Source organism: Photinus pyralis, unplaced genomic scaffold, assembly GCF_008802855.1.
Source record: "Photinus pyralis isolate 1611_PpyrPB1 unplaced genomic scaffold, Ppyr1.3 Ppyr1.4_LG2, whole genome shotgun sequence".
In the NCBI taxonomy this organism is placed as follows: Eukaryota; Metazoa; Arthropoda; class Insecta; order Coleoptera; family Lampyridae; genus Photinus; species Photinus pyralis.
The window spans coordinates 14,264,010-14,336,098 of record NW_022170403.1 but is presented as its reverse complement, the minus strand read 5'-3'; the positions used below and the strand labels follow the sequence as shown (position 1 = coordinate 14,336,098).

General features: G+C 35.8%; 1 protein-coding gene across 1 annotated transcript; it reads right to left on the bottom strand.

Moving 5' to 3' along the window:
* Nucleotides 1–33,968: 33,968 nt before the first annotated feature.
* On the bottom strand, nucleotides 33,969–66,288 carry LOC116163839 (RNA/RNP complex-1-interacting phosphatase). Its single transcript, XM_031477969.1, has 7 exons — nucleotides 66,283–66,288; nucleotides 65,506–65,543; nucleotides 64,675–64,762; nucleotides 56,517–56,602; nucleotides 41,057–41,106; nucleotides 35,521–35,628; nucleotides 33,969–34,572 (listed from the first exon to the last, which is right to left on the bottom strand). Exons 1-7 carry the CDS (start codon nucleotides 66,286–66,288, stop codon nucleotides 34,031–34,033), a joined length of 918 nt encoding a protein of 305 aa, XP_031333829.1. The 3' UTR covers nucleotides 33,969–34,030.
* Between the last annotated feature and the right edge of the window lie 5,801 nt (nucleotides 66,289–72,089).

Here is a 72,089-nt window from a genome sequence, read left to right as displayed (position 1 = left end):
TTTACAAAGGCGCGCACATTTTTCATGAACCCACTATTTTACCTCCTATTAAATCGCTGTCTTAGCACGTAATCAAAATGTTGTCAATTCTTGCCTTACCTAGACTAGTTTTTATGCGGAAAAGATGGTTGGTGTGATGCTACACTACCATACGAGCGACGTACCCAATATCATATAAATAGTAAAGTAGTAAAAAAAATCAATCCAAAATGGAAAACCCGCATCATCAATTTTCCATACCCTTCTACATGAGCTCTGCATTTGGAGAATAATTAAAAGGTTAAAATAATTTTAAAAGAAAAGGTGTGTCGGAGAGTTTTGCAATTTTATTGTATCCATAACTCTAAAACCTGTAGTTGACTGTTGCGAAACGCAAGGAAATTGAAAACGAAAATGTCATAAAGTGATAGTTTGGTATCCAACAACGTACTTTATGTGGTCGAAGGTTTTATGAATCAAATTATTCTTACATTACGTTGCAAATTCCTGGCGTTCTTCGCGTCGGAAAGTAAAATTTCCAGAAATGGATACTAAGAAATGCTATAAACATTGGCACAATTAAACAATAAATGCAACAAGCTAGCTCAAAATTTCTTTTGAAGTTATTGATAAAAAAGATTAGCTCTAAAGCTTTACGCTGGCGGCGCTGTTGTTGTACACATTCTATATTTAAAAATTAACATCTTCAATCAAGACAATGTAAGAACGCCTTACAATAAAACACCTTGATGAAACCTTGTCTACCTACTTTTGAATAAGTGTTTGTGCTAAGAAACGGACTGGAACGCGAAATAGTATACCATCCATGGATTTTTATAGAAAGCGCGTGTTATCTCCAACAAGTTACAGGTAGTTTCCTTTGGATACATATTTTAGATTGCGTCTTTTGACAGAGTTATTCGTAGTATTTGTTTTCCGGAAGTTTCACGTTTTCAAAGTTTTTTAGTTGGTGAAATACACCACGATGAAAATAAATTGTAGTTGCCAATGATGGTATAACATCGGATTTATGGCTCAGTGGTAAGAGCATTGGGTTATAAATCCGAAGGTCGGGTGTTCGAACCTGGGTTGAGGTGAATTTTTCATCTGTGGCGGAGATGGAAATTACCTTAGGCCAGTTCCGAGCATTCTACCAGCTACTCCGAATTAGGTTTTCCTGCAGTTTTCCTAATTCGTAAGGTAAATACCGGAGTAGTATAGACCATCTTAAGACCTTCTGCAGAGGCACCTCTAAATAGCATTATGCGGGTCACTCTGTAATTGGGCGCATGCCTGTTGAGGGCCCAAAACAAGAGAGGTATAATAAAATAAAATAAAAAATAAAATAAAGTATTATATTCTGCTGTTATGCAGGACCTTTTCATAAATAAATATTATTTACAGAGAAGTTTTCGAAACCGAGTCTTTACCTAGTACCCATGTAAATCCCCTAGTTGAGTCATAGTGTATTAAGCAAAAACGTGTTAGGTTTGAACTGAAGCAAAATCTAATACCTACATTATCGTATAGCAATTAGCACATAGAAATTTTACAGTTTATTATGAAACAGGTACTAATGCAGTAAAAAGCTCTTCATGTAGAATTCCTTTCACAACGATTACGATTTTCAGTTTAACATCAGAACCTTACTAGCACACCTAGAATAATACTGTGCAGTAGCTCACAGGAGAGCTTTGTTGGCATAAATAGTCCATGAAACGCCACAAGTGTACTTATTATTATTACTTTTATTTGAATATTTATCGCACAGCGAACAAAATTTTGGAAACTTGATAAAGGTACTTCGCCGAAAAGTCGTAAAATTACGAGAAGAAAAGTCTAGCTCCTTTCAGGAAAATTCCAATTTTTATTATTTCACCTGGCCTACTTTACTTTCCCTAAATCGATAAATATTTTCACGTACAATACATCTACGAACAGAATGTCAATGTAACCTATATTATAGTTACGTAATCATATGGAAAATTGATTTTGTTTTCAATCGATTCAATTAACGCGTAAACAAAAAAGTATTAGTATGTTTAAAAACAACTCAATAGTGGAAAAGAAAATAATAGACATCGAATACGTTTGAGTCAATCGGAAGAGATAATTATTGAAAAAAAGCTACTCTGAGCAAATACGGCAGTAAAATCGTCTCGAAGAAATACAAACTGAAGGAAAAGATGAATAGATATAAAGCAATTATGCGAACCAGACAACCCTCGAGACTACTTAATCTTGACTAACTCCAAATTTATTACATAACACTGACCCCGGAAGTTTGTGAACGGGAACCAGTGCATTCGAACTTTCAGCGTATTAACTTTAACGAGTTAGATAAGTTTGATAATTTATGCCGTTTTTTTCAGCAGGTACAATTAGTCTCGGAGGAATAACAACCCCTGAATGTGGTAACCTGTTACATAACCGAAACATATGGATGTTTTTCACAATTTCCGAAATGGAAGTGGCCCGAAGTTTTCTTCGTAAGTGCGATTTGTAAAGACGGCCTCGAAATTGACTTTTAATGAGAAGCTTTAGATAGAAACCATGCAAACACTAAACTCATACCTGTCTAAGTAGTACATGTGTCTACGGAGGCCTCATTGGCTCCAGTTACGGGCGCGTGGCCGATCTTCTGCAGTTGCAGCGACGGGACTTCCTGGGTCGATAAGCGCCGGCACACTGACTGACCCGACACTGACGTCGCCGTCGCGATGCCTTCGATCTCACCCCCACTACACCCACACTATGCTCAAACTTGGTAACAAACTTTTAACATGATGCTAAATTCAGCTTTAATGTAGAACTTTCCAAATGTGGAGCACTGGGAAATACCTACTCTTCGCTATTATTTAATATAAGGAATTTAACACTTGCTTGACACCTCACGTACTTAATTCTTGTACTTCGTCACACTCGATGGTAAACACTTAACGATTCGAATGGACGTAACGTTAGCTCGTAATGTTTACACCCGTCAGAGTGCATGAACCGCTACTAAAAAATTTATCAAAAGTTTAAGGACGTGCGTGGGTCGACTCTTTCATAAAAATCTGATTAAATTTTTTGCTTGCTGAAAGAACTACCTACTTAATTATTTGGAGGCACAATTAATTAATTGTTAATATCACCGCTAATTCCTCAAATGCTCGTTGAAATAGAACTTAGGTAAATAACGAACGTTCATCCACTGACACAAAATTATTATTTGAATAATACATTATTATCCAAATAAATACAAATTTGTTTGTATTTACCTTATTGTTTACACATTACTGTGAACAATCAACAGTACGACGCATTTTGACGAGAAGTGTTTCTTCCTAGTAAAACAATCTTATGACAAACGGCAACAAAATTTAATCCAGGCTATTTTTAAGCACGCGGGATATTCGGTAAGATTCTTTCCTGAATAAATATTAATTTAGGTACGCAACAAAGTTTGTGACATTTTGATCTGCGGTAAAATTTTGAAATTTGCAAATAATCGCTGAAATATGGACAGTAACCATAAATTACTATATGAAAGAAATAATCAATAATAGCTGCTCTCAACAAAAATACTACAAAGGAAAAGGGATGTTCAGGTTCATTTTTCTAAGAGTTAAAAGCAGAAGGCCGTTTACTTGCGGTGTAAATAAATTGTGATTCTTCAGTATTAAATTTTCTTATTTATAAACAGAAAAGTAAGGCACGCTAATATATTAATCTTATGCAGATCTCCACGCGCAGCCGTCCCATAAGTTTCCGCAGCGAATAGGCGAATATAATCGGTGATGTTATAACCTTAAACCTATAACGCCTATTCATCAAATAACCGTTTTAAATTGTAGGCCATCAACGTGTCATAGCGCCGTCGCCGTCGGTTGGTGTCTCTTATAACCTCGTTACGGATTGTTCTTCCATTGCTTCTTTCTATTGCTGTTTAAACGCAGTGTTTCAGCATTTTTCGAGATTTTTGCAATTTGCGATTTTTACGCCAACGATGCAACGTGAAATTTTAAATTTTGAAACCAGCTTAAGGATGCGTTGCTCTAACTCCCCCGCAATGTTACGAATACTTTTGAGAGTTCCCACCCTGTATAGGTATTATATAACCTATGTGATGCACACATTTTTAAGAGCTGGCAACCGCGCGACTTTTTAAAAGGGGAAACCTGCCTACGCCGTCTCGAGAGCACAAACTTCTTACGTTGGGGGTACCTGGGTTTCAGCGGTGGTCGAGAAAACGTAGTTTGTTTCTTGTTTGGTTGTGTTATTTATTAGATACAATATTTTAGTTTTTCAATGTTGTTGTGAAATTGACATGATTTAACCTCGATGCGGAATAAGGTGTATAGAAAATGCCGCTTTTGTTTTTTGTTTAAAATCGTTTTCATTTATGGTGTAATGTTTGCTCAGGCTTTTCTATTTCTTATAAACGCCATATTGAATTTTCACGGAATAAGATTTGAGGACAAAAAATTCATCGTCATCATAGGCATGCTGATTCTTCTGAAAAATATAGTTTCCCGTGAATGTTTTGTTGAGAAATAAATGTAAAACATTTGATTTTGAATCTTTTCTTGTAAATTTATGTAAAAGTACCTATAATGTGTGACACGCCATTATTTTTCTTTCTTGTCCTCTCTCATTCTGTAAAAATCCAATATGGCGCCAATAAAAAATAAGAAAGGAGTAGGTAGTATGTAGTTTCTATCTACATCTAGCATGTTATGGAAATTATGATCACATTCCAATTTTCCGAAAAAAAAGGCCCACAGAAACAGAGCTGGGTACTGCTCGCGAACGTTTCGCTTAAAAAAGCGCTCCAAGCGGAAAAAGCGTATATCGGAGCGGTCGCTTGGTGCTCGATGCTCGTTTACTTACAGTGCCAACGAACGGTTTTTCCGCTCATGAGCGTTTTTTTATTCGCCCGCAAGCTTTTTTCCGCTCACGAGCGCTTTTTCCGTTGCTTAGCGTTTTTTCCGCTCGCGATTGCCTTTAACCGCCCTCAAGCATTGAAGGATGAACCATTAATTTTCGCGAGCGCCTTTGCCGCTGTTTTTTTCGTTCCCGACCTTTTTTTCCGCTCCGGAGCGCTTTTTCCTGCTCACGATCACTTTTCCCGAGCGCTCGCTATAAACCGCGCGAGCATACTACCTACATAGAAGAGAACTTTGGCATTTTCACTTTTGTCACAAAAATTTTCAAAAATGCGTTTTTTTAGTCACAAAACAACACAACACAGCTTGCCCCCATTTAACCTACACTGTGTCTCTCTTCGTTACCTAATACCTATAATAGTGAACAACGAATTGCCACCATCCTGTACATCACTTGCTGCAGAAAGCAACCACTCAATAAAAAGAAATTGCTCATTTTTTTCGAATTTTTTCGGATATTTGTGTAAAAAATTAGAGTTTTGTCTAAAATAAATTATAATGGGTGATCAAATACGAAGTACTTTTTCCAATAGGGATTTTAAAACACTTTAATCAAGATAGCTGTCATGTGCATATGTGTTTTTTCTTCATTATTAGTTGACATTTCACATTTCACCATGAATAGACTTACATCAGAACAACGATTACAAATCGTGGAAATTTATTTCCAAAGTCAGTGTACAGTGAGAAATGTTTTTCGTCCTCTTCGACCATATTACCGTGCTCATAATCGTCCAACTGGACGTATAATGAAAAAATTGTTTCCAAAAATTCAAGATATTGATGTAGCCAACTTATGGTTTCAACAAAATGGCGCGACGTGCCATACAGCACACGAAACCATCGATTTATTGAAAGAAACTGTTGATGAGAACATCATATCAAGAAATGGAGCAGTGAATTGGCCACCAATATTATGTGATCAAACACCGTTAGATTACTTTTTATGGGGTTATCTCAAATCACCTGTTTATGCCGATAAACCACAAACTATTCCTGCATTAGAAGCGAACATAACACGTGTAATTAATGAAACTTCGGCCGAAATGCTCGAAAGAGCGCTTGAAAACTGGACCCATAGAATGGACCATCTACGAGTCAGTCACGGTCAACATTTAAAACAAATTATTTTTAAACATTAAATTAAACATTAAATGTCATGAACCGAATTATTAAATTGAATAGAAAAAAACCCAAATCATAGGAGGAGAATCCCAAGGCAATGACCTTGGGGAATTCCAAGATCATGCAACGTCACATGACCTTGGAGAACCCCAAGGTCATGACCTTGTGACGCCACCGGAGAAATCCCAAGGTAGTGACATTGTGTGGTTTTCAGGGACTCACCCTTACCCTCAGGTCGATCTCAATTTACAACTGCCACACCATCATTAATAGGTATAATGGATTGTACCTGAACCAAATTTCTTTTTGTTTCTGTGTTTCTTCCATGAAACTGATCTTTGCAACCGACTTGCACTACCGATGCTCATTGTATCCACAAGTGTTACTTTAATTTTAATTGTCAAACAAAAGTCTCTCAGCAATGGCGGTATAAAGGGGGAGGGGGGGGGGCGGTCCACCCCAAGCGCCATCACTTCTGAGGACGCTCCTAGGAACTTAAGTTACCTGATAAACCTTATTTGGCTTTACGATGAATAAAAGCAGATTAAACGGTCTCCCAATGTTTCATAGAAAAAGAAACCCCAGTAGAAATCAATTATGTTGGTGTAGTAGATGTCACGTGTACAGGGTGCTTGCTTTCAATGTTTTTGGGGGATATTTTGAAAACTAAAAAAGATAGAGTGAAGCGGTTTTTACACTTCTCGTAGTTACTTTTCAAATCTACGATAGACGATGACAATTCCAACAGTTTTTGCTTGATTAACTCCATTATTCGTCGAAATATCAAATAAGAATCAATAATAAATGTTATGGTAAAAAGGTCTCTTAGTCAGGGAGCATTTTTTCCAGAGCCTGCTTAGTTTTTAAAATACCGCACCAGCGGTTGTTACTTCAAATGACATGTATAATATTTTTTGCACCAATAAGTAATTAGAAAAAAATATAGTTGTTTATTCATGTTTGATACATTTCTTGTCAAACATACTGATTACTATACATTTTCCTAATTAGAAAAAAATAAGGAATTTATTGGTGTAAAAATATACATTCTATTTGAAAAAAGAAACAAACTTTGGTACTGTATCTTACAAACTAAGCACGCTACGGAAAACATAAAAATACCCCATTAGTAAGAGACAATTTTTACATTACGTTCATTCTTCCTACTTTTTTGATATTTAACAAATAACTGAGTTATAAAGCAAAAACTGTGTTGGACTTTTGCGCTGTTGTCACGTTTGCGCAAGGCATACGCCAAAAAAACACCCTGTACATATCTGTTTTCATTGCACCCGCACCGAGCTGCTAATTTGATGCAAATGGAAGAAGAGGGGAGTTTGGCGGCCCCGGGCACCAGCGGTAATTATCCCGCCGCTGAGTCTCTGTAAACAAAAATATGGGAAGTACACGTGGGGCGTTGTAAAAGTAGGTCCCGGTTATCCGAACTTACCTTACAGGAAATAATTTCATGCTTTTCTTGAAAGAGAATTTCATATATAAAGTTTGTTTGTCTTCATTCGCAGCTTATATTGTGTTGAAAAACACTTGAATATTCTATGGGTTCAAAGATGCATAAAAATTGCCGCAATTAGCCATTAAATTTTGTGGAGTCGTGAACAAAAACACTTTGGTGACATCCATTTGCAATTTAAAACCCTTTAACAGGTCGAAGATCAAGACTATACAAGCAGGAATCTTAAAACAGAATCGCTAGAACATTCAGGTAAGATGTCTTAATAATATAATTAAAGCTAAACCACCTTTTGGGGTTGTTTCTATTTATGTCTGGATAATATTTCATACGCAAGGGTGAGGAGGGAACAATTTATTCCAGGTGTGCATGTGGCCACCTAGGTCCACCCTTGGCTACGTGGATGCTTACGAACACATTTGGAGTTTTTGGGCCTATCATATCCATGAAAGCAGTCATTCAAAACGGAAATGCAGCAACAATATATTCGGTTCCATGCCCTTTGCAAAGACTATCGATTAAAACTTGTTCGTATGCACGTAACAAGACACTCCTGTCTTGATGCGTGCCAATAAGTTACCAACTTACAGTAATAATAATAAACTGCACCAATATAGACAACGCGGGTCACTTCCGGTTGACGAGTATTGACCAAATTTAATCAGTTAGTCCCTTAACCATTGTCTACCTATTACTGAAAACAGAATTGGAAAATTCGAAACGGTTCGCGCGTTATCGTGTACACAGATGGACGGACGGACAGAAACTCCAAAATCATAAACTCGCTTTTTGAAGCTCGTTAATAAAAGTTATAGTGCCAACCACTAATGTAAACTGCAATGTCGTCGATAGTATCTTTGACAGGGCTGTCCGTTGACAACTATAGGTTGCTCACATCATAGGAAAACAGCGGTAAAAAGGTAGGATACTGACACCGTTACAAAATCTTAAAAAATTTCTATGGGTTATGATTACATGTTGATTTGATAAGTAAGTGTATACACTAAAGAAACGCTTTGTTAGACCAACAATTTGTGTTCAGTTTATGCATAAATCTAATAAAATTTTTATATTATGGGAACTAAATTTGAATACTTTACGTTCATTTGTACGGCAGGTCACCTCAAATGAGAAGGGATTATAAATTTAAAGTAAGTAGCGGTCAAGGTCATTTTACTTAACATGTCTACTAGAGCTTTTTACACCTCTTTAAAAATTCATCATACAACATAATTTCGACATTTGCAACGAAAAATAAACATCTAAACGAAACTGGTCGTAAATATTAATTTCATCGACTCTAAATCGTCCAATTCCTCAACTATAGTACATAAATATATCAAATCTGATTAGTTAAGGAATTCAAATCGATCTTCAATAATAAATGATAAAATTAGTAAGTGATTATAGAAAATTTCACCTGGAGGTAAAAGGTTTAAATAAATAGGCAGGTGTTTAACTGAGCACCGGCGCTTGCATTTACCAACCTTTTTCTTAGTATGGTATGGCTGGAAGCCAAAAATGAGGTGCGATGAAAGTGGGCGACAACAATACCACCCGCGCGTTTAATAAGTCTTTAAAGCTCTTCTGGCACTGAACTTGTAAGTCGGCCTACCCCTTGTTGAACGGACCTAAAATTAATATGGTTTACAATGGCTATTGTTGACCTATATCAGCTCATAATGCTATCATTAGGAATAAAAAGTTCATCTTGATTTAGAAAACAATCACACATACAAACGTCCACTACAAGCAAAGATAACGATTTTTCTTCACTAAAAGCACACGGTTTTGTTTACCTACTTTACGCAAACCTGCCACATATTAACATTAACTTTTGATTTAGAGAATTACTTCTTCAACAAGATGGTCTTTAGCAACTCCAGTATGCGTCACACTTCCACATTAGAGTTTTGAGAGCTTTTACAACCCCCCAGTTTAAGTGGCACTTTCGCTGCTGCCACTTTTTGTTTCATTTGAAATGATGCCGTTGAGCGTACTGATACAATCGTTATTAGGTCAATGAAATGGGCCATCGCACCTTATATCTAAGCGCGTTTGGAAAAATCAATCTGTGATTTTCGGTCACGATTATTAACGAAACGGTGTGAGATATTTACAATCTGTCACCTGATTTCAGCGTATTATATGAATCGTTTATAAAATTAGGTCGGGGGGATTATTTACTTGATTGACTACTGCTAAGGTTTCAAATTACTCATTATTAAAGGATACTGAATAACTGGATATGTAAAGGTTGTTTTTTGTCCTGTGTTTTGTGAAAAAAGTTTAGACAGTTTTATTTCATAGATTCATGTTCATTATAATTGGTCTTAATAGGGAGTATTAACAGGCATTTTAGATGTCATATGACCACGACAGATTCTACTCGACACTCTGGTTGGTTCCATCTCCATCCATCTTAACATGACTGTCCTCGGTTCGTTCTAGTGGGATTTTCTCGTAGTCGAAAATACTATTCGGTTCATGTTCCCTTAGAGACACATGTAACACCTGTTAAAATACGAATACTCAATTAAAACATTGCAATACCCAGGGCAATACCACAGCTCTTTGACGTCGAAGTTGCTCTCCCAATTAAAGCGGTGCTCATAACTCAAAAGTTGCTTAATAGTACCTAGGTCACAGATGGTTGCGTATCACGAAGACTAACGACCATTTCATTATTATTTATTTATTTGTTTATTTATTTTTGGGCTTTATTTTTAAGTGGGTGGGGTTTCAACCAAGGGCTGCTCTACCAACCCAACTCATTATACATTTACAGATATCCATGCCCGAACCCGGATTTGAACCAGGCACCTCTAGGCCACTGTTGGGCTTCCACGCCATTGCACCACACAGGCCAGCTAGCCATGTTCCTTTGGTGGAATTTATGTGCGTAGTTTAAGCAAAGAGTATTATGGTTACTCTTTGGTTTAAGGATTCAAATAACTTTTGAAACTTTTAAAACTGTGGCAATGCAGTTTACGAAAAGTTCCGTTTCGTCAGGCGTTAAGTCAACAGTAATATCCCAAGTGCATAAAAAAGCCGATTAAATACTGACATTTTCGACAAGGGAAAAATATTTTGCTTAGAAATACGTCAGTAGAGAAGTCTTCTCTACTTACGTCGAATCAATTTAATTTAAGTTTAAGTGCTACATGAAAGACTGGCCCTTTGGTATTTTTCTACTTCTAGGCGAGAAACGCACGAAAACTAGTTTTTTAAAGCCTGGTACTGTGGCGTTGTTTTTTTCATTTGCTTGGTAACACGAAATAACCAGGGCGCAGTGTGCTAAAGAAACACGCGCCGGCATGATTTTTTCCATTTAACAATGATTAATATCGACCGCTGTATTTTAAATATATATAACATCCTGAAGACCGGCCACATTCCGAATCAGATAAGATCAGTCATAGTCAAAGACGACACTAGTGGTTTCTGTCTTTTTGTCTGATCCTGTATGTGGGGGATTTAGTCACTGAGCGTCCTCAATCTCCGCAGAGGCCATTGTCCTCTGCCTTCCCTCCATCTTCATTCAATTTGAAGTTCACCTGTCCACCAGATTGTTGCATTATGGTGATCTTTCAACGTCGTGTTGTAGATCGCAGTCTGGTTTTGGACAATAACAACAAATTTTTCGACATCCACCAAGTTTGTAGGATCACCCACGTCAACGATCGTAGCTGACATGATGACAAATTCATTCACAATCACTCGCAGTTAATGACTGGCTCTACGGACCGAAAAGAAAATATCACGCGACAAAGGGCGCATGCATAGGTGGCTTAGACGGACAGTGCCTAATCGTTTTTGACTAAAGACGTCTTTTAGTTGTTAAAGCTTTCCAATTTTTGCAATAACTTTCACTATAATTGCCTCGTATAACTTCGATTTCGCGAAGATGACGTAAGTATACGTAATATGAATAACGTTGAACAGCTTAATTTCATTTCTCTTTGCGTTAATTTGTATTAAGCACATCACATCCAAATTTTATTTTTTTGCTAAACGTCCTCAAATAATTTGTAAGTGCTATTGCACTGCGTTGCTCAAATGAAGAATCTTAAGTCTTTTTTATTGAATAGCTCCGTTTCCACAATAACCACTGTCACTATAACTGAAACAGATGCTTAGTTAAGGTAAATTTTGTATATTTGTACATATAACTTACATATTCCGTATACTTCAAATAATATAAAAAACCAATCCAGTACTTCTGCAGCCATTTCTGCGGATAGGAGTCATTAATTAGACACTTTGTACTACCATCTGAAAAATTTAGAATTAACTCCAAAGGTCCATCTAACAAGCGAGTGACAAACGCCAACTTAATCAAAATCAGATAATTTCCCGCCCTTCACTTTTTTCATAAACCGAACTAAGTCGGCGTAAATAATTGAAGGGTACACTTTAATAACACCACATTTCGAAGCGTATACTGTCTAACCTTGAATGCCTAAGGGAAGAAAAATGTCGTAGAGATGGTTACATGTTGCATCCCGCAAAGATCTACTTCTCTGTATTAATCACCGAGAGGGAAACCCGGGCACTTCCTGCATGTTTCATATACCAATTCGTTCGTATCGACTGCCGATTAACTCTGAGCGCCTTTTCCGTATAAATCGCTGCTTAGCATCCACTACCTTATACAGTCGAGAAAGAAAGGAATATCTCATGTAGAGAACTACTTACTGCTATTATGGTATAATTAAAAACACATGTACAGTGAGTTTTTTTTTAAATGCGAACATAGGAGTTTGCATGCAATGTAAATTCCCTATGTTCGATTTGAAAAAAAAACACATCAATCTATGAGGTGTGCGCGGTTCACATTCCCAAATCGCGCAACTTGTGTGACTATGAACAGCAACTCTATAGTCTTTATGATGAAGAGCGCTCGGTAAGATTTTTTTAAAGAAGCCGTGTGAGCCCATAGCAACTTTAGGATAGGTACATTTTTCTTAAACTTACGATAACTTGACCTCACAGGCCACGCACTGACACCACAACTCATTGTGAACCAACCGTCAATTATTCGTAGGTCATGTGCACCTGGTATTCTACTAATTTGATCTATTCAATACATAAATTAAGAAAATAAGAAAGTAAACAACGAAAACAATTACAATAAATGTTCGAAGTGTCCTCCTTGACATTCTAAGCAATAACCTAACCGATTTCGTAATTAAATTTGACGGCGGTATTTTTAAAAATGTGACAGCTGTCAATTGTATCTGCTACTCATTTGATTGATGCGTTTTTTTAAAATCGAACATAGGGAAATTACATTGCATGCAAACTCCTACGTTCGCATTTAAAAAACATTCACTGTATAATGTTGTATATCATTGTTTAACGTTTATTAAATCCTGGAAAAATAACATAAATGTTATACCACTACCAACTGAACAACAATCATGAAATTTGGAGTAATATAACCTCACTCACTCAATCCATTTTTATTAATTTCATGACGGCTTGTTAACATAATTGAATTTTATTAGCGAACTTTATAGCCGTCTTATTGTGCACAGAATATTAAAAGTGGGATTTACCTACAGGTGAGCTTAAATAAAACTGAATATATGGGAATAAAATAGCGATGCTAAGTTCGAAGAAATAATTAATGGTGATACGATACTATAGAAAATAAACCAAGGGGATGAGTTTATATATTTAGGAGCTATCGTTAGCAAAAATGGGCTTGGAGAAATAAGAAATCGAACCCTCTGTAACTGTAAAAATCGAATTGGTAGAATCGTCCCTCTGTTACGAATGCGAAATATGGACTACAAAACAGAAATCAGCGGTAGAAATGGATTAGGTATCCACTACCTATACCATCTACGTCGAAGAATATCACGTTTACAACATATCACTATTGATAATATTCGCAATAGAATGAAAGAAACGGCTGGATCGATGGGAACCACATTTGGTACAGATATTTTTAAACATAAAAGGAAAAACTGAAAAGGTTTTGCGCAGAATCGCGCATACGCAGATGTGGGGGTGGTATCTGTGCTAGCCTCAGCAAATTTTTTGTATTACGGTAATAAAAATGGTAGTAGTCGGCGGTCAGTACGGATTTCCTCAAGCGCCACCAGAGAAGATTTGCAACCGTACTTCTGGTCAAGGGTCGGCGGTGATGCAACGGTCTTGGGGTTTTGGAAAAATTGGTAGCCACATGCAGTCGGTTGAAGTTGAAGAAATAGCCCAAGCAATTTAGATTAAAAAATAAACAAAATTAGTAACTAGCCGATTTTTGGTGAGGTGTTAGTATATGATAAGGTAAGTATTTCCTGAAAATTCCCCTCTCTTCCACCGCTTGCTTTACCCGGTACAGCGATAGAAAGGACCTAAGTCACGCTAATACAATGAAATCGCTATTGTGATCCATCTATGGCACGGATTTTGGTCGTTGTGGTTCAGAATGACAATGGTTTTGCTTAATAATAACCACTGCAATAATTAATATCATTTTAAGGTGTTTTCTTTAAAATAGCCCCACAAGAAACCGTCGGTAATAATTTCTAGTGCCTGGGCTAAAACAGCGAAATCCAGGGATCGGGAGGCGGTTAAGTCCAGGGAGACTAACTAAAACAAAATTACGCCACACGGACACGGTAGCGATTTCTCAAGCGGTACCGAAAGCACAAGTTAATTAGCGGTATTTACAAGAAAACGAGATGCAGGAAAAACTGCACACAACCCCTCTTTTTATACTTAACGAAATGAAAATATCAAGCACTTACCCTTGAAATATCGAAACATCCTCCATAAATCATGATGTTACCTTGTATAGAATTCAAAATAATGTGGAAATGAATGAATGAAAAAATTAAAACTTCTTTATTTAATTACCAGGCTCCCTGAGGTCCTGGGGTCTGGGTTTAATCTTGCAATTCAAGTCAATTAAGCGCACTTCATTTGATACTAGACACAATCGAATCAGACGAGGTTTGCTGCCACACACCTGATTTGCTACCGGTATTTTTGTTTACTGAAATGACCGGGCTGAAATTTCCAAATTCTATATCCCAGTAACGACTATTGTTAGCTGGATGTCGGGTCAATCGCGAAAGCTGAGCGATAATGAAGTAAACCACAGGGTCTTGCAGCTGAATGCTCGTTTTCGATTAACATTGGGACACTAAAATCTGTTAATAATTAATTACCGGAGCTGAAATCCTAAATTAATATTAAAACATTACCTTAAATCCTATTTCTCACTCCTAGAAAAGAAATTCATAGGTCCGGGCCTACAAGTTCTCCTAAGGAAGCCGACCGTTTGACTTCGTCAAAGAACCGGATTTTCATTAAAGCTGATAGCATCAATGTACGGTGCGTTTGTTAATTTTGATCTAATTCCTTGTACGAAAATGGATGCTCAGTTACAGTAGGAACCATTTTCCTTGGCAACAAAATCAAATCCTTTAATTTTTATTATTCAGTCAAATGAGTGCCCTGAAATAATGACTAAATATCGCTTTGAATCATCTACCTACCGGCTAAATCTCTAGAACAATATGAAAAAAAATAGAAGTTTTCGCGCTGTGCTGTACCGAGTGTCAAAAACTCCCCTATTGAAAATCGTATGCGATTCAACAAAGTAATGTTGGCGGTTTTTACGTTTTGCTACTAACGAGTACCGATCCTTTTAAGTTCGCTTTCAGAATTCATTTCTTGTGGTTTAGGAAGTTGTATAAAACGCCACGACTAGTGCACTTTATTGTGCCATTTATTTGCGCATTACCATCATATCTAATCGGCGGCGTAACTACTTGTGGTTTTCAACCAAAATGTTACCGCATCCATTTACTACTTCGCTATTATAAATAGGACGGTTGAAAATTTTATTACACCACAATTCTAATTGACTGTATTTATATGTTGCAGGCAGATTTGCACGTGTATTACTCGGTGTCCATTAAATTACTTTATAGGAGTAATGAGCGGTTTGTACTAAATGCGGCATCTAAATTGTAATTGTGGTTAGTACGAGGGTTAGTAGGAACATTTTACCGCTCCTGCACAGATAAATCATTCTATGTCAGAATCTAGATTGTTTATTACGTTTTGAAGCGGAGTTTTTTACTAGTGACCAAAGTAATATAATGAATGCCCTAACTTAGATGTACAATTAACAATTAGGTATACATTGTGCATATCGTATATACCTTGCGACTGAAGCAGTAGTCTTAATCCCTCAGGTAAATTATGGCCTTCCCTTCCCTTCGGTCGGGCCATAAACTTTACCTTCGGGATTAAAAATGCTACTTCAGTCCCGCGGTATATAATATACTATTTTGCACGGATTAGTTAAATTGAATTTATATAAATTCAAATCCTTTTCGCGAAATTTTTACGACATTATAATACTTTTGAAAAAATCAAGTCCTCTACGCCGATAAAGTAGAAATCTAGAAATTTGAATTGTCAATTTTTATTCAAAATTTCTAGTTTGGGTAAACTTTCTGTGTAGTTTCACGCAAAAATGTCGTCTGATGAAGAGAATTTTATTAATTGCACACCGCCAGAGGTTCGTGCAATTGCCAATGCAGCAGTTAGTAGCTTACTACCTGTAAAATCGGCCCCGAGGTATGAAAAAGCTTACAATGCTTTCATTGAATGGTGTAAAGGTAATCCTTGATAAAAACTGCCAACGATCGTTTGTTTTTAACATTTCGTAATGGCAAATGTATAAACTCACCCGTTGGATTAAATACCATCGGGAAAGTCCCATCCCAAATTGCCAAATATTTGAATTTGCAAGATCCACAGGAATATACAGGTCACTGCTTTCGTAGAAGCAGTGCTACTTTGTTGGCTAACAAAGGTGCGGATTTTTTGTCTATTAAAAGACATGGTGGATGGAGATCTTCCGCAGTCGCAGAAGGTTATGTTGAAGAATCTATCCAAAACAAGATACAGACAGCACAAACATTAACTTCTGTGGCAGGACCATCCGATGATTCCCAAGTGTATCGTTCCTACGAAGTTCATAATCAGGGTTTGAGTAATATAGTTAGAAATGAAAGTACACTTGGAGTTTCTGGTGTTTCGATTGGGTCTTGCACTAACTGTAAATGTTTATAATAATAATTAAATTGTGATAGTTCAATGATAAGTAGTTATACTTACTCGTTATTTTGTTTATTAAATCATTTACTGCCTAGCCCTTTCCTTTTTAATTACAAGATTTATACAAAGAAATACAGGTTCATTAAAAGCAATAAGTAAGGTTAGGTTAATAAGTTAGAACTTCCGTTCGTCTCGCGACAGTAATCACTTGGCTGCTACGCACATGCGTATTACACCTTCCCATTAATGCACAAAACTTTAAATTTAAATTTAGAAATGTGAATAAAGAAATACCGTTCTGCGCATGTGCGTAGCAGCCAAGTGATTACTGTCGCGAGACGTTCCTTAGAACTTTGCTTCGTCGTCGGCGCCGCGCCGTGGTTTTTAACAAGCTGAACAAAATTTATAATAGATGGCAGCACGTTACTTGAGGTGATTTTATAGGAACGACATTTTTAATTTATTTTTGCCCTTATAACACGGGGAATTATGTAAAGTGCATTTTCCGTGTTAAAAATTTCATACTTATTTTAGTTATTTAAAAGTACTATTTGCTGGTTGATAACTTTATCTTCATGTTAAAGGATTCCCGTGTACAATGAAATGCGGCCAACTAAGTACACCGCCGACAAAACATTTGCCCATTTAACTCAAACAAATCAAAATTGAAACTTAGAATGATTATCATTGTACACTTCCGGCACCTGGTACAAAGAAAAATCCCAATATTCACCCAAATGAATGATTTGGGGAGACCCGGTATCCTCTATCAACTTCCGAAAATTCCAGAGGATTAACTACACAAATTTTAATTAGATTAACCTGACACAATTCTTGAACTCGAAAAGAAAAATCTGACATGAGAACTCTATCCAGATCGACAAAGGATTCGAATAAACACATAATTGATTGACAATGACAAAAATTTATTCCGAAACACATGAACTGAAAGATTAAATCAAAATTCCTGAGAAAAAGAAATGCTTACAAATCTTGTTTGGACAAACTACTCCGTAGTCAGGCGGTTTACAGTTACAAATATTAATAGTATTTTACATTATTAGCCAGGTAAGTGAGTTTTTACTGGCAATAGGAGAAGTTGACTGGCGAGCCGTTAGGCGAGCCTGTCATCTCCTAGAGCCAGTAAAAACTATTACCTGGCGTATAATGTACAATATTTTATTTGTTACTCATTTGTAAACAATAGTAAACGTAAATAATTAGTTCTTAAATTGATCTCGAAGAAATGTCTAAAATATCATGTTATCCATGTAACAGAGACTTTCACATTAATTCTGGCCAATGAAATGACTAGATTACTAACTTGTAAAATTTTTACAGGTCAGCTGTCAGTTTTACAAGTCAGTAGCGTTTAAACATGACGTTTACCCGTTTGCGTTTTGTCTTGTTAATCAACGTTTACAACTGAGTAACAAATAAAAATTTTAAATGACACAGTTTTTTCTCTTCTAATAATCTGGTCGTACAAAGATTTGCGATAACAAGGTGCACACACAAACGCCGATAGGTTCTAAACTTCACTTTTCTTTAACACACAACACTTGATGACAAACAACATTAACTTGATGAATAAAATGACGGGGTTGCCGGTGACTCCTCAGACGGTACAAACTTTTAACTTTTAATAACAAGAGAACCTTAACAGAAGACCTCACGGTGCACTAACTGCTTGATTTTTCAGCTTGACAGACTTTTTCATTAAACGGACAAACCGGTTTAAATTTCTCACTCAGCGTTGGTTAACTTGCTTCTGCACAAAATTATTATAATAATGACAAACTACGCCTTCAAACAATCTGTCAGAACCCTCAATTGTAATTTGAAGGGCTATCAAATATATGTATACTCTGTTTTTTAACTAGGAAGACGGATTTAAAAACCTGATTTACACTGAAAATGTCACTAGAATCTAGTAACAAAAATAATAGACTCATTTTATACAGGCATGTATTGTGGGTTGCGTGATGTGATTTTCTTTCACATTTGGAGAGATTTCATTATTTATGCTTTTGGGTTATTATTTGGTAGGAAATCCTTTATATTATGCATATATTATGCATACATCATACTTTTAAACGCGAATTATAATAAATAGGTAATACATTGATAATAGGTAATCATCCTGCATACATTTTTTGGCCTTTGAAACATTATTTTGAATTGTAGTTTTAAATGCTTTATCAGTTGTAATACTACACAATCCACATTACAATTTACAACAAATGTTAAGTTATTGAACAAATTCAGAACAATGGAATTATACTCATATTATTAGACAACACAGTTCACTGCTTTGTGTATAAGAGATTTAGTCACTGTCTTCCGAGAGTTCACTAGAACTGTCACTGTCCTTCGATCCGAGGAAAATAATTAAGGGTTCTATAAGTGTATCCATTAGGCCATCCAATCTACACATCTTATATTCTTCCTTAATAACGTGTTGCTCACAATTCCGCCAATCGTCAGAGCTCACATTTGCAACAGCGTTATGATCACCGGAACGTTTCGAAGGGGTACCAATCCCAGTACTTATCCGGTATACTGTAGATCGTGCAACTCCTAATATGTGTCATACTTTAACGACCAAATATATGTCTACATCATTATTTACGTTACCTGTGGTTACCTCTTCAACACAAGGGTAGCAAAATTCATATCCGGAATATCAGACAACATTTGTTTATAATAAACTGCTTCTCGAAGACTGATAAAATGATCCAAGTTTAAGCGATTACGTTTTTTCAAAGGAGACAAGCTTGCTTTACTGGTACTTGAAGTTGAATCCATCGCTAATGCCAGTACACTTAGGACGCGAAATATCAACTTTAGTTCTTAAAAGAACTGTTTTTTTTAAATTAAAATTTATGCAAATGAACTCAGCACACACAAAAACTCAAAAATAAGTACAACAGTTACGGACGAGAATTGCGATTAAATTTGACAGTTAAATCATGTCAATAGCAATTTTACCTGGGTGTAAAACAGGCGCAGCGGGATCCGTCTTCCTAGTTAAAAAACAGAGTATAGATCCAGGTATGCGCATAAGGTGATATGATACCGTCACGTTGTTTACTTCAATGTAAACAATTTAATAGTGCACATTGTTCATATAATAAAAATAATTGAAATGTAAATTTCTATCATTGACAGGTCAGTAATTGTAATTAGATTAGTTATAATAATGTTTTACGATAACTTACTTCAATGTAAACAATTTTATTTGTTACTCAGTTGTAAACGTTGATTAACAAGACAAAACGCAAACGGGTAAACGTCATGTTTAAACGCTACTGACTTGTAAAACTGACAGCAGACCTGTAAAAATATAACAAGTTAGTAATCTAGTAATTTCATTGGCCAGAATTAATGCGAAGTCTCTGTTACATGGATAACATGATATTTCAAACATTTCTTCGAGATCAATTTAAGAACTAATTATTTACGTTTACTATTGTTTACAAATGAGTAACAAATAAAATATTGTACATTATACGCCAGGTAATAGTTTTTTCTGGCTCTAGGAGATGACAGGCTCGCCTGACGGCTCGCCAGTCAACTTCTCCTATCGCCAGTAAAAACTCACTTACCTGGCTAATAATGTAAAATACTATAATAGTGCACATTGTTCATGTAATAAAAATAATTGAAATGTAAATTTCTATCATTGACACAATCAAATCGGGCGAACTACCCGAATAAAAATAGCGTAAAGAAACACTTTCCAACCGTCGAGAACCAGTCATATTTTTGGTTGATTCCAGTTTTTAATGAAACACCACTTCCACTATAAGAAAATCTTTTTCTCCAGGACTTTCAAATAAAGCCGCCCATCACAATTAGGGCCTAAACACACTAGCCGGTTTTCGCGGACCCGGCAGCCGCCTGTTATAACGCGAACGAAGCGGTAAACCATTAGGGTTAGGAAATATAAAAATTGCAATGTTGTCACTGATAGTATCAAAAAAGGATTCATCTGACTCAAATGAAGGAAGGTTTAAACGAATCGGCACTAGTATTTTTTTACGCTTAGACTTTATAACGCCAGCTTCGGAGGACCGCACCAAACGTTCTCATTCACGTCGAAATAATGCGCAATACTTCGAATCACTTACAATAATCTTGTTATCGGCACCAGATATGCATTTTCTTTGAAATTAATTAACTTTCACCTTATACCAAAAGTTCTTATCGCAACTTTTTACAAAATCCGCAAATTCGACCACATGTGTATTACATTAAAGTATCTTATCTAAATAGAATGAATTACACAATTACAAACAATTCTAAAAAGGAACAACAAATACAGAAATTGAAATTCAAATATTATCACCCCCGATTTACACTTAGGGCCGGTTTTACAATCACTCTTTTACGGAGAATAAGATATTCTTGGCAACATGTATGCCATTGGTTGACACAATGGTAACCAAATCAACCGTCGACATTTATTCTAGGTATAGCTTATTCTCGGTATATACCTTCATTGTAGAATCGGCCCTTAATAAATTGAAATATTATTTTATACAGAATGTCTGGTCATTATTTTTGGTGTTTAGACCAAAATAATGTCTACATGACGTTATTTTCAAAATGTATGATGTTTTGATTATGTTTTTGAAATATGTCTTAATAAATAATTCAATGGCCCGTATGAATAAAAGTAAGCAAATGCTTATACTTGCAAACTTCAAAGTAAATACTTGTAACTGCCCTTTCATACTGGTCTGTTTAGCATGGTTTAGCAGCGCTGCTCTGCGTCCTGTCCTTCTGCTTAGAAGCGCTGCTAAGTCGCCCAGTGCGAAGGAGCACTTACGAGTATTTACTTTGAATTTTGCAAGTATAAGCATTTGCTTACTTTTATTCATACGGGCCAATGTATTATTGTCATTCTTCAAATGGACAGAACGCGTTGTGGTCACTTCTAAAATGACCAGAACGTGTTGTGATCATAAGTTAACGACCATAACCCGTAATCGTACATTAAGGTACAAGTGTATAATCAAGTCTTTAAAGCACGTGCAACGATTTTAACAGCACGACGCGAAGCGGAGTGCCTTTAACGTTGCAAGTGCTTTAAAGACCAATTTTATTATACACGTGTATCTTATAGTATTTTTAGCGCATTTTTGAAGAATTAAAAAATGTGCTATTGTTGGCGTTTTGTCCGTCCGTACGTCCGGACCCACTTCTGCCGTTTTGAACTACGTCTAGGAGTTCTAGGGGAATGAAAGGTCTCAACGAAAGGAATTAATTTCTACCAGCCACAGCCCTCCTTCTCGACCTCTTAACGTTATACCTGCAGTATAGTTTAAAAATAGGAAATACAATGAAATCATCTTGACGTTATACTCGAATACATGCCTAATTAAGTGGGCTGTGTGTTCGTAATTTCACGCTTGCCATGGAAATGTCACTTGACGTTTGCTTATAAAAATCATCGTCTTCGTGAATAAAACGATTTCCGTTGAAAAAGATAATACATCGTCCATTAAATCGCTTGTTGTAAAATCTAAACAAACGTTGGTAGGTGTAAAATCCAAATCCAAATCCAAGCCTATTATAAAGAATATGAAAAGTTGTTTCCATGGATGAATAGGAAGTTACTGTCGAATAAAGTCTTAAATGCATCGATAATGCGGGCATATATTTTATTTGGCGTTGAGCGCACAGAGTTTGTACACATTGGTACCTACTACACACCCCCGATATCTTCCCTTTTCACCTGCACTACTGCCGCGGAAATTCTATCTGCATCCATCTTTAATAATCAGTTAACATCAACAAATGGTATAAGCCAGTCGTTCCTAACGTGGGGGTAAGGGGTAAAACTGCAAATTTTGGGGGGTAGCAAACATTTTTGATACCTAGGAATCGAATTAATAGATACTAGATAGTAACAAATTAATTAAATTAATGAAAAACAAAGGCCCGAAACGTCTTAATGTGGAGGACGAGATTAAGTGTTACCAAACCCAATTTTAAAAGGGTTGTCAATTTAAAACAATATCAATCTTCACATTAGTTTTAATTCTAATTACCTACTATTAGTTTTGGCATCAGTATATCATATTCTAACAATTTTTTCTTATTTCAAAAAATTTGCAAATTTTCTATTACTTGTGGGCAAGTACTTCCATATTAAATCACTGCTCCGTTTCTATGAATTGGTACAATTTCAATTTGTATTGTAAATAGTGCAGTAACGAATGAAATTTCTACTGCCCGTTACTCGTACCTACTAATATCAGATTAACTGGTGTTTTACAACACTGCATTATTCAGTGCCTATTGTAGATCGTTGGGAAGTTTATTATGATTTAGTATCGTTTATATTGTACAAAATGACAAAATATGCCACCCAAGTAGTTAGTTATCTTAAACAGTATCGGTGGCGCCCATGCAAAATTTTCCTGTAGGTGGAACCCCACACGCAAGATGGAAAATACCTACTTTCTTTTGAAAACACAAACACAACAAAGTTGTCCCAAATATTAGATGATATTACTAACAGTAGGTCAGTCAAAGCTAAGATATTAAAACTAAATATACCACCAACATCGCCCATCCACTGGTATAATCATTATCATTCATTTAAATTATTGTAAACGCATCTGCTCACTTCAGTAAGCTTTACAATTAAAAAATGTGGGTAATTAAACTACGATAAACAGTAAAATAATAAAATAACTTACGAAGGTAAATAACTTATGACATGCAATATACTGGTTCCATCGGTTTATCGTTTTCCTTAATAGACGAATCTGATGAATAAAAACAAAAAAAAACTTGGATTATTAGTAAAAGTACAAGCGCCAATGGACCAACGTATAATTTCGTTAAAAATTACTTTAAAAAGATAATAAATTGTTGTGCTCCGTTCGAACTACTCATCTACTCTCAGCAGGATATTAAAACACAATACTGTATTCTTTGGAAATTGTGAAATAGACATGATGTATATTAATATTCATGCATAGGTGCACCTTTTTTATCAATATAAGTAGCAGCTATACGAGAAATCCGCATTAACACAAGAATGAAATAATTTATGAAATTTGTTCGTTATTGACAGTATTTAGAGAAAATTAGACAAAAATTTGGTTTTTATAGAAAAAATATGCTGAAGTTTATATGGTTTTATTTGATTTTATGAGGTATGCTTAGCGGTAAGCGGCGGCAATAAATAAATTACAATCACGTGCTCGGATTTCTATGAATTTTTAGATACCTAACTATAATTAATTGTTATTTACGCAAGTTTTGTAACGTCGATTACTATAATGTTGGTATAAATGAGAAAAAATATAAAGTAATAATTGTCACCATTTTTCTAAAATATAATCGGGAATCAATATGGGGATAATTTCGTCTAGTACTTTGGCTATCGCCACTTTACACGCGTTGTATTCTAAAACTTAACTCCTTATGACTGAGACATAATACGAGTGCTGTTGAAGGTGGTGGTAACAAAAGTTTAGATCAGGAAATACCTCTGGTGTAACTTGTACAAGCAGATCTATAATGAATCAGTAAAGTTAGACGAGTTTTGAGACCTCCTGATGCTTGATCACAAACTAAATAAATTTTGCCATTTAGCTGTCTTGTGCTCACTTTAGGATTCAAAAAAGTTGGAAATTGGCATTCAATGTAAGTGCATCGCCTTGACTTATGCAAGAGAGTCCATACAGAATTCGACTTCGTGAATTTTGTTAATTCGCCTAGACGAGGACAATCATTTGTAAAATGCAATGGTATACTGAATTCATGATAGGGTGCTTATTTATACCGTACACCGCATTGCAATGTTGAAGATGTTTAACGAATGGCTTTATTATTACAAAATACCTTTGCAGAGCGGTCCATATTTATCGAATATAGTTTTATTATGTAAGTATACTATTATATTGGAAAAAAAGCTGAAACAAGGCGCCTTTAATCCTTTAACTGACAATTTATAGTATGAAAATATTGCCTCCTCGCCCTTCTGAATTACCATCCATATAGTTCTCTGTTCAGTAATATACAGGTTTTTTTAAAATTTTGTACAAACATATATTTTTATTTATTTATTTAGTAATTTATTTGGCGCTTAAATTGCTATGATTATTAGCGCCTTATATGTTGGGACAATTCTTTAAATGTTGTAAATTGTAATACATGTTAATATTTTTCATATAACCTATAATTCTTTGTGAGTTGATTGATTGAAGTTCAATGGAGTCCGGGATGTTAAATAGTTCTTTTGCGTTTTTATAGGATGGGCACCCAAATATGTGGTTTACGGTGAGTTGGTTTCCACATTAATTGTCACATGTCGGCTGGTTTTCTTGTTTTATTAGGTGTGAATGGGTTATTGCGGTATGTTCTATTCGTATTCTTCTCAGTACTGAAGCTTCTCCTCTAGTTAGGTGGTCGAAGGTGGTTAATCTGACTGTTGGCTCTGTAGTCCTTAGTGTCGTGGTTTGGAGACTCCAGTGTCTTTCCCATTTGTCTTTTATTCTGCTATTATAAACTGACTTTAGGTCTTCTGCCAGGACAAATGGTTTGTCTATTTCTATTTTCTTGGCTGCTGCTTGCGCTGCTGAGTTGGCTGCTTCGTTGCCCTTTATATTGCAGTGAGATGGAATCCACATTATAGTGAAGTTGCATTTTTGTTTGTGTTTAGTTATAGTGTCTTGAATCTTCTGTGTTATTGGATTTCGGGGAAATAGTTGGTCAATTTCATGTATAGCATATAATGAGTCAGTACATATTGTTGTTTCAGTGATGGTAGTTTTAGTAGCTAATTGGACGGCTGAGTCTCCTGAAAGACGCCTAATTTTATGCAACGAAAGTAACTACCTACAACAAATGAGGATCTGCTTGTCTTATTAATTAATTTGAATATTATCGCTTTGACTTCCCTATTCTAATTTCGGTTCGTGTGCGATGTATTCAACTAAAGAAAAAGTTGATATTTCCAATTGGTATAGTGCCGATAACAGTTAAAGCGGCTTAAGAGATTTATTTTCTGTGAAGCTAACGCAACAATATTCATTTAATAATTAATATGACAGCCAGATCTTTATTTGTTTCGAGATGTTTTTTTGGTTGCATAAAATTACGCGTCTTTCAGGAGACTTTTTATCATGTAAAAGTAGACATAGGAAATTCCTATAGGAAATCCCTATGTCTACTTCTACATGAATATCACTGTATATTTTAGGCATTTCATTAAAGGTGAAAGACACAGGTACGCCAATGGGGTTAAGCGAGAATATTAATAATTCAATAACTCGAGGAGGCTCTCAAGCAGATGCGCGTGATGAACTTTCAGTTGAGCAAGAGAATAATAATAATATATATTTGGTCTAGTTGATCACAAGATTTGGATATAAGACAAGTCGTATAAAACAAACATATGTAACATATAACACATTAAAAACAATTTAAAAAGCAACACATTTACCTACATTAATGTTTAAAATTTAAATAATCTTGGACGGAATAAAAAGCGTTTCTTAAAAGTATTTTTTTAACCTCGCACACAAATTTGCTAGTAGTTAGGGTTTTTACATGTTCTGGTACCTTGTTATATACTAACGGCCCTACATAATAAGGATTTGACGTAAACAGAGACATTTTGTGAAAAGTAAGTGACAAATTAGAGCCATTCCTAGTTGAATGCGTATGGTGCGAGTTTTTAAGACTAAAATCACTTATATTGAATTTAACAAATTTTAGTAGTTCTAAGATAAATATACTAGGAAACGTTAATATTTGTTCCTCAATAAAGGTTTTTTCGTACTTCCGGGACTAAAGTAAGAACTTCACTCCATTATGACAAGTACTGAAGTGTCACTTTTTGTCCCGCCGGGATTAAATTTAGACGAAAATCCCGGAAGGATGAAATTACTAACAAGGCAATTTCAGTAGGTTGTTCCACATTTTGTATGCGCGCACTACTTCTTAAACGCATCGTACTGCTGCTCATATAGTTTTTTTGGATTTCGGTGGTATCAATTCTATACCTAGTTTGGCTGCTTTTTATCAATATCAAATACACCTTTGTCACCCACCACCAAAATTATGACACTAGCAATGACAGTTTCCAAATAATTTTTGTTACCATAGCATAGGGATTGTCATACCAACGCAACGTTCCTTTGGTAACTTGTCAAGCAGCGATTTTTTGAAGGAACGCGTTCTGTAACTCCATACATATTAAGTGTTTCGGTTTCGGAAGTACGAAAAATATCGTATATACCTTGCGACTGAAGTAGTGGTCTTAATCCCTCAGGTAAATTATGGCCCTCCCTTCGGTCGGGCCATAAACTTTACCTTCGGGATTAAAAGTACTACTTCAGTCCCGCGGTATATAATATACTATTTTGCAGGATTCAAATTTCTTGAGACCAAACATAGCTCTTAATGCCCTTTTTTGAAGAATGAAAACCCGTCTTGTTGTAGGTGCCAAACCCCAACACACAACAGCGTAGCGTATTTTTGCTTCAAAGTGTGCATAATAAAATGTCTTGGTAACATGTTTACTTGATATTTGACTTAAACGTATCAAAGCATAGCAATTTTTGGCACACGCCTTGCAAATTGTGTTTATGTGTTGCTTCCAGCTCAGTGAAGAATCCAGAGAGAGTATAGGCTGTGGGATTTTTTTTGTGGATGCGACAGAAATAGGGCACCTAGCTAGCTTGATGTGGTATGTGATTGATAGAAAATCATAGTCGTGGCATATTATTTCTTGTATTGCAATTGTAAAACCCAAGCACAGGTAAGTGGGGATATCCCAATTTTTCGAATTGCATTCTTTGTATTAGTATTTGTGGGGATACGTCGCATGGGTTTTTCAGTTAGTTTTGCGAAAGTTTTGATTTGGAGTCTTGAATTGCGCAGTCGCTTCTCGGCTGGACTTGGATTCTTAAAGTGACCGATGTTAAAAACCTTTAATAATAATTTGCCACTTTGCGCTACACGAGAATAGATTACGCGTTATACAAGGTGGATTTACAGAAGGGATAGACAAGATATAATTTATTCCCTCAGATATCCTAACAATAATGCTCCTTTGTTACTACATTCTAGTGGTAAGGCAACTAATTCATCACATTCTGCAAACTGAAGGTTTCAATATCTAGTGCCCTTGTTTATTTATTTAGGTATTCATTGTCCCTCTTGTTCTAGGCCCTCAACAGGATTACGTCCAAATACAAGAGTGACCCACATAATGCTTTTTAGAGGTACCCCTACAGAAGCTCCTAAGTTGTTCTACATATACTACTCCGATATTTACCTCACGAATTAGGAAAACTGCAAGGAAACCTAATTAGAAGTAGCCAGCAGAATGCTCGAAACTGATCTAAGGAAATTCCCATCTCTGCCACAGATGAAAAATTCCTACCTCAACCCGACCTCCGGTTTTGTAGCGGTTTAAGCGGCAGAGCAAAGCGATGCAAGCTTTATAGGAGAGTCGATGGTGTCCGTCTGTCCGTGAACATGATAACCGTCAAACGCTCGGACCGATTTGGTTCAAACTTTGCACAGTTGACCTATAATATGCCACAAGTAATAAGCCTATTGAAAATGGGTCAAATCCAATGACCCCTTGGGGTCACGCCTCTCTGTCTGTGCCAAACGCTTGAACCTATTCGATTCAAACTTTGCACAGTTATCATATATACCACACTCCATACCACATGTAACAAGCCATTTGAAAATGGGTCAAATCCATTGACACCGTGGGGTCACACCGAGGTGGTCTGCCGCTTTTTTAAACGCTCTTTAGGGTTTATTGTGTTATAGATTTGCGTGTAAATTCTGTAAGACCTAAACCAAACCGTCCTTTATCGAATACGATATTCAAAAATAATCTATCAATTCGTAAAAAAAACCTATTTGCATGCTTAAAATTTAGGTGGCATTCTACTCCTTCGCCACCTATCGGCATAAAAACCGCAGCTATGAACGTTGCGTTTGGAACACTGGATATACCTTGCAAGCAACATTTTGTTTAAAAAGCTTTGAATGGTATCCAAAACTATAAAAAAATATCTAACAATCTGTGTACTTTAAATTTGTGGTCAGTGGCGTACGACTGCATGGTCAAGGGGGCATATTTTTTAATAGCCACTACTAGCTTTCATTACATATTATTAAAGTGTATACTTTTTCGGATATAGCAGCATAAAACTTATTATATCACATAATCAAATTTAAGAGAAAAACTCAAATTAAGGAAAATAATTGTGACCTTTAATTCTGTATCCCCACGAAACTTTTTTAAGTATATAGATTCACTAATAAATTTTTGATGATTTTTGATACAATAAATTGCACACTAGTGAAATTATAAAATTAATTGACACTATTTTCCTTAATTTCAGTGTTTCTCTTAAATTTGATTATGCAATATAATCTTCCATCCACGCACTAATGACCCACCCTCATTTTCTATTGTCGATTTCATTGTAAGTGAAGTTAGAAGAAATATGGATTAAACATTTTACCTAAATAGCAAAAATTCCTGATCCAAAGAAAGCATCCAAGATTGGAGTGTTATATAGGGCTATAATATTTTTAATACTCAACAGTTATAACTCGTGAAGAAGAATTAAGAATGATGAATAACGAAGGTTAATGAGAGTTTAACCGCCATTGACTTAATTTTATTGGATTCTTGTCCGGTTTCATACAAAAGGCTATATTTATATCACATATTTAAAAGTTGTGCTCCCCGTGGAGGTATCATCTCATAAATTAAAACGAATTGCGAAATTATTGACCGGTAGGCGTTTTGTTGCGTAGACTTCTCACGGCATACGTTGAAATATGGTGTCGAAGTCTTTTTGTTATGATAAAACTTAAAAAAGGCTTCCCGCACGAGATGTTGCTTAATTGGAAAGGCAGGTTGGGACGGTATCCGTCTAAGTTTGAGCCGTAAAAGAATTTTAAACAAAACACTCTTTTTTTAATCTCGAACATCTCTCACATTCCCTGCTTCCGTGTAGTGGTGCGCACTAATTAAGTACTAAAAGGATGGGTTTAAAGAAAGGCATCTATTTAATCGATAACTAAAAATAACAATTTATAGATTCTTGATGGTACGATAGTGTGGGTTAACAAAGATTTTTAACAATCTTCCGGTGTCGAGCAACTTTCAACCGGCGGCGCCTATACATTCTTATCGGTGCCGTAAATTTACCAAGTTCCACTTAAAAAATGCGCAACACAAAGTAGATTGTGAAATTGATGTTGCCGTATTAATAATATCAATGATTTTTATCGAATTTAAACGTTTACTACAAGTTTTTTAGTACTTAACTCTAATCGATTTTTGTTGTATATAAACGACCCTCATAATTTTTATTCTTACGATTGTTGTCCGGTTTTTTTTACAAAACGCTAATACTAAAGGTGCTATTGTTCTCCCTTAAGTTGTTATTAGTCGAATTTGTTGACAGGCAAGGAAGATACGACGAGATTGTGTTGACAATGAGAATTAAGTATCTAATTTATTAACTTACACTTTTTACTATTCCTATTTTAGTGGAAATGTCACCATAAATCGCTACCCATAAATTATTTTTCCTGGTCTCTATGTCTAATAAATAATAATTGCAGTGGAATAGAAGCTTTGCTAAAACAATTAGGAGTTCCGAATCGTATGCTTTCTCGAATAAAATATGAGAATCTGTTGGGTTTTGGCAACATAAAAGTTATAATTATTTAACCGATAGTAATACAAATGGACATACTCAACAAGTATTTGGATTAGATCCAACAAAGATAAATTATTTGTCTAATATGAGTCTTTACAACTTTATAAGTACTTCCCAAAGGGGCGAAAGGGGCAAGAAAATGGAAAGCTCTAGAGTCTAGACGGATTTTATTTTTGCATTTGCAGAAGGTTGTTTATATAATTAAATACTTTAAATATAAATTGTTTCTTACGACGCACAGTATGAAAGCAACGAACACGAATTTCAAATGCACCTTTATTAACAGTAATTAGTTAATCTGTGGTAATAATCTTATTTTGTCAACCCAATTTCTCAATTGAATGGTGGGATGCTGCGTAAACAGACAAACGAATTTTATTTCATCGTTTGATTTTGATTAGGAAAACAAATTAAAGAAACTTATGACGAACTACACCTGCACATTTTCAAGATGCAGAGCGCAACGTTATATAACATGTGTCCAAGCCCTATACGTTTCGAACACCCTGTAGTGTACATCATAGTGGTCAGTGTAGTTTTCATATCATTTGGTAATGTTTATGACCTCACTAGTTTCGCTTTCGCAACACATTCCCATCAGTACCTAACAAGGTACCTAACGATTGTCTCTAATAATGCTTTCATATTTACTTATTTGTAGTTTTGATAATTACGTACTTTAAGGTTCAGTTACATTGAATGCCCCTCCTTCCCTTCCCATAACACCCCAACAAAAAGATATAGTAGACCTAGTACAAAGGTGAATAAGGGCTTCCCTGATCTTACAGATGCAAATAATAAGTACACTTTCTTACTAGACGGTATAAATCATGCAGTTACCCACAGTCATTTAAACCTAACAAGTTAAAAAGTAATCGTAAACGATTTACATAAAGCGCATTTCCACTTGCATTCATTTCCCATTTGTAAGATGCAACTTCTGTTAAAATCGTAAAAATCCGGCCACAAATATGGAAGCTAGCGTTGCAAATGTGCAATCCATTTTTGAAGTGCTACTTCAATTTCAATTTATAAGAAGAATTTCATTTCAATGCTTTTCTAAATAAGAAAGTTGGAACTGCGCATGCGCAAATCTAAATTTTGAAACTAACGTTAGATTTTCCTTTGTTCCAAGCGCCTATGTATCCAAAACGGCAAAAGTGTAAAATTATGGAACGGGTGACGGACAAAGACTTTGTCTGTCCGTCCGTTTAAAGCAGAGCTCCGAACTCTCAGTGGCGTACCGTCTGTCATTGGTGCCCGGGGCGGAATACAAACTTGCCGCCCCAATGAGTTAGGCAAGGGAGGGGGTAAAGGTTAAGTTATAATGTTAGTTTTTTAATTTGAAATAAATCTATCAAAGATAATCGAAATTATTTAGTTAAAACTGACGTCTTATTACAGATTGCGTGGAACCAAATGGGTGCAAAGCACTCTCTCATTGCGAGTTTTTTTTACCTGCAACCCCAGTGCCAATGACTTTTACATCAATAATTAAAATCAGTAAGTACACTTTCAAAACATTTAGAACTCGCATTATTTCGAAGTTGCTACGGCAATAATAATTAGAGCTCTTTTCAATTTTGTTTCTTATTTTATCTTATTGTTAATATTTTTATTTCTTTCCCGTGATTCAATGTCTAGTAAAATCCGTGTTATATCTCTACCTACTAATGACCACAACATTGTCGATTAAGTGGAATCATTATGGGTTAGATGGAAGAGCTGCGGGGTAGACTTTCTACTCCTGAATCTCGCCCTTGGCAGTGTATTTTTCGTGACTAACTAAAACAATAAAGACCGTTATTATTATTAATAGTGTTTTCTAGATTTCATAATGAATACGATAGGTAATTTGCATATTTGCAACTTGGTAACTGACTAATTTAACGTTGTGTGTAGTGCTGAATTGTCGTTTTACTCGTAGTTTCCACATAACAATTGCAAATTGGAAGTAATATTTCGTAATCCTACCCCATCTTCTAAAGAAAACTGGGTCATTCGATCAAAGTAGGTCTACATGTCAAACTACATCACGTCATGTTTATTTTTATTAAATATCTACGTGCATTTCCGCCAGAAAATACTTACCGAAACGACCACCGCCCAATTGTCGACAAACAGAAACCGCAATGCCATCCAAAAGACCTACCTATTATAGACACTCCTATTTCGTTTTATTCGTTGACTGAGAAATATAAAGAGGCGTAACTTGATTAATTTAAATGAGGCTTATTCAGGCACCGACATATGGATACGACACTTGCTAAAAGGCACCGAGATGTGTCAGTACCTCAGCAATTTCGTAAAAAGTACTTACCTACTGCAGCCGCACCTGTAAGTTTATATGAATCCAGCTATGTTACTTTATTTGACGAATTCCATGAGAGATGTCTAATCTCTGCCATGACTGAAAAAAATACTGCTTCTGTTCGGAAAATGATGAAAGGAGACAATAATTGTGTGACATACCTTAAACCTAACCAGCTCTCTAATTAAATCTCTCCCAGAACACATCCGAATCCCGACACAATAAAAAAATTTTAAATTTAACATCAAACTCCGGATTCTAAAGCAGATAATGGCCACGATCAGCATGAGACATCTATCTGGATCGTTAAAAGGATCGAATAAACCCACGATTTGCATGATTTTACACAAACGAAATGTATTCTACACACACAAGTGAAAGTAAACAAAAAATCCCACTTATCAATATTGAACTACAACAGCGTCCATGTGAACATACTCCGCATATACGTTCAAGTGCAAATTAAACAAAATCAAGAAAGACTATTTACAGTTTCCGGTTACAAATCCAAATACAAATCCGGGTACACAGAACACTAATTGCGAAAGGAAAACAACGCACTTAACCGTGACGTAAAGCACTAGATTTGCTCTTCTTAAATTTGCAACTCGACAAACTTATCAACACCTTGCTAGAGGACGCTTTCTCGAGTCACGTAGGCAAACTTTACGCGGAATTATATTATCTAAAATACATTTTTTACGAAAACAAAGTTTTTTAAGCATCCTTATCTCTAGATAATTACGTTAATATTTTATAAAAAATAAACGAAATACCCAATAAATTAAATCTGAACTGTCACATAAATGAATTAACAAAACAAATTGATAACGAAAATTTTCCTATCCTTAATGATTCTAGGAAATAATCTTTTTTACACCGCTTCAGGTGAGTGACCCTAAACCTGAACCTCCAACCCGACATTGTTTACACAGCAGTATAAATGCGTTAAGCTAAAGAGAGAACATTCTGAAGAACTATAAACTAAGTTTTTCTAATATCTGAGTAGCTGTCATTTTGTAGAAATTTTCAGAGCAACCAACGTACTATCTAAGTGAAGGTTTCATATAAAATTTGATCATGAATTAAAATAATGTAACGATTATTATTTCAACTCATTTATAAATCCATGTCAAAAATTTACTAAACTGTAAAAGTTACCTTGCTCTTTTTTCGACAAACTGTAAACCATTTAGGGCCAGTTCCAGTTGCATAAAACTCGATTAACCTTAGGAAATGTGTAGGATCGGCCTGTATGGCCTCGCACCTACTTACTAATTACCGAAACAGACTCAACAGATATACACAACTAGATCGAAATAAAACAATAAACGAGTTGCTATTTTAATTTCAGCTGAAATAGTCATTTTGGACATCAAATTTTTAATCTTCAATTAGGCGTACCATAGTAGGCACGATCGTGATTGTTATAATTACGTCGACATCTCCACTGGCTCATACTCGGATTATTAACAGTTGGCGTTTCACGATTCCTCCAGTTGGGACGTTCATGTAGATTTCCCCAGTTGGACAAACCATCATGAACATTAGAAACCTGGTAATAATCGGCAGAGGGTTTGTTTAAATGTAATGTTTGAGCAGTATTTCTGTTGTTCCAGCAACTGGAGCGAGGGTTTACTGATAAATTTTGCCTGTCCTTGGGATTTCGCCACGAAAGTGGTTCCTCTTGAAAATGATTCTGCTTATTTTTAGTACGTGTTTGGTGTCTTCTGTCTCTTTGAGGATTATTTCGAAAAGGTCGTGTAGCACTAGAGAGGTTGACATTAGTGCTTTCCGACGCGACGTTAGAATAAGTACGACTTCGCTTATTCGGATACGTTTCAGACTGCCCGCTAATTTGACTGAAGTGTTTGTTTATTTCTCTTATATACACTTCTCGCTCTATCTTATGTCCACGGGCAATTTCAAATGCTAAAACAAAATGATATTGGTAATTATGGACAATCAAAAATGCGAATGGATGTTATAATTTGTTACCATTTTCAAATAAAAGTATAACTGGAACAGTTCTACGCCTATGTATAACAATGTTTCCCATATCTACAGTTAAAGAGTGCGATCGAAGTTAATCATGCGGTACCATCTGAGCTACCGGGTTTAAGCAGGAAGGAAGGAGCGAAAAAGGAAGGAATAAAAAAAGGAGAAAGGCAAAGAATAACTGAAAAAAGAAAATAAAAATTAAATTGTTATAATAAGGAGTCATAAATTACTTCATTACTGCGGTTGAGGCAAAATAAATAACTAAGATGGTATGAGGGGAATCAGGGTAAGGGACAATGCTTGGTAACAAAGCCTCTATGAAAATAGAGGAGTGAGAAGGCGAGGATCGAGACAGAGTGGACGAGTACCTACCTTCCTGTCGTTTAAACATGCAGAATGAAATACAAGTACAGAGGGTTACACTCCGTTACCCGTGCACAAGATTTTATTGCTATGCGCAGACACTTATAGCCTGCACTTCGTTGACCGCCTTCCATCTCATGGAGGTAGGGGTTAAAGCCTTCCGTAGAGAGATGCAAATATAGCGCTTGCAAACTGTTCAAACACCCCAAAGCCAATAAAGCAAATTTAAAATGTTAAAAACGCCAATCTCTTGTATAAAGACGAAAGATTTATTCGCAATTGCAGAGAAACCCAGAGGATGGATTTAAAAAACCGAATTGAAGCAGTTGTGTAAATTAGTCCAAACATACTCGTGAAGGTATGGAAAGACACACATTGAATAGATAGACAAAACCACTTCAAGTTTCTCTTCATTTGATATGTAATTTTTAGCCAAAACCAAAAAATACTGCAAATATTTTAAGCCACGACGTGGCAAATGGCAATCTAATAAACATGTACGTTTTATTGACATACCTTTAACAGATTGTTCAGGAGTCCATTTGCACTGTTCCACTAAATATCTGCATATAAAGTATCCAGTTCTATTCAATCCATGGGTGCAATGTACACCAATTAAAGTATCTGCAATACAAAGTTCCCCGTTAACTTGATAAACAGAATGAATGTACATAGTGTGTGAAAATATTTCGGTGCATCATGCCAGTGCTGTTGATAGCAGTAAAATAAGGATCTTAAGAGTTCCATACAGGATGCATTACTTGGTCATTAAAAGGAATCTTTCGCTTCTAGTTATCATACTATAACGTAAAATTAATTACGTGGTTTCATTTATTTATAATTAACTAACAATAAATTTATAACAATCTTAAAATTGATTAATTTACAGCAGTAATTATTATTGATCACTTAAAAATTTATAACATAACATAAGTGCATCTAAGTTGGAACAAACTCGAAACACAATTCGATTTTCATAGGAAACATTTTTTCTAGAATGTTCTCAAGTGTTCAAGCTTCAGAATGTTCACGTTATATTTATCGAAAAGAATAGATCACATCCGTATTCGTTCATTATCAAATAAAATAAATAAAACAAAATATATTAAGTCGACTGTATACGGTCCTTCCCAAGCTCTTTCTAATTTCGGGGATAGCCCGCGTCTCCTCTGGAGACGATACAACCAAACCAGATCTCCAAGTTGATAACCACCAGCTTGGATCTTAACGTCGTACTGCACTGTCACTCTGTCGCTAGCTAACTGCATATTATCGCGGACTTTGTACCAAACTTCAAATCACACGGCAACCGGAGATGTCGGCCAAACAGTACGCAAGCCGGACTCTTAATTCCTGCACCGCAGAACGGTTCGCCAGTGGGAGCAAATGAAGATATTCATCCCAATTATGTTTATGGTTGGGCACAACTTTTGACAAGTACTTCCCTATTGTCTTATTCATGCGTTCTACCATTCCATCTGACTGTGGGTGTAAACCAGTGGTTCTGGTCTTGTGAATGCCCTTGGCACAGGCTTTGGAATAGCGCGGACTCAAAATTTCGTCGCATGTAAGAGTGTAGTTTCAGGGGTACTCCAAATCTGCCAAAAGTTCTTTCACCAAAACGTCTGACACAGTTGTCGTTACTTGATTTGGTAGAGCATAGATATGCTTCTGATGTCCATTTACTGAAACAGTCCAAGATGTATTTGTTTCCGACAGTTGTCTCTGGGAAGAGGCCTGCGATATCAATGGCTATTCTTTCAAATGGAACCCACAGTTGGTTGTGGCACACATTGCATTTTTTTTCACAATCCCTTCACATTTTGTTTGCAACTCACCAGTTGAATCGTTCCCGCACCTTAACTAGAGTTTTCGTCACTCCTAGATGTTCTCCCGATATACCATCATGTATCTGTCGTTGAACTTTAGACTTCCTGGTCTTCGGTATCAGTATCACTAGCTGTACATTTGCAGTAGTAAAATCATCAGAACTCTCTTAAAAAGACCATCTTCTAACCGTAACGAGACCCACTGAGCCCAATACGCCTTTAATACCGCACCATATCGAGATACCTCTTCCCAGATTGACCTTTTCTCTTCCACTTTCCAGTTTGGTTTTCTAGATAAGGCATCGGCATTACGATAGTTTCGTCCCGCACGGTGTTACAAAGTCTTTCCATCCATTTAGCAACTTGACTTTCTGGACTCTTAAATTGCTTCTGACCATATCCCATACTTATGGAAATGTTCGATCGATTTATGACAGCTAGCAGTTCTCTTCGTGTGACACAGTAATTACTTTCCGCTTTAGAGAGGACTTGAGAGCTTGTTTGAGATCTACAAAAATCCAAATGCGACTTGGATGTCTTTCTCCGGGGCATACATACCTAACTCAGGTTGGTCAATCTTCTCCCCTTCGCATCGACCCGTTCTAGTTTTCCTGCTTATTGGTCGTTGACCTGCCAGGGCAATTTATTTTAATGTGCCCGTTTTTACCACAGCCCCAGCATCGGAGTTCCCGTCGTTATGTCCGTTGCTGTTCCAGTTATATTTTCATTATTTCTTTTAAATTCTCGTTTTTTTCTTCTGTATCAATGATGCACGCGAGCATTACCACAAGACGTTTTCTTTGGAGCGTCAAACTCAAGGGCGTGTGCCAAAGCCTATTCCAGCATTTCATGTCGTGCAAGTTTGAGAACTTGTAGCGCTTCCACATCCAGAACACCATCAATGAACGTCTGCACCTCCAGCTACCCTATAAAGCTATCTGGAGCCGTAGTATACGCCAATCTTGTCAACCGGGTTATATCGGCTTCAAGTTCTTGCAAAGTTTAGCCTGATCTTTGCGCAATTGCAAATGTTCTCCCAAACCGAGCTTCTAACTGTGATACTATTTGTTCAAAATCCTTTTGCAGGTGTTCTGGAATCGTACGCAAAACATACAACGCATCTCCACGTAAGTGCAACTATCAGGAACGTTGCCTTCTCTTCCACTCTCCACTTATTCCTTTCTGCGGCGGCTGTTCCAAGTAGGTGGACCACGGTGCTTTTCCATCCAATGTCGATGGCTTAACTGGAACTTTCGTCGTACCAGTATTTTCACATGTTTCAGGGGCTTTTTTGCGAGACGATTGTGGAACAGCAAGAGTAGAGTAGGCTGGGGAGAGCTGCTACACCACTCCAAGGTTACCACACGTTCAATGTCGAGGTCGAGGTCATGGTTACTTCAAGGTCGAGGTCATGGTTACTTCAAGGTCGATGTCATGGTTACTTCAAGGTCGAGGTCATAGTTATTTCAAGGTCGAGGTCATGGTTACTTCAAGATTACCACACATTCAAGCCGAAGCTGTCCACCGTATATTGAAAACCTCCAAAGTGTGAACAATTTCTTTAATATTCATTTTGACATCAATATATCTGTATTTTTTAAAGTATGAGCTCTGTATCTTAAAAAATATATATGTACGTTAAAAATTACTTGTGTTTAATGTATCCTGGTGAAGGGTGACTCGTTTAACTGTATGGTACTTGAAGAGTGGTAGTCACCTCGGCCTTGAATGTGTGGTAATCTTGAAGTAACCATGACCTCGACTTTGAAGTAACCATGACCTCGACCTTGAACTTGTGGTAACCTTGGAGTGGTGTAGCAGCTCTCCCCAACCTACCCTACTAGCAAGTAAATCTTGTGTTACCACAGACGACACATCACTCTCTTCCAGTTCTTCAATCAATACCACAAATCGTTTTCGTACCTCATCGGTTTCGTTTTTATTTATTTATTTATTCCTCTCTCGTTCTGGGCCCTCAACAGGCTTGCGCCCAATTACAGAGTGACCCCCATAATGCTTTTTAAAGATGTCTCTGCAGAAGGTCTTAGGTTGTTCTATACTACTCCGGTATTTACCTTACGAATTAGGAAAACTGCAGGAAAACCTAATTCTGAGTAGCCGGCAGAATGCTCGATATGAAAATCGAATCGAGTCTAAGGTAATTCCCATCTCTGCCACAGATGAAAAATTCACCTCAACCCAGGTTCGAACACCTAATTTTATCTTGGACACCCTGTATCTTATATTGAATCATCACAAAAATTAAAAAAAAATGCGCTATTGTGGCCACTTTGTCCGTCCGTCCGTCCGTCCGTCCGTCCGTCCGTCCGATAACTTTGCGACGCTACTAGTTCTTTATCTTAAGAGCTATTGTTCTACTTTTTTCGCTATTTGGTTCGTTATGGTGTCGAGTCTTGTACCAAGGAAGGAATTTTTTTTGTACCGCTTACAAAAAAAGTTATTATAAAAAAAACAAAAAAACCGTTTTTTACATGTTCCATAATTTTACACTTTTGCCGTTTATTAACGATCCTAGAGATCGTTTATAATTTTGCATTGCTATCTGTCGCCTGCCGGTTGGTCTCTCCGTCTGTTCCTTTGTCTGTCTGTCCATCTATCTGTCCGTGTGAACGATAACTTAGTTTAGAAATGTTCGATCGCTTTTACATCTCCGTTAGTTATGAACTGAATTGCATGAAATTCAATATGGGCATAGCTTTAGCCATATAATACGCAATGCCAAAAGTTGAATCGGATCGATTCAAAATTCACAGTGCCCTTTTCGCATCTCGACCATTTATAAACCGAATTGCAAACTTTTTTACTTATAAAAGTATTTGAATGAAATTTGATACATAGGCACTTGTAATAAAGAAAAATCAAACGCCAATTTCAAAATGTGGTTTTGCGCATGCGCAGTGCCAACTTTTTTATTTGCGGAAGAATTTACACGAAATTTGATACATAGGCACTTGGGATAAAGGAAAATCAAACGCCAATTTCAAAATTTGGTTTTGCGCATGCGCAGTGCCAACTATTTTATTTACGGAAGAATTTAAATTAAATTTGATACATCGGCACTTGGAATAAAGGATCATCGAGCGCCAGTCTCAAAATTTTCTTTTGCGCATGCGCAGTGCCAACTTTTTTATCTATGGCACCATTTAAGTGAAATTTGATACTTAGGCGCTTGGAACAAAGGAAAATCTAACAATTAGTTTCAAAATTTAGGTTTGCGCATGCGCAGTTCCAACTTTCTTATTTAGAAAAGCATTGAAATGAAATTCTTCTCATAAACTGAAATTGAAGTAGCACGTCAACAATGGATTGCCCATGTGCAACGCTAACTTTCATATTTGTGGCCGGATTTTTACGATTTTAACAGAAGTTGCATCTTATAAATGGGAAATGAATGCAAGTGGAAATGCGCTTTATGTAAATCGTTTACGATTACTTTTTAACTTGTTAAAAATGACACGCGTTTTATGCAGTGTCTTGCGAATTAATGCAACTTTTACGCTCGTATGGTCGCATACACGTAACGCAGAATGGAAAAGCGTTAAATAACAGAATACAATGCTTCTGTATATATTTATGTATACGATAAGGAAGTACATTATTTCGATTTTTCTAAACATTAGAGCGTTGCCCTTTCATTTTATCTAACAGGTTGTTTAATACAGGTGGATTAAAATATTGTCCGCGTAAGAATGTGCTGTGCACACATTGTATTGGAAGTTGAGGTACAAGAAACACCAAACTTGATAAAGCTCTTAGATAATTAGAGAGTAGAGAGATAAGTAAGTGTCCAGTCCGCCCACGTAAAATTCTTTTAAGAAAAGCAAGACCAGTACAGTTAAAATTTGAAAAATATACTTTGTGTTGGTTTGGTTATGCCGCATCGATGATGCTTCTTTGGAAGCAGTTTATGTATACAGAAGTGACTACCAGTGAACAGACAATGAATTAAAATTCTTAAGAAACTCGTACTACTGATTATTTATGTTACTACATCGTATGTTTTGAAATATTGGATGCGATCTTATCTAGATGATCATGGTAGAGAGATGTACTACCAAGCTCAAACACTGCCGGGAAAGATCATTCCCAACTGTGTTAACCGAGAAAATTAATTCTGATTTATCTACACGTAATTAAGATAAATAATTAATTTGACAAACTGAAATGTAGCTTACAGTACCTATACATTTAAAATTACTCACCTTCGTTCACGCTGTTGGATCTAAGAAATTCGGTTATGGCATTGTTAAATCTGAAACAAACGCTAGTTTAGTAGGTACCCTTCTTAAACAAATTGCGAGCGACTTGGTAGACGGTTAAATTGTTAAAAGAATCTCAAACTCATTCGTTGAACAGTGATAAATTGTAAAGAACACTAAATTAGAACGTTCTGATGTGTCTATTAAGAACGCTAAACTCGGCATCCCACGCCAACCATCCAACCCTATTACCGCTATTGATGGATATTAACTAATAACAAAGAAAGATTAACAAATCTCATTAAAATGTCATCACTATTTTACAAGGGCAAAGTTTACGTTAATTCAATCCCGTCTTACCAATCATTAAAATAACGTTCATCAAACTACGGTATCAGTAACAACAATACCCTCCGCATAACAAAAGTAAAAAATGATTTATGATAATATTTAATTCTTAATAAGGGCTGCGACCCCGCCGACAAAATCTAAAGAATCTCAAACTGGGCGCATTAATTTTCAACGAAAGCGTTTTAGCTAATGCTCGAAATAAACGATTGCAATGAATCAATTCTGGACTATAGATCAATTCCGAAATGAAATGCGGCGGTTTGACAGCGGAATCATCCGCGCAACACCAATTTGTGAACCTGTGGAATTTCGAGGTTGGTTCAGTGAAACGCATTCTTTAGGTGGTAGGTACCCACATGATTTATTCGTACGCGTATTTTATGCTGCTTACGTAAACAGGCGGTACCAAATTGTGGCAAATCCTAAACTAACCTAGAAATTCATAGAGATCACGCTTTACAATACCATCAACGTTTGCTTCAATTTAGTGGGAAGTTAAAACTCAAAGAAAGAGTTTCTTCAATATTCGATTAACTTTTTTCGTATTCGTAGGAGTGATTCAAAGACAATACAATAAATGTCGAGATAAATGTACACATTTTAAGATCCAAGGCAAACACAAGCAACTTCTGACTATTACCCAAGATACCATGAGAAGTTTTGCCTTGGTTAGTGTTTTACTCTTGTTTTGCATTTCTTTTGTAACAATAGGTACGTATAGATGTATGAATAATTACAACAAAAAGTATAAATGTATCCACTTCCTTTGCATGATCACGGTCCAAAATCGAGTACCATTTGATCTTGCGGTTTCGTGTATCGTCGTAAGTCAGACTGGAATCTGGTTCTGGTTCTGGTCGGTAAGAGGAAAAGGAATTAATCTCCCTGGAAGGCTCGACAATCACGCTTTTATAGGGACAAAGAGAATCACAAACAGGTGGGGAATTACATAAGAAGGGATTCGACTTCAAAGAATGGGGACGACAATGCCGATATCTAACGGAGAAATTGTACAACACATTACAGGATGTTTCACAAATAAAATTTTGACGTTGCCACCTTTATATTTTCTGACATTTTTATGTTAAAAGATGACAATTTGATGCTAATAATAAAAATAAAGACTAATAGCTAATCCTAATTTGACATTAAATAATCAAGTTACTGTTTCCATAGCAGACGCAGATTATCCTTTAAAACAAATTCGTGTAGAGTTGAATGCCGATTATAGCCATCTATGCCATGCATTTGATCCGTTTTTAGCGCATTTTTGGAAAAAAATACGCTATTATATTCGTTATTGCCGGCTGGCTGTCCGACTGAGATCTCAGCAATTACAATAGCTAGAGACTTCAAATTTTCACTAAAAGCTTTCTGATGTAGTGTAGATGTGCAGGCTCTAGTCTATTTTGAGTTAGATTACTCGTGAGCAGGGGGCTCCGCACGTACGTGTGACAATTCCATTCCTCCATACTCGTGGGATTCATTATTTATTATTGATTTATTTATTTATTATCCCTCTCTTGTTCTGAGCCCTCAACAGGCTTTCGCCCAATTACAGAGTGACCCGCATAATGCTTTTTCATATGGACAAAGAAGAAAAACAAAAAAACACAAAAACTACTCCCGAAGCACCTAGTACCGGAGAGCCCAAAAAATTCTCGGGGAACTAAAAAAGGTGAGGTTCCTACCGGGGGCTCTAGGGAACCGGACTTCCCATTTGGTGCTACTAAAGCTGATGCTGGGGCGCAAAAGCGACGCCGGTCTGATGGCAGCACTCCCAAGGGAAGTGGCTCAAAAAAGGCAAACACTGGTACCATAAAGGATGCCAGACCTTGTAGCGAAGCAGCTACAGGTTTCAGAATTTCTTTTGTCCTCGAAGACCTGGATGGAACACTGTCGGGAAAGGAGACAGATCGAACAAAACCTGAATCCTTAATGTAATGCGCTCATACGTGTCATTGTGGTCAGGTTTTTAACAGCTGAAGGTGTTCCCCAATACGAAATTAGTAGCTGTATGACTGCCGTGTATGGTGCATTGCATCTCATTGGCCATTGTGAAGGCTTGGTGCAAAGTATGTGAAATCTGCCGACGAATTGACGAATGCTGTGTTCCTGCTATACGATAATGCCCGTCCCCATGTCACTGATGTGGTTAAGACAAAATTGTCAAAAATTGTCAAATTTCAAGTAAACACTGCAACATCCTCCATATCGTCCAGATTTGTAGCGACTTTCACATTTTCGAGAAAGAAATCACGCGGCTCGTTAGTCAGTGGGACAAATGTCCAAATATACTGCCCGCCATAAGTACCTACCTGAACACCAAATGCACTTTTGATCAATTTTGATGAAATTTTCAGGAAAATTGTTCAAATTTCCATCGTTTATTATTTCGAAATAAATACAACTGTCCTGAAAATTTCATAAAAATGTATCAAAGTACACTAGATGTTCAGATACTTAGGACAGTATATTCATGGAGGCTACTTTTAAATAAAGTACGTTGTTTGTCATATATTCGCATTGGTTCACTTTCATTTGACTCGCCCTCGAAGTTCCAGAAAACGTTGAACTCATACAATATTTGCAGAAGACCGAGACGCTTGTATAGGGATAGGCATCTCTTCTCCATTCGTGTTAATTCCGCATCGATCGCAGGTCTATGAGCCAGAGGAATATAGTAAGGTCCCTGTACAATAGGTGTGTATCCTTCATATGAATTTCATGCACATATTCATCCGTTTCGCCCGGAACATCGGACTATGATGCTCCTCCTCCAGAACCATGCCTTCGACAAGGTGTAAGATGGTAATACTTTATACTGGGGCGTAGGCTATACAATTTAGGGATATTTTTTGATCCATTGAATAGATTTTGAGAAATGAAACTTAAGTTCTCCAGATGCTTAAGAGACGAACTGCTCTCGACTAAATCTAAGATCTAAGACATTTTTTTTTTCAAGAAATCTGTAGTAGTTACATGAATATCCACCAGATATCTTCGGACATCCGGAGATTCTCAAGGATATCCTTGAATTTCGATTAATATCCTTGGAAATCATTCGACATCTTCTAATTTCGCCTAGATAGAATTACCTGTAGGTATGTGGTTTGGGAAACTGAAAATATGGATCGGTAAAACTAAGGAAGGGGTTCGCAAATATTCACTGTAAATTGTTATTCGATTTGTTTTTTTGAGACTCCTACCTTACCATCCGAAAACTATTGCAATCATACTATAAAATAGAGTTGCAGGTTCTCTGTATTCCTGGACATCCCCATAACGGTGTCTCTATCCCACGACCAGACCGGATACCACTGGTGGTCAAGAATGGTCGCTGGTTATTGAATAAATAATCTGTAGTTGCTCTGTCGGTCGCGTGACTGGCTGCCCTTATCTACGGTGACTTTATAGTGACAGTGTGGTGCTATTTTCTATTGGTAATTGGGAGATCCGCCATGTTTTGGTCAAATACACTGGATTGGTAGCAATTAACCGGGAAACGAAGGTGATGTATTTATCTTGCTGGACACAATTGTGAGCTAGCATTATTGTAACCATAGCAAAATCTACCAATTTGGTTAAACCAATCACCTCAACGATAAATTGTGAAAAACCTGGCCGACATGGAGCATTTTGACTACACTGTGTTTATACAGTCACTGTACCCATATTACATACGATGGCGACACAGTATAAGGCACTAAGCAACTCTATTTTAGAGGTATAGTAGATGATTCCTGAATAACTATTCTACCCGCCTTAAATTCGCTCTCACCCTAAGTAATGTTTTGGTAATTTATTAACGAGCTCCTAGCGAGTTTATAATTTTGCGGTGTCTGTCCGTCCGTCCGTCCGTTAGCACGATAACTCATAAACGAATGGACCGATCACGATGAAATTTTGCAGGTGGATTCTTTATCAAATTTGTAGATCGGAGTTCGTGAATTGGCAATGTAGCCCAAAAAATAAAGTAGGCCCTTTTGACATCTTCGTTAGTTATGAACCGAATTGCATGAAATTCAATATGCGCATTGCTTTAGCCATATTAAACACAATTCCAAAAGTTGAGCCTAATCGATCAGCATTCACAGTGCCATTTTGCGTATCTCGACCATTTACAGACCGAATTACAAACCTTCTTATTTATGAAGGTATTTACATGAAATTTGATACATAGCCACTTGGAATAAAAACAAATTTAACGCCAGTTTTCAAAATTTGGTTTTGCGCATGCGCAGTGCCAACTTTCTCATTTATGGAGGGATTTAAATGAAATTTGATACATAGCCACTTGGAATAAAAGAAAATTTAACACAAGTTTAAAATTTGGTTTTGCGCATGCGCAGTGCCAACTTTCTTATTTATGGAGGCATTCAAATGAAATTTCATACATATACACGTTAAATAAAAGCAAAACTAACATCAGGTTTAAAATTTGGTTTTGCACATGCTATAGCCATACACAGGAGCTCGTTTGCTATTCTGTTTAATTTTTTTAAAAGAGATTCTGTAAAAACACACAACGTTGGGACATTTGGCTACATAACTCCCAAGAGTACATCATTTTTTGATTATTTGGAAAAAAGTATGTTTTGGTCCATCATACCACTGAAGACCGCTTACACCTAATATCTAATTGTTGTACGCATTCAGAATAGTATAACCTGAGATGTGTTTAGTGTCTTGCTATGATCCCTGTAGAAGTCGCATGCATTTTTTGTCATATTAGCTCCATTTACTTACGTAATTTCACATACGATGCTTAGGTCCATACAGTAATTTGGTTATGTACAATTTGAATATAATTATAAGGCATAGTACTCGTACATTGTAATATATCATATGAATAATCTGTAATGGTATCGATACGGGGCGGAGCTGTTTTCTTTGAATCCACTGTACTTATCCGATTTAATTAATGTACTTATTAAAATATTAACACACGGAAATATGATATTGCCTTTGTTATATTCGTCGAGTGTAGTATTAGCTTTAACACACCGACGAAGATAAACATGATTTATAATTGTAGTAAAAAATACACATTGTTGTAATTACATGGGTATACCACAACTTTCTCATGAACGCGCTTAACATAATTAAAAACCCTTTGTTGAACCAAAATAAACATAAAACAATGTGAGGTAGGTGAGTGAATAGTTTATTTATTTAAATTTAGGGCGTGCGTCAAAAAATGTAAGATACAATACAATTGATAGTAACATATGAGCAAGGCGGCGGTAAACGTAAAAATAAAAGCGTTAGATTTAAATATAATGGTTTTTGTACATCAATTTTTAAATTCCTAAAAACAAAAAAAAAGATAATGCCATATTATGCTGCATGTGATATAGTTGAAGGAATAGACACTCTTCATAATAATCGATACTCGCAGAACTTGATCCTAAACGAAGTGACTATTAAATACGAACACGTCACTCTTTCGCCAAGGTTTCTGATTACGTCTTGATAATTATGGGCACTTGTGAAAATTGAATTCCATAACTAAACTAACAAATTGTTTTCTGATTTCTGATTCCGAGCCTATGTCCCATCCGAGAGCGGGACATCGACTGACAGGAAAGTGTGTCGGGTCTGCTAGTTATGTAATAAATTTTGCTGATGATAAATCTCATTTATCCGAAATCATCATGAAACCTTCAATTTCACGCCTTCTTTATGTCAGGTAATTTTAGTTCCCATAACAGTACAGTAGCAGCAATACGTTATTTGACTAGTTTCCCTAAGCCCTATCACATCGGCTGCACCTGTCACTTTTCCGGTCGCATTGTGCTTGTATCACATTGGTAATGCCTAATGACTCCTGTCATCACTGACAGATTGACATTAATCAGACGTTCTATATGAAAATTGAAATTTTATATTAAATACGACGATTTCCTGACAAATTTAATAAGGTCCGGGCCTAGGAGCGCATCGTTCCAAGGGGCGCACGGTTGCCACGCCAATTTTAAACAAGTTAAAAAGTAATCGTAAACGATTTACATAAAGCGCATTTCCACTTGCATTCATTTCCCATTTATAAGATGCAACTTCTGTTAAAATCCATTTTTAACGTGCTACTTCAATTTCAGTTTATGAGAAGAATTTCATTTCAATGCTTTTCTAAATAAGAAAGTTGGAACTGCGCATGCGCAAAACTAATGTTAGATTTTCCTTTGTTCCAAGCGCCTAAGTATCAAATTTCACTTAAATGGTTCAATAGATAAAAAAGTTGGCACTGCGCATGCGCAAAATAAAATTTTGAGACTGGCGCTAGATTTTCCTTTATTCCAAGTGCCTATGTATCAAATTTCCTTTAAATTCTTCCATAAATAAAAAACTTGGCACTGCGTATGCATGCAAAACCAAATTTTGAAATTGGCGTTTGATTTTCCTTTATCCCAAGTGCCTATGTATCAAATTTCGTGTAAATTCTTCCACAAATAAAAAAGTTGGCTCTGCGCATGCGCAAAACCAAATTTTGAAATTGGCGTTTGATTTTCCTTTATTCCAAGTGCATATGTATCAAATTTCATTCAAATACTTTTATAAGTAAAAAGTTTGCAATTCGGTTTATAAATGGTCGAGATGCGAAAAGGGCACTGTGAATTTTGAATCGATTCGATCCAACTTTTGGCATTGCGTATTATATGGCTAAAGCTATGCCCCTATTGAATTTCATGCAATTCAGTTCATAACTAACGGAGATGTAAAAGCGATCGAACATTTCTAAACAAAGTTATCGTTCACACAGACAGATAGATGGACGGACAGACAAAGGAACAGACGGACAGACCAACAGGCAGACGACAGATAGTAATGCAAAATTATAAACGATCTCTAGGATCGTTAATAAACGGCAAAAGTGTAAAATTATGGAACATGTAAAAAACGGTTTTTTGTTTTTTTTACAATAACTTTTTTTTGTAAGCGGTACAGAAAAAATTCCTTCCTTGGTACAAGACTCGACACCATAACGAACCAAATAGCGCAAAAAGTAGAACAATAGCTCTTAAGATAAAGAACTAGTAGCATCGCAAAACGAGCGGACGGACGGACGGACAAAGTGGCCACAATAGCGCATTTTTTTTTTATTTTTGTGGAAATGCGCTAAAAATGCACACTTATGATAATTTCGGCTTAACAAAAGAAGAGTTGCAATAATTAATCATACAGGGTCCTGCAACAGGGCGTCGGTCTTTCCTAGCTTATACCTGGTAAAAAATATATAAAAAACGTTTTGTACAAATCTCAACTATTATAGATGGTTGAGTGTTTATAGAAATTATTTTGAAATGTACAGGGTGCTGATTTTTTAAAACAGAACACCGCATATTTTTTGTCTCGTTTTTTGTTGTTTCGATGTCATTGGTTAACGTTTACATATTGAAACTCTTTCATTTTTTGTTTGTGGTCAATGTTGCCATCTTATTAATTTTGTTCCCAATTTCCCCATAAGCAAACCTCACTTTGATGAATCGTAGTGACCCTCTTAGAAGTTAAAGAATAAAATTTAAATAATAATGTTAATCCGGGTAAATATAGCGACACTTTGATAATGAGAAAGTTAGAATTAGTGATACAGGGTGTTCACAATGAAACGCTAGAATTTCTGAATTTCAAAGTGCCATAAATATTTTTTTTCAAATGGAACTACCACTATTTTATTTCGCTATTCGGTTATCTTATGTATTGTCTTTAATTTTTATAAATGATTTTCTGTGTCTAAACCCCGTAGTTTATGGGTTACTCAATATTTCTCACAAAAGTAATTAATTTGGTCGGCCCGTGTAGCGCAGTTCAGTGGAAGCTCGACTGCGGTACAGGGTCCCTGGTTCGAATCCGGGTTCGGGCATGGATATTTGTAAATGTATAGTGGGTTGGGTTGGTAGAGCAGCCTCGGCTGAAACCCCGCCCACTAAAAAATAAAGGCAAAATAAATAAATAAATTACGAGCGGCAATTTTTTTCGGGGCTAGGGACGCACAAGTATTAAATCCGGGCTATACACCCAAATGCATCAAAGTGAAAGTGCACTAAAAATACTTTCCAGGAAACTATGATAGCACTTTTTGTATGAAACGCGGATTGTCGCGGGCAAGAAGAAAAGAAAAGTTAAAAAATTAAACAAATATAGCAAACGAGCTCCTCTGTATGGCTATAGCATGTGCAAAACCAAATTTTAAACCTGATGTTAGTTTTGCTTTTATTTAAAGTGTATACAGGGTGATTCCTATAGTACCTGCCACCGTTTGGGAGCGTATAGGGGGTGCCTAGGGGAGTATTTTGATATAGAACACTTGGGGTCGGAAATCTAAAATAAGGGCGCCAGAACCAAATTTATCTTCTGGAATTTCACGCCTGTATGTAGGCAACCCAACCGACCGACGTTTCGCGCGGAGCGATGCAGAGCGAGTAAGCGCGAGGAAGCGACATGGGAGGGAAGGAGGGAAAACGACAGTCAAAAACGTTTACAAGTGTTCAACGTGGCCACCGTTGTTCTCAATGCACTTCCTACATCTAGCCAACTATTATTATACTATTGCCATAGTGTTTATTCACTTGATACGCGTCGTTGCAGACGGGATTTCGTGGGTTTAAACAAAATTCTGATCAAGTGTCAGCCACACATCGCCGCCTAAGATCGCTCCGTGTGCACCGCCGGCCGGTTGGGTTGCCTACCTACAGGCGCGAAATTCCAGAAGGTAAATTTGGCTCTGGCACCCTTATTTTGGATTTCCGACCCCAAGTGTCCTATATCAAAATACTCCCCTACGCACCACCTACACGCTCCCAAACGGTGGCAGGTACTATAGGAATCACCCTGTATGTATGACATTTCATTTGAATGCCTCCATAAATAAGAAAGTTGGCACTGCGCATGCGCAAAACCAAAATTTGAAACTGGCGTTAAATTTACTTTTATTCCAAGTGGCTATGTATCAAATTTTATTTAAATCCCTCCATAAATAAGAAAGTTGGCACTGCACATGCGCAAAGCCAAATTTTGAAATTGGCGTTAAATTTGCTATTATTCCAAGTGGCTATGTATCAAATTTCATTTAAATACCTTCATAAATAAGAAAGTTTGCAATTCGGTCTGTAAATGGTCGAGATGCGCAAACGGCAAAGGGCACTGTGAATGCTGATCGATTAGGCTCAACTTTTAGAATTGCGTTTTATACGGCTAAAGCTATGCGCATATTGAATTTCATGCAATTCGGTTCATAACATCGAGATAGTATAAATGGAGACGACATCAAGTGACCAAAGCGGGACCCGGTCCGCCATATTGTTACTACACATCCGTCATCCGTCAGATTTTGTGTTGTGTTGTGATTTTCGAATTATTTCCGTAATTATTGCGGTCTATTTATATAAATTGCGTTTTATCGACATGGTGTGTTGTGCTGTGCGGAGTTGTTATGCCCGGGATGGGATTGACAAAAAGAAAATAACTGGAATAACTTTTCATAGGTAAGTACAAACACAATACAGGCTAGTATTGATAGAATTTCAGCATTTAGTTTAGGTACCTACTTACTGTCAATTTAATCACGATAAAGCCGACCTATGCATATTGTAGGTACCTATTATGCACCATTTGTCAACTTAACTTTCACAATTCAATTGCACCAAGAAAATTTAGGTATAGGTACTTAGTCATTTGATATTTACTGATAGCTTTTAAAACTACCCCATTCGCACCTACACAAAAAAACTTAAACTTTTTTTATAATCGTTCCATATTTGTAACACATTATTACATTTGGTAATTAAGCTTAAAAACAATAGGATCCGGCCCTGGCAAGTCGGCCATATTGGTACGACACTAAGCCCCGCCCACAGGTCCCATTTTAATAGTATTGTTTAGATGCTAAATAGCGTCTCCATTTATACTATCTCGATGGTTCATAACAACGGAGATGTCAAAAGGGCCTACTTTATTTTTTGGGCTACATTGACAATTCACGAACTCCGATCTACAAATTTGATAAAGAATCCACCTGCAAAATTTCATCGTAATCGGTCCATTCGTTTATGAGTTATCATGCTAACGGACAGACGGACGGACGGACGGACGGACAGACACCACAAAATTATAAACTCGCTAGGAGCTCGTTAATAAGTTTCCGCGTAAGGGCGTCCTAACTTTGTTATTTACATAACAGCGAAATTTAAACTGCGAGAACATCTCATAAAAGTGAATCCAGTGACCATACTATGAAATAAATTTGCGCATGTGCTTTTATGACATCCGTCAAAACGATGGAAATTATGGAACAGACGCACCTGTCGATAGTACAATAATTATGACCGTAAATATACAGTACCGAAATGGTAACTCTAATCACAGTTGCTATGGAAGTGAGACCAGGGTCGTTCCTACCTATAGGGCGATGTGTAAAAATCATGCAGGCGGTCGAAGCAAAGGGCGGCTAGAGGTTATAAGAGAAGAAGCGCTCCTCAAAGTTTTTATTATTATATACAATTATACCATTCATTATACAGAGTGGCTAATAAAGATGGCACCAAAACGCTGGTGTGAAAACGGTTGGAAATATCGGTTTGAAAGTTTTAGGACTTAAATAAGATATGTTTGTGCATCTGGCATGAAAAGGAAATTTTTGTCCCGTATGATTTTTTGACACGGCCGCCATTTTGTTTTTTAAAAATCGCAACATAGATCTTGCAACACATCGTTGGAAAGTTTATTTTACCTTTATTACGAATATGCAATAGGAAAAATAGAATTTAAATATAACCTGCACGTGCGATAGCTTCTTTTGTCTCATGTTTATTACAAACGCTTCAAACGTAGGTATACAATAATGTACTTATAACAATTCCTCTACAAAGAACAATTTGTGCTATCAATCAGCCAATACAATAATCTGGCAATCTTTTGGATCTCGCCTTGAACCATCACTGAACCATATCACTTGATACTCGTCAAAGAATACGAGTATATGGACAATTAAAGCCTAACTAACTTAAACAGGGCGATACGTCAGAGGCGATTTGTAACCCTCTGAATAGGGGCCAATTGATGTCCAATTGTTAATGGTAATAGTGGCAAACAAAAATATACGCAGAAGCAATAATACCATAGTGCACCTCAAGCAAGACTATATTGTTCGAACTTTTTCAAGGGAAAGGCGGAGATAAGTAACCCCAAATTAGTACTCAAAACATTATACTGTAAAAACAAAGAGAGGATTTAGTTTCATGGATATTTGAAACTCAACCATGTGCCATTTTTTGAATAGTGAAATATGAAGGTGTCATTTGGTGCAAAATTGCGTATGGTATGTTCTTCATCAACTCAAAATGGACTTAAATAATCTGCATTTTTGGATTCAAATAAAAACAACGGAAATATTGTTTATGTACTCTTGCAGTGGTACAGGACACGTGACTATAATCCCGCTACAAAAGGCCACTAAAATACACTGTTAATTTTGATTTAATTGAAAATACAAAGTAAACAAGATGTTGAACTGGATGAACAGCGAGATAAGAATAAATTGTGGCCAGAATAATTAAGCTTATGTTGTAAACAGGATATTAATAAGTCATAATCGTTAAAGGATACACAGTGCATTTTTCATTTTACTAACGACCTTAAGACATCTGAATCACCTAATGCGCTCTTTTAATGTATGTTAGATACTTAATTTGTACTTGACGGCCAGTGTCTTGTTAGTAGCAGCAAACGAGATAATTAAGTCTCATCTTTTGTAATTAGAAGCTTTTGTGTAGTAATTATCCGGCGTAAAGTGCGGCGTATCGCTCAATCAAGTTTTCTGGTCGTTTATTGCGTTTAACTCTTGACATTTTGACAAATTATTTTGATATTTATTTCGAATCTGCATGTATCCGAAATTATCATCAATTCATCAACAAAACAAGATTCACTCGAATTAATATTTTCCATAATATGCTCTTTCAGTAACTGCTTCTAGTCAGTTTTATCATTGAATAAGTAATACACTTATTTACTGGTTTTATTTAAATGCTTACTAACAAATTAGTTATTGCCATTTGAAGATACTGTCGGGTACTTGTCATTATATAAATTTTATAAACTGATAGATAACCTATGCGAATACGTTGCTTTCCAGGAAAATTAATAGTCAGATAGGGTTAACGGTAACATGAAAGAACGGCTCAGTTCAGTTAGACCTCTCTGACTTATGTGAATGCATTTTCCATGCGGATAGGAATTCAATCACGAGAGATCGGAGTTTTAATAATTTTTTGCCTGTCCGCGACGGAAATACCACTGGAACACCTAGTGCAGAGATAAGAATATGTCAAACTCAAATGTCTACTTAGATATTTCATATACGGCGAGACTCTAACTATTTTGGCTTACGCCCCGTTACAATTTTTTTTCTCCAAACGTCATAGAAATGTGACATTGTTTATTTCGAAATGTGATTTCCGTATACCGCTGTTGAGTTGCCCTTGGTTAACGCTCATGGGCAGCATTAAAAGTAATGGCATATAAGGACTTCACTTCTAACTTAAAAACTAAACTAGCATCTGGACAAATCTCCACTAATTATTATATTCCAAAACAGTGGAACACTTAATACAATATTCAACCCTGCATATTACAAAAAATAAGCTCGCAGCACTTTCTTTCCACTACAGCACGTCAAGACGTTTTTTGGTAAAGATTATTCGACACTTCAACTGCCGGTGTAATTCTGGATGTGTCCATGGCGCGTTTGATTAGTCATCTTCACCTCTCTACAAAAATAATTAGTTTTCTTTTGTTGCAGATTTTATGAAAATCCGGGAACTGAGCTCACTTCTCTGGATGACATCTCCTTTCAAATGAAGGTAGGCGTTGCCTTTCTTATGTTTAACTTGTATTTGGCCATATACGTACGCATCGCGCCTATTGCGGCAAATGAGTACTAACTTCATGATTCATTGGGCGCTCACTGTATAATTATTTCTAAATAGTATTTTCAACGTAATAAAGTCATTTGGAGAAAAATAATGAATTTCATTCGTCTTAGCAGTAACTTTTTGTGACATATGCTGTTACAAACTGTTACAACTGACAGATGTGCCACAAGTGATACTGTTAAGCCTTATAAAATAATGTACTACTAAATATATAATCTATTCATTACTTGCAATTTTACGCAACATACCAACATTGCCTTTTTCTTATTATTTTCAAACTCAGGCTCCCCAGACTATATTCTATTCTCCCCTCTTTCTTCGTTTTTCAGCGTTAAATTTTTTCTCAAAAAAAGGAACCAACGAAGCAGGCCAGATCGCGCCTGCACCCCACGGCCCACATGAGAGTCTAATTATATCGTGGGGTTACTGCCAAAACAAGATAACTCAATTTTTTTTATAATTTGAGTTAAGTACACTACTAATTTCAGAATAGTGCAAATTATATACTACCAAAAGGAGATAGCTCCAAAGCAAGTCTAAATTGTGTTTACACATGCGCCGAATTAAGATAACTCCATTATAGTAATAAAGAGTACAGCAAGAACCAGTCAAATGCAGTTCAGTAACCATCTAGTCTGCAAAAAGAACGTATGTGTCACTTATCCTACTTTGCCTGTTTAACTTTGTTCCATTTTGTTACAAAGTTGACTGCCTAAACAAATTATATAGGTACCACTTATCCTATTTTCGCTGTTGCAAATATATGTCCATAACCGATAACTGCCACTTATCTTATTTTAACTGTACCAGTATACACCTATTCAAACTACCTTCTGACCTCACTTGTCTTGTTTTGGTTGTAATAGTACTTACGAACATGTGCTCAACATAACCTGCATACGGCGGTGTTTCGGCTTAAATTTAGTTGTGTATAGTGAGTTTTTTTTTAAATTGCTAGCGTTCAATTCCAAAGAGTTTCATTATTACTTTAAGTCGTTGCCTTAGGCAAAGTGTGCCAAAGACACAATCCCAAAACCTGGTTTAGAAGACACTGATCCAGAGGATTTGGAGATAGATGACGCGGAAGAAAATTAAATTGATGTTTTTTACGTATACCTAATTTTCATTAATAGTTTTATTTTATTGTTTGTGTTTTGCATTAAAAATAGTTCCTTCTAAATTGGTGTACTCTTTTGGTTAACTCCTGAATGATTCTTAGGCAACCTGCAAAAATAAGATAAGTGCCCATTTTTTTTAAATAATTTTGTTTATCAAATTGTTTCTTCAGTTGATAAATACAAATAATAACATATCATTACAATTTATTTTTATTATAGCATATGCATGCTTGAATACTACTTTAATAATGATTCGCTGATTTATCCTGCGCATAATAAGTTACAAATCCACTTTACTCAAAACTTCAAACAAGTAACTTATCTTGTTTTGGCAGTAACCCCACGATATGAACTTGAACATTAAAAAAGAACAAACGCAAACGAGATGATTCTGCTAACCCGTGCTCTCCACGACCTGGAACCGATTTTTATCGTACCATTTATGGGACAGGTGACGCCATACATTTTGAGCTTGAGAGTGTTTCCACGGAAATAGAATAATATGCAGCCAAAAACACACGGATAAACCGCCTCGTAATTTAACACGACCTATTCAAGTCAAGTCAAGTCAAGTCAGTTTATTGATTAAAAAAAACTATTTATAATAGTTATGTACACGTCACAATAACAAAAAATTATAAGTTGATCTTAGCAACGGTAACACTGAATAGCTCGGTTTCGGTGTAAAAGACACCTGACGTAAAAAAATCCTCTTCGTAATAAAAACGAGCATTTTCGTACTCTCTTCCAAACATGATGAATGGTGATTTCTTACGGAAAACACAATCGCGCACATTTCATTGAAACGCAGGAAAAACCGAAAGAGATACGATAGCAGAAATTGAAGATTGATGAGATGTGGACGCCGCACGAGCCGCGCCGAACAACCTCATTCGGTGCGGTACACCATCCAAGCCTTCCATGAGACATAGTTTTAAGTAAAGGAAATTTAAATACAAATTTTCTTCATTGATAGGTACCAAAAGAATTGAAAAATTACACTAAATTTATGCAATAGCATTTTAATAAGACAATATCATGGATAAACAAGTTCACACTCACCGTTTGATGATAGAAAAAGGAGGAATCCTTTGTCCGCCTCCAGGACATTTTATTTTCACGTGTTGTATACCATAATCAGAAAACTCCTGAAATACAAAATCATATTCATTACTTAATACATAACGTTCCATTAACAAAAATTCTGACTCGCAGAATACCCCTAATTTTTTGTTGTTTTCGGTGTAAATTTAGTCGCTGGTTCGGAATTAAACAAGGAGTTCGTTCTTTTTATTTACATTTGAAGTTCCACGTTGCTTTGTTGAATGTTTAAGTTTTGTTTAATTGATCGCTTTATAATTTGTTTATTGTGATTTATTTATTTAATTGTAAAAGTGAAATTATGTCTTAAAAGGGTAGGAACATCTGGCCGTATTTGCGATATGACTATTTGTAATCGCGTTGGGTAAGGTGAAATTTTATTAGTCTCAAGTTAAACACGGTTTATCGCTGATAAGAAAACAACAGGTGTGTAGTTTATTTCGAAGGTGGCGGTATTCAAATTTAGCTGTGTGGTTACGAAATGTTTAAGGAGATTTTTAAGGTAGAAAAGAGCAGATTCTTTAAATACGAGAACTTGACGAAAACGAAGCCGTTTGTCAGCCTTTTGGATGTTAAGTGGCGTTCATCTTTTTGATAATGTCGTTCCTTTATTGAAGTTTACTGTAAGACGTCATGAAATGAATTATCGACATCGTGGGAAGTTTTAAGCACTTTTTCCGCTGATAACCATTTGGGAGCCCCCATCGGAAAATGACAAAATATCCAGGTGTCGTTCCTAGCGATTGCGCTGGTGCAGGCCATATGTGCGGGTTTCCCACATTGAGCGCAACGAATATTCTCTTGGTATTGGATCAGCCGTAAATAATAATGTAGGTAGTCAATGGAAAAGAATTAGTAGATATGGTATGCATGTATTTATCACAACTCGACAGATTGCACTTGTTTTTCTTATCACTTCACCTTTTAACGTAACAATGTTTACGATTAATACTTAATATTAATATATATAATAATATTAATAATAAGATTAATACTCCAATATGTCATACATGTATACGTATACTGGGCAGTGTCCAACTGAAGACTGTCGCATAGTAATCTATTTCAACCCTAAAATCATCGCAAAATGTGTCAAATTCTTTTGTCCGTTTTATTTATGAAACAATGCTTTAAATTAGTTACAGGAATAAAGACAGCATGTGAATTTCTTTCTTTGCTCGAAAAAAGAATGGTTCAGATACAACTGTGGTAGACACCACTTTAATAATGCCTCCAAAAATTCCCGCCCTCTTTTTGTTTAGAAACAAACACGAGATCTCGTCCACAAGCTCAACATCCATTTCGATAACTTAAAGCACTGTATATTATGTAGAAATATTTTGTTCAGTTAGTGGTCTAGATTAGCCGCGTTTCGGGTAGGTATAATAGTGATCCCTCGAACATAGCTTACCGGTATGGTAATGTGATGAAGCATTATAGGATTGTGAGAAGGCAAAATGATTAGATAAGAAACACTTAAGGCAATGGCCCTTAAACGTCGAATAAAAACTTAACTATATGTTTCGGTATCCAAGACGATACGTATATTTAAATGCGGGACTCTAGATGAAATCGATCTTGATTTAAATCGGTTTAAATATCGAACGATGCTTCTTAATGATTAAAAGTATGCAAGAATTAAATTAAGGAAAATGTTGGCCAATAGCCATAAAGGTGTAGCAAGAATTAGTTAGCAAGGTAAATATACACATATATACGTGAGCAAATGAGAATTAACATGACAGAACGTCGTATTTTAACACATATCTTCAATCGACAGTTTGAGCTTACATTGAGCTTTAATAAAACTTAATACGAAATCTTTAAATTACATCTGTCCGCAAGTCCCATGTTTCAAAGCGTTGGTGAAGTGCATGGACCGATTTCGTTAATTACTTATGAATATGCATGCTCAGAGAATATAAATAAAAGCGCCGCCGAAATACACACCATAAACAAACGTCTATCTCACTGCCTTACAGTTAAACTAGTAGGTAATTGATCACTTTAGAAACTCCTAAAAATAGATTGAAAGATAAAAAATTTGTCGCAATAATCAAACGATAAAAGAAGCGAAAGCGTCCCGTTTCTTTTTTTTAATAACACCTTAATGTCACCTGAAGTTTAAGTGGATATAAAATTTTATGAAGAACTGGTGACAATCAAGAAGAGTTATATACCACCATAGATTTCCCAATATGTCTCTTTAAATACTTATGACAAAGGTTAATGAATAAAGTCACACGTCCTTCAATTTCAAAAATGTTCCGTTGTATCCTGCGCTGATGGTTATCTTACAAGCATGTTCCCCAAAATTCCGGTAAACATTTCTTACATAGAGATATCATTTGTAAATGTACGCCTAATTACCATTAAAATTTATTTCGAGATCGATGAACTTGTATACGAGCATACACTCTTCCATGAAAACATTTTACTAACGTATATTATGGAGAACAAATTCAAAATTTATTTAGCAATTTAATAGCCAACGAAATTACTCCATCGATTACCTTCACTAAATACAACTGAAAAGTGCTCGTTAGATCGAGTTGCATATGAGGAACAGATGAGACAAGTATTGTGAAGGAATACAAGGCACATATGGCCTATATGTACTACTATATCTACCACGATGGGTTAAGAGCGTCAGATATGAATCTATGTGTGCATATTTCATTCAATTAGATAGATATCCTTTTCAATAACTGATGTTAATTGCTAATGAAGGTACGGCTTAGGAAAAATTACCAGAATGGTCGATTATTTCAAAATATACAGGGTTTATCAAAAAATGTCTTATATACAAGTTGTAGAGTTGTTAAAAATCTTCATATCTGTGATAAATTGAAATATACAGGGTGAAATATACAGTTGTGGAGAATGATGAATATATTTTTTAAATGCAACATCGTGTATATTATTACTTATTTTGATTGTTGACTCAATTTTAAACATTTTTTATTAACCATATGTTATACCTAAATTCATTAGTTTCCTAGATATCATGACATTTTAATCAGATACAAAACACAAAATAAATTTCAAGAAACAATTTAATATGTTAACTTTCCCCTTTGTTAAATTACAATTAGGCCATTATTAAATAAAAAAGCAAAATGATTGGTTTTCAAATACAACGTTTCGTTTCAGAGAAATTGTCATCAACTTTATAATTGACCGTAAACAAAAGCCCATACCGTATTGTACGGCATTTTTATTACGAATTCAACCATATATGTCACACACAAGAAAAACAAAAGTTGGAAGCAGTTGGATTCAACAGGATGGTGCACCTGCGCACAACAATCGTGCCAGAATACCTATTGGATAACTTTTTCATTTATCCAGGAAATTTGGCCAAATGCATAAATATAACTATAACCTTTTTATTTACAATTTTTCTTCGGATAATTTTTTACTCGTCAATATGGGGTAGATATGAGATGGTTTCTAAAGTGTGGCATACTTAAACCCGCCGGCTTGGAACAGACTCCCGGTACTTTTTACTTAACTGGTCATTACAATTTATATACTCGATTTCAGCCGAGTATTGACCATACGCTCCTTCACTCTGTATTTTTCCACTAACTAATACTAAATAAAAAAATGTTCCAAAACCCACACGTGGGTATTGCCGCCTAACACAAAGTATTGAAACGATGCATCGTCATCAAAAGCACACAAAATGTCGAATCTGAAGCACGTCCACGCACAGAGAAAGAGAGGAGTTAAATAAGTAAAATAAAGTTTCAAAGAAATATTACCATACATAAGAAAGTTGGCTATGAGCAGTCTGTGCGGTCACTGCGCATGCCAACATAATTTTTACTATGTGCGAAATGTATACCTTTACTAGAAGCACCTGTGGTTAAAATTTCAAAGAAATATCTCCATAAATAAGTAATTTGACATTGCGCAGTATGTCCACACATCACTGCGCATGCCCACACATAATTTTTACTATGTGCGATATGTTTGCCTTTACTAGAAGCGTCTGTGGTTAAAATTTCAAAGCAATATCTCCATAAATAAGAAAGTTGGTATTGCGCAGTCAGTGCGCATGCCCACATAATTTTTACTATGTGCGAAATGTTTATCTTTACGACAAGCGTCTGCGTTTAAAATTTCAAAGAAATAGCTCCATAAATATGAAAGTTGGCATTGCGCAATCTGCGCAAAATATGGAGTTAAATGAAACTGATCGAAATGGGCAAATATAGACCATAACAGTTATCAATTACCGAAAACCCGAAGTCTCTAGGTGGCCCAGGGGTCGAGATCTCGATGGAACGGACGGACGGACGGACAGACGGAAACACGAGCACATAAGCTTTACCTCAACTTCGTTGTGTTACGCTAAAAAAAGATGTTTCAAACTAGATAATAAGCTCTGAATTTATTTAAGGAGTTTTCTAAGCTCTGAACTCTCTCAACGCCAATCTTCGAATCTCTCTAATTCTATTGCCAAAACGCTAATCTGTTTACCAGCTCATGGCGGCTATTCGAATGTCTTAAATTCGTGCAAAATAATCCCCTATCTGAACACTAAGCCATCTGTTTACGCTTACTTAATGGCGGAATAGTACCTAATGACGGCGATATGTTATTAATTTTCATGGGTTCACCGAGCTTTCAGGGCTATATACTGAGCTTCGGAATTCTGTACAGTCTACTTATTTTTACAAAGGTGCGCTTAATTTGCAAAGTTGCAGAAGTACACTAATACGACCTATTTGTACCTATGTGTAATTCAAAACCAAAACCCGCTAATGCTCCACAACACAATTTAGAACAAATAATTCATTGACGAATGTGTGAGAAGACGACGAAATCGAACAAAATAAAAAGTCGAACCCAGACTCGAACCTATTATTGAGTAGTTTTAGTATTTTTTTGTATTTCCAAAATCTTTGGAATGGGCTATAGTCGCTTAACAAGTAACGAAATTATCCATGGTTGGATTTAACTTGTTTCTGGCAGTGTACCACGTGAGAACTTGGTTTTCTCCCAATGAGGGTGGAGGCCTGGATTTCTTTAATACAGGTTTTCCTTAATACAAAATTACTGTCGCATCCATTTTGAATTGAATCAACAAGACTATCAATAATCCCCGCTGCGGACTTGGGTACCTCTTTAGAGTTAAAAATTCAACGTCTTTACAAAATTCTAGACTTTTCTTAACATCCTAAGACCTGACCTAATATGCGCAAATACTAGTCTTCTGTTATTTTACTCGCGCACCCCTGCGATCTATATAAACACATTACCTTCAGATGAATGTCAATCAAATTTTGGCCGAGTGATAAGTAGTTGCCCTGAAATTTTACACTTTTGCGTGGAGCATGCTGGACAACCAGGTGAGTTACACAGCGATATCTAATGTGTAATGAGTACAGGAAACCAAGGTTTTGTCCCGACAATTTTTTCAAAATGTATCGATTAACTTGAAATTTTGACAGTAGGTAAGGAATAGCCTAAGGATTAAAATCTATATCATGCCAAATGGCGCTTTCACTCTGGGAGCGGTTGTCACTCCATCTAGGGAGTGGCAATTTTTTAATGAAATTTAACACAGGAATAGATAGAAAAGTTCATTCTAAGCAAAAAGTGTTCTACACATTTTTTTTTTGGAAAGTGAATACTTCTCCACTTATACGCGGCCGAAAGTACGAGTTTTTCATAGAAAAGTACAATGTTTTTAATTGATTATTCGTAAAAAACTAGAAAAGTATGCCTTTTATTAAAAAAATTGTGGAGAACAAAATCGTAGCTTTTAAATCAACAAAGAAAATGGTTTTATTAATAATTGCTGTATGACCAATACGAACCAAGTTGTGTCTTGTTAAAGGTTAGCTCCTGTTCGTCAAACGCTAAATTAGAGGGTTTCACAGTCAAATAATGTCAAAACTATGCATTTTTCGAGAAAAACTTGTAGAATATTTTTAAAGTATTTAAAAAACCTTTCTTCTTTTTTTTAAAAACAAACTTTACCATAAAAGGTAAGTGAGTTACGATAAAAATAAGGTAGATCCGTACTTTTTTCAGCAAAAAAAATCAGCGCAAGCAACCCCCTAATTAGCACCCTAATTAAAATTAGTCCTTCCCCTTTTCCAGTTGTCTTTGATTACGTATTATTAATACATTCTAGAAGAGTGACCAGGTTAGAAGACTTAATTTTGACTAAAAGTGAACAACGAATTTCTGCAATTCTGTGAAAAATGTCCTTCTCTTCAAAATAACTACAAAACAACTCTTACGTAAAAATTGCTACAGCATTGTAGCTTTTTTAATTCCAAATATTTTCCTCACAGTCAATTTTCTGTACGAAAAAAATTAGGTGAGATATATAGACGTTTAAAACGTGTATACGGGGTGGTGCACGGTAAGTAGGAACATAGGGATTTAACATGGGAAATTAGTTTTATGCAATATCCTGCCCTCCTGTACATTTAATAGAAAAAACTGTAGGGTTTAAAGTTGTTCAGAATTAAAAGGTGCATACAAAACCGGTTTTACATGTTTTATTAAGCATTTCTGTTATTAGTGGCAATAGCCATGAGTTTTGTTGTTTTATGAATTGCTACTAATAAAAAGAAATGTTGAAATTTATTTTTAAATTTGCGAGTATACCAAAAGCTTAATAAAACATGTAAAACCGGTTTTGTATGCATCTTTTAATTCTGAACAACTTTAAACTCTACAGTTTTTTTCGTAAAATGTACAGGGGAGCAGGATATTGCATAAAACTATTTTCTCATGTTAAATGCGTATGTTTCTACTTACCGTGTACCACCCGGTATATAGGTATGTGAGCACTACCTAGTTTTAGCCCTTTAAGCTCACCCCATTTTAAAACTAAGGGTTTTTAATGGATTTGTAAATAGCCTTGTAGCTCTTGTAAAAACCTACAGAATGGTTTTTTTAATACATTTTCTATCATAAAAAATAAAGTAGTTATGGTTATAAAAAACGCATCACAATTTTTTTCGAAAAATTCCAAAAGCACATGACCGGTATATTATATTTATTTATATAACTTGTATTCACACTTATACATCCCTTCCATACACCTATACACTATCTAATGTATATAAAGGGGGATTCAAAAAGAATATCACCACTTTGAAGATCTGAATTTTAATTAAACAAACAAAATACCAGATTAAACTTGCCGAAGACGCGTATCCCACCATTTTTGAAAATCAGCCATCTCGCAGAACCATGGGTTACATTCAAATGAAGAGTGTTAAAGTAAGTTTTTTTTTCACTAAACAAGATGTTCAATATGACCCCACTCGAGATATGTCGATACGATTATACGTGCGCTGCTGCCCGGAACTTTTCCCTTTGCACAAATAGGTACACAAACACTGTTTCTCTATGAACTGTTTATTGTTTATATCAACGTTTGATACACCATCTATCATTAGGCTGACCACCATACTTTGTTCGAAATGTACACTGAACAACTGCGTCAATAATCAATTATTGAAAGTAAATACTTTTTTCTAAATAAACCACAATAAGGGTTGATTTTTAAGGGTCGAAATATTCTGAAAGAATGTTCCAAAGTCTCTAACAGTCAGTACTCAACTCATCTGAACCAAAATTTTCTCACCTTAAGCTTTAATATGTACAGTTTCATGGATTTTGGCAAAAAAGGGTAGTTTGCACCCTTAGAAAATGAAGAGCGCTCATCGGCATAATATAGATTTTGAAGTGGAGGGTAAGTTGAACTTAATCCTAAATTTTCATGCAAATCGATGCATTTTGAAAAAAATGCCAGGTTTTATACTATTTTAAGTTTCGTTTCCTGGACTAAATGTCAAAAACTCCTTTTTACTAATAAAATCCACTATAAATTAACTAAACACCCTGCTCTTTTCCCAATTTGATTAAAGGAAATGCAGAATTTTAAACAGAGTAATAGCCAAAACAAGCTTGAAATTCTAAAATTTCCGATGATGATAAGTCATCTTGACATCCATGTCGGATATTATAATTGGCAGATATTAACTTAAATTATCATGTTCATCATCCTTCAAATTTTGTTACATAATTGCACAACAGGTAGGTGAACGTGGCTTACCGAATTAAAAACAAAAACCGAACTTACCGTGGCATTATAATATCTATCAGTAAATGTGAGATCTATGACAAGCTGAAGCTTAGGGATCCTCTCACGCAGTATGGCAGGTGTAAACCTGTAATGAAACAAATTCTGTCAGACATTCTTAAGGAAATTATAACAAGGTGATTAGCAGAAATGTAAACAATGAACGCGTGTCTAAGTTAAGCATGTAAAATTGACAAATTAACCACAGCCCAGTTTTTAACAAGCCATTTGTCTTTGTGTTTTATCTTCATTATTATGATGTTAAGTAGATTAATGATAATAATATGTTACAACTTGAACTGAGGGTTGATTTTGCCGGCTTTCGAACGAATTTAAATAAACGTACGATACATAATTAAACAAACAACAAATCGTGATACCTTCAACTGAGACTGTCAGTTAAAGTTTGTATAAGTTAAATAATTAAAAACTGTTTACAGTAAAAAAAATGATTGATGGATTAATTTCCTTCTCATACCATTTAGTAAATTGTCCACAATACGTTAAGATATTAATTAAGAGGTATTTTCTATGACCATAATACGAAACGTCAACAGCTTAAATCTATCTGTTGAATTAAATGTAACTACCTGTTTGTTATACTATAGTAGGTAATACTGATAGATTAATAATAGTGACTTGACACGCAAAAGCTTATATATTTAACGCCGCTTTTTAATATTTGAAAAACGATTATGTGTTCGAATAAAAAATTATGTCTGACATTGTTTATTAATATAATACGAAAACTACCAATTTTATGGGAACCAGTTTTTTTTTAATAATGTTTATGGAAATTATTTAAATTACATGTGGACGATATACTCTTACCATTCGTCCGTGGTGCGGAAGTGCCTCTTGCAAATTTCCTGAAAAAAAAAACACGTGTTAATCGTTTTCCAAAATATTTATTAATCTAGTTTTCCTCTTACAGGTAAACATACATGTTTAGAGGTACTATGTAAACATTTACGGATTAGTTTTTGCAAATTACGTAACTTTAAAAAATAGCCTTAAAATTGTGTAACACATTTCTTAATTTTTTTGTAATCGTTATTTAGTTCTTTTTAAATATGTTCAGAGAGAGCTTAAGATGGCCGCCTTTCGGATGTGCATTTGATTTTCTATAATTAGAAAATCACAGCAAAAGACACAAACGTGTAAATAATAATAAAAATAATCATATGTAACATGTCTATCCAACTGCAGCTCTTGGTCGGACAATAGAAGTTTGCATCTGAATGTACAACATTTATTTTGATTTGTAAAAGTTTACATGTAGTGAGTTGACAGCAAATGGCCACCACAAATTAATAAATCTACACCTAGAAAGATATACTGTACCTACAGCTATAGACATGCTAGTCGAAAGCAGAACACTATACTGAAAATAAATGTGAGCTACGAACAAATTCTTGGTTCTCCAGAAATATAAAGAAGTTCTCGAATATCTAGTATATCTAAAATTGTTACCGTTTGTTTAGTAGTAATCGATAGCTAATTAAAAATTACTATACATTTCTATTGTAATATTTATAGTAGTTTGTCACCAGACATTTTTAATTAATTTAAACAATTACTATTATTTTTAAAGAATTTAACACCTACGGTCATATCCCCTTTTACACACTACGTCCCCTTGTACTATATTAATCTGTTTATTTATTTATTGTTCCTCTTGTTCTAGGTCCTCAACAGGCTTACGAACAATTACAGAGTGACCCGCGTAATGGTTTTTAGAGTTGTTAGAGGTGCATCTGCAGAAAGGTCTTAAGTTGATCTATATTACTCCGGTATTTACCTTACGAATTAGGAAAACTGCAGGAAAACCTAATCCGGAGTAGCCGGCAGAATGCTCGAAACTGATCTAAGGAAATTCCCATCTCTGCCACAGATGAAAATTCCTACCTCCGCTCATGTTCGAACACCCGGCCTCCGGTTGCTCCGGATGTTAAATTCAATGTATTTATTGTGTGTGTGCATAAATTCTCTTGTTCTTTTCAGGTTATATCTTTCCGTTCTATGTGCTATATTGGACAATCAGCTGTCAATATGTCTCATGGTGTGAGTTACTCGACATACATCGTACTGCCGAGGAGGCTCTCGACTATACAGGGCCATCGACAAAGAATACCCACTAGATCAATTGATTGGGAGTGGACCACGTAGTAGAAAGATCAGTGGGTGCTTTAGTTCATAGAGCTAAAATCAATTGTACGTGTTCACAAGAATTATTTGCATTTTTTTGCTCAAGAAAAGTGAATCGCCAAATCGTGTGACACTCGTGTGGTGTAATTTGTGACCTTGCTGTTGCCATAATAATTATCGTATAGTCGGGAGCTGAGCCTGAAAGGTACTCAAAATTTCTAAAACTGGATTGACTGACTAGGTTTCGAGTGAGAGGAATGCGATAAAGTTAATGTAATATATAGTACGTTTATCTTAAACAGGAACATACGATTTTGCATGCAATGTTATTTCCCTAATAGCATTTAAAACAAGTTAAAAAGTAATCGTAAACGATTTCCATAAAGCGCATTTCCACTTGCATTCATTTCCCATTTGTAAGATGCAACTTCTGTTAAAATCGTAAAAATCCGGCCACAAATATGAAAGATAGCGTTGCATATGTGCAATCCATTTTTGACGTGCTACTTCAATTTCAGTTTATAAGAAGAATTTCATTTCAATGCTTTTCTAAATAAGAAAGTTGAGACTGCGCATGCGAAAACCTAAATTTTGAAACTTGCGTTTGATTTTCCTTTATTCCAAGTGCCTATATTTATCACATTTCATTTAAATGTTTCCATAAATAAAAAAAGTTGACACTGCGCATGCACAAAACCAAATTTTGAAACTGGCGTTTGATTTTCCTTTATTCCAAGTGCCTATGTATCAAATTTCGTTTAAATTCTTCCATAAATACCTAAAAAAGTTGGCACTCCGCATGCGAAAAATCAAATTTTGAAACTGGCGTTTGATTTTCCTTTATTCCAAGGGCCTATGTATCAAATTTCGTTTAAATTCTTCCATAAATACCTAAAAAAGTTGGCACTCCGCATGCGAAAAATCAAATTTTGAAACTGGCGTTTGATTTTCCTTTATTCCAAGTGCCTATGTATCAAATTTCGTTTAAATTCTTCCATAAATAAAAAAGTTAGCACTGCGCATGCGCAAAACCAAATTTTGAAAACGGCGTTTTCATTTATTTCAGAATCACAAAAAATTAAAACGATCAATAGCGGCTATTTTATACAGATGGTACCCTCTATATAAAAGTTGTTTAATATTTTATTTTCCATAATAAGGTAGCATTCAGTTGTTTTTATTTTAGAAAACAAATGAGTGACGAAAAACAATTGATTTTTTAAAGCTTGTTTTATAGATTTTTTGTCTCTTTTCGATAACGTAACATGTTAGCCCTTAATCCTTATACAGTAGACAATTCTTCAAAAACAATTAAAAACTCTTTAGTAAGTAATATTACACCAATAGCATTAATATACCGAGTGATTCATTAGAAGTGATGATCGCTTGAATTTCGCGCGTAAGGTTTTAGTATTTTTTGCATTATTAGATTGACGGTTTGAATTTCGTTAGTAATTTTTTTCTGTCATGACTGTCATTTAAAAAACCAGTGTCGCCATTAATTGTGGTGTGCCATTTGCGGTTTATTACTTTTTCCATTTTGAACAATTTTTAGAGTTGATGCACTAAAATATGTAAGAAACGTGACTGTGTCTAATGTTAGTTTATAATTGGTGGTAAAACAGAAGCAGTATTTGTAGATTATAAATAAGTAAACGATTTACTGAAAGTATGATGATACACAACTGCAATTAAATAAAAGATTATCAGTTAGTACCAACTTCATAATTTTTTTGATTTGCGGGAAATTCAAATTGTCCTCACTTCTAATGAATCACCCGGTAGATATCCTTCATCAAAATCAAATTAACAGTAAAATGGTTTTCATCGCAATAAATGTTCAAAATGTTTACCATTAACTGCAAGGTACTATCACGAAAAGCTTAAAAAAATTTAATTTCTTGTATAACATGTTACGTCATTGAAAAAAGAAACAAAGTCTATATCAAATGAGCCTAATGAAAGGGTACATAGGTACTATTTAAAAAAATTCAATTGTTTTTCGCTGCTCATTTGTTTTCTGAAATAAAAACAGCTGAATTCGGCCGTATTGTGAGAAATAAAGTATTAAACAACTTTTACACATATAGAAAAATGTTATATACCGTCGTTAATTTACCAAAATATATACTATATACTCCCTACATAATAGGCACCCTGTACGTATAGGTTTATTATAATTGGCAATTGTACAATCGACATCAATTGCGATTCTATAGTCTTCCAAGTGGGATGCTGGGAGAGGGGGAGGGCCAAGTCCTCGAATGCAATAATAATATGAAGACTTAAAATTAGCACCCGTTTTTAGCACAACTGAAATTAAAGTTGCCCCAATTTTTTTTTTTTCATTTTTGTGGCACAAGTGGTCTGCCAAAATGTCAACAGACGTATAGCGCATAGTAAATAAACACTAATTTGTGATCAAAATGATTTTTGTACCCAATGGACCTCTACATTGGGGACCAGCTTAAACAATAACAAAACTACAAACGAAAACGGTTGCGACATAAGTAAGAATAAAAAATTACAAAATCTTTATACAAAGTTAATGAAGAGCACTAGTTACGTTGAGACAAATAAAATTGCAAAAATAAGTTAAAAAGGTTTGTATAATGGGAACTCGTGTGGTGATCGAATTTATGAAACAAGTCAGCGTTATTAATGTCTCGAAAATGAAACTCTTTTAAGTGACCGTGTGATATATAATTAAATACAGTGTAATATGTATGGTTACTGGTCTTGTGTCTTACATACGAAAATTGATATATTAATTCGGTATTCGCTAACTAATGGCGGACCACCCAGGGCCCTAATGTGATGAAGACCAAGAAAACGATCACGTTCACACTCATTCGATGCCCTATAATATTGTGATTAAATTAAAATTTAAATTTGTATTTATATCATACGAGTATTAAGACAATAAATTACAACGCTTTTTTTATCGGCCTTTTCCCGGTGCAGCTTTTATTGTTCAATTTTTTAACTTCTCAATTTCGTAATTTACTTATTAATAGGTCGATCCTTCAATAACGGGCAAATTTAATGCGCAAGGCGAACGGTGCAAATGTCATATACATTTAATTGGAAATTTAAGAAGTGATTTATAGCGCCGACTTTCATAAATTAAATTTATTAGAAAATTCGTACCGACTGCAATAAAATAATATGGTTTACAATATTTGAAAGATAATCAAGGTTGGTTTTCTCACGAGCTTAATTCATAAGCTGTCATCATATTGGCGAAAATTCCGCCCTACTTGTACGGCACATGTAAACAATGAACTAATAACTTCTATTCCCAAAGGCGGATACAACTAATAAAAACATAATATATGTAATGTTCGATGAATCATGCACGAATTTATGACTCTGCCAAAATTTAACGAGCGTAAATTAATATTCTTTGCCTCTTCGATGCAAAGGAGGGAAACACCAGTCGGTGGGAGCAAATCTTTTTTTTTTTTTTTTAAATAAATTTATTGCCAGATCAACAATCATAAGTTTGTTATACATAGCAGTGATAAGATTCAGTATGACTGTGTATCGTGACTTAGAGAGACTAAGTAGCGGTCCCTAGGAAAGTTAACCAATAATAAGTTAATCTTCTTCGTCGCCTGATAAAATAACGTCTTGGAGTAACCTGCGTTTGAGTCTGGTGTGGATATTTGGTTGAAATAGTTCATAGAACACCGCACCACTGCACGCACTTGAGTTAGTAATAAACTTTTTGGCACAGGGTATGTAAACAAAAACTCTCGAGGTTGGATAGAAATATGTTTATGAAAGAGTGGAGGTGAGATGCTTGGGAATATCATAATGTAGAATATCAGATTCCTCGTCAAATAAGGCCGATGCGTGACTTAGAGGTGCAAAATCCCCGAGGAGGAACATTTTTTTTTGTAATTTTGTCTCGGTATCAATTACCAAGATTTTAAAATAAATTTATGTGACTTTAGATTTAAGAAACTGTTTATTCAATTTGCAGCGAGCGCTCTTTCCATACTCCAAAATAACCCTTCAAAGCCCATTTCATGTTTCTACAATTGCTCTCTGCATTATGTAAAGCACAACTCATTAAATAAGACATTTCCGCTGCATGGAATACTTCTTGCATAAAAATCTACGGCTTTGTACTTAACGTTCACATTCAGTGAAGTAATTTCAAGCACCTAAAATGCTCAGTATCGACTGCTTGGTAAATCTGAACGTTAATTCAGTAAAACGCGAAAGAAAACCTTTAACATTTCACTCGTGTTCTTTTGGTAACATCCTGTATTTAAGAACGGTAAGTTACATTTATCGAGATTTATTATAAAACATTAACATTTATGGCGACAAGATAAGGTTTGTTTTGCGATAATAAGTCAGAACAAACACGATAAGAAAGTTAAATACATTTTGGCATATTCATTGTGTCTTAAGTGCCCTTTTATTTTTTAGATTTTATATTTCACATTTCAGAATCATCGTTATGTTCATTATCGATCGTTATCTTCATTCTCGTTTCCTTCTCGCAATGTATTTATTTTCCTATTCACTCTTGGTTCCAATTTGTCTATAATCTAATCATCCAATTATCTCCCTTTTCAACTTATTCTAACATTTTTCTACTTTTTATAGTTCTTTCTACATTCCCCTTTGATATGAACGGAATTCATCCCTTTTTCTTCGTTTTCTTTCCTTCCATTTCCTAATCCATTACCGACCTCATTCTTCCACTATCCTTTCTTTTCTGTTAGTAAGCAATTCTATTTGTTGAATACGCACTTGACTAGGAGTGTGGTCGACGTCATCTGGGTGCAATCCCCAAGCGCGGTATACTAACCTGGTGATTTTTCATTTTTTTCCTATCTTCCTCTAGAACTCCTACGTGGCGTAATTTTGTTTTTTTTCCTAGGGGCAAAATTAACCACTTTTTGCAAGGCGCGTGTCTTCGAGAGGTAGTCGACTTCGGATGCCCAAAAGGTATCCTCTGCTGCGAATTTTGTCACGCGGTTTAAAGTTTCTTAAAGCTGGAATCGCCGTCTCTCTTTCTCGTGTCGCCAATAAAAGATCGAGCTAGGAGCAGTGCCCCAAAAATTGAGTACTATTATGTAGAGGGTTTTTAGCAAAATCCACCACAATGCGAATTTCGAGTGAAGGGGGAGTCGGAAGCGGGTACCGAAAAAGGGAATGTGGTTTCCCCCGACCAGATCTAAGTGATCCTGGTATCAAAACTTCCACAGAGAATTGCGGGTGAACGGGACTTTGGAAGCGGGTACCGA

Bases quoted from the DNA above. Each gene is read 5' to 3' on its own strand.
- LOC116163839 (XM_031477969.1), bottom strand. The intron at 64,763-65,505 runs GTAAGAGTATAT...GTTTCATTACAG, and splicing joins TTCCGCACCACGGACGAATG to GTTTACACCTGCCATACTGC. The intron at 35,629-41,056 runs GTGAGTAATTTT...TTTGTATTGCAG, and splicing joins ATCCAACAGCGTGAACGAAG to ATACTTTAATTGGTGTACAT.